Raw genomic sequence first — 65,222 nt, forward strand, 5'->3', positions numbered from 1 at the left:
ACCACAATAAAATTGGTGATGGGCTTAGTTAACAGAGCCAGATGTTCACAGCTGGTCACTCCAGTTGTTCCATACAATGCACACACTACACAAATACAGAGACACGCAGGTTATTTGTGCCACACACACACAAGCACTGACTTGTGACACTGCTGTGAGAGAATCATCTCGGTGTGAGGAGGGCTATTCCTTAGCACAATACACAAGCGTTACCCCAAACACACATGCCAAGCCACAGGGCTCCCCTTGCCCAAAGAGAGTGGAAAGATTGTCACCCATTTACTCTCACCCCATCTTAAGCTAAGTAAGCTTTTTTTTTTACCTGTGAAATGGTATTTACATGATTCTATATGGAAATCCTGAGAAATAATGGAAACCACAGGCTTCAGGGACTATCTAATTGCCTATTTTTTCCCATTATGTGGTTTCTTTCTATAGCTCAGGTTGGGCTGTGACTTTGTGGTATTGTTGGTCATGAATTCAGTACCTGCTGTTCACCATGGTGTCTGCATGAGTGTGTGACTGTAATGAAGGACAACAGCACGTACCTGCTGAGGAGAGAGTGATGTGGTGGTGTTTCCCCATCAAAAGAAAGTGCCAATTTTTGGCGTTTGATAACTTATAGTCAGATCTTCGATCCATGGGACATGCTCCCTGAAGTAACTAGCAATAACTGAGCTCAGAGCAGCAGAAAGCCTAATTACGTTGCTGAGTGTAACTCATTCCCATGGGATTAGTTTGGCACACTCTTTTCTCCTGTGTCACTAAATGATGCAATTTCTATCAGAGATACACAGTACAACAGAGTGTTTAATTCATCTTCCTGTTTTCAAAGTTCAACCTTGGGACTGTGTCGAGCTGAGCAGCAAAGTCTTTGTTTGTGGAGACTGAAAGCTTATGGCTGAAAACACATTAGATCCCCTCAGAAATACCACGGAGATGCCTCAGTCACCACAGTCCAATATTGTCAGGATCCCCGGCTGGACTCCATCCCCCTTGATGCACGATAGACTCTTCCCTTGCTGAACTGCCCTGAAATATCACCAGAGTCCCACAGACAGAGTTTGAGGAGGGGGGAGGGTGATTGGTATTTTGATGGAAAGATTACAAAGTCAATGAAAAATATAATTGCTTGAAAAATCCCATTAACATATTTTCAGGAACCTTCTCTACCAATTTTAACAAAACAACAACAGCAACAACAAAAACCACACAGTTAAAGGAACAGAATGTGTGATGGAGCTGAAGCTCACTAATTACATTACTTTAGTCTGTATGAAAAGTCCAAGACATACTGGGAACCATTGACAGGGAACCACGGACATTCCTAGGTTCAGAATCACCCCCTTGTCCGCAACAGGTGGCACGTGAAATCTGTAGGATATATTGGAGTCCTCCTGATCTATCTATCTATCTATCTATCTATCTATCTATCTATCTATCTATCGGCGTGTCTAGACTACAGGGTTTTTTAAAAAAAGTGGTCTTTTTTTCGAAAAAGCTTCCCCTGCATCTAGACTGCTGCTGCATTCTTTCAAAAGTAAATCAAAAGAACGTGGTAGTTTTTTTGACCGTGGAAAACTTTGTTTTACAAGGAAAAATGCCTTTTTCTGAAAGTGCTCTTTCGAAAAAAGGCGCTATATAATGAAAACTGCTTTTTCGAAAGAGAGCGTCCAAACTGCTTGGGTGCTCTCTTTTGAAAAAGCTCCTTGCTTTTTTGAAAGTACTGGTTGCAGTTTAGACGCTTTCTCGAAATAGGCTTGCAGTCTTGATGGAGCCTATGATATGCCTTTCCCTTGCTATGTCACTCCCCAAAATAGGACAGATTGGTTCACTGATTTTGTTTGATAGAAGACACATGGGGTACATCTACACTGCAGAGCAAAAGTTGAATTAAGATATGTAACTTCAATTGCGAAGCTGAAGTTGAAATAGCCTAATTTGGCTTTTGGTGCTGTCTACACAGCAGGAAGTCAAGGGAAGCACACGTTTCCTTCACCTTCCCTTGCCCCTCGTGAAATGAGGGTTACAGGAGTTTGAGTAAGAAATCCTTGAATTTGGTATTATTTTGAAGTAAAGGCTTACAGTGTAGACGCACACAATATAATTTCGAAATAATGTCAATTCTTCTGAAATAATGCTGCTATGTAGGCATACCCATGGTGACCAGAGAAGCTCAGCACATGACCACAAACATCTGATCTCCATTATTAATTTCCTTGCTTCTCTGCATAGCGGAAATGAACCCATTGAAAGGGTCTCTCCAGAGGCAGCATTTTTAAAAGCATTAACTAATTCTGCGAGCCTATGGACCTATTTGAAAAAGGGGGCCTTTAAATTCTTTCTGCCTCTGTTTGCCCATCTCTGAATGGGAGTAACCCTAATTATGTGCCTTACAAAAAAAATGTAAGGCTATTGGCAGTCCTATTATTGCCTTGTAGTGGTATGGCTGACCCACACAGACTGGCACATACAAGAAGGGCTGGTGAACAGAATGCTCCCTGGAATGTTGCCTGGATTGGTTGCCTGGATAGGAGCACCACAGATAAAGCAGTGGTGGGTAAGGTCTGGGGAGGGAAAGGGAGCTACAGCCTGAGTGACTGACAGACTGAAGCCCTGATACAGGGATTAAAAAGAGGCTGTGACTACAGGGAAGTGGATCAAGGAAACAGGAAAATGTTGGAAAAGGGGAGGTAAGTAGCTGACATCCATAGGTTCCCTCAGTCGCAACCCAGGATAGCAGGCAGGTTTGGGTCACCCCCTTCTTTGCACCCCACTTGCAAATGAGGAGAATGGCAGGTGTCCAGACTGCATCATGCTCTTGAGGTCAGGAACTGAACCTTGGGGTGCAGTTGGCCACTGAGGCACGTGGTAGGACTAAGAACTGTCATTTCCTCAGTATGGAGGGCATACTAGAGTGGGGTGCTGTGTCCAGAAAAGGTTGTTGCTATCTGAGGATTAATGTGGGTCATGGTGTGGTGGGTGCAGAGCAGAAGTGACAGTGGCGAGGCACCCGCAGAGGAGGTTGCACTGTTGGAGAGTTAAATCCCAGAATGGCCAGCAGGACACTGTTATCCCCAGGCTTAGTCTACACTGTAGGGTTTTTGCACAAGAAGCCTTTTGCGGTAGAGTTCTTGTGCAAAAACTTCTTGCACAAAAGTGCGTCCACGCCTCAAAGCTCACTACTAAAGTGATGTGCTTTTGCGCAAGAGCGTGTCCACACTGCATGGACACTCTTGTGCAAGAAAGCTCTCAGAATGGCCGTCAGAGCACCTGTGCTTTTGCAAAAACCCCTCTGAAGCGTCCACACCTGCCTTTTTGCACAAGAGCTGTAGCACAAAAAGGAGTTATTCCTCATCAGGAAAGGAATAACTCTTCTGCAAAAAGCCTTTGCTTCGGCCAATTTTCTTGCACAAAAGCACACTTGAGGTGTAGACGCTATGCCAATTTTTGCGCATAAATGGCCATTGTTGCACAAAAACCTTGTAGTGTAGACATAGCCCAGGGGCGTAGGAAGCAAATGTCTGAGAGGACAGAAAACCCCAGCCATTTATTTATCAATGCTGGGCACAGATCTGCACTTAGATTTCCTGCCTTTCCAGAGAGAATCCCAGCCACAGAGCAATGAGCTATTCCTGTCTGGATCGCTCTCAATCTCTCCTTTCAAAGTGGTTCTACTGTGTAAAACAAATGACAGACCCATTGGAACAGGGACAGGAAGTTGAACAGCTCCCCCTCTAGGTGGGTGCCCCTGGCAGCCAGTCAATAGAATCATTCTCTCTGTCTGTCTCTATGATTCTGCCTGGGGCTCTCAGGAATGCCACGGCTCCAGCAGGAGAGACTGAGGCCAGAGCTGCACCACTGGTAACATTGACACTGTTGCCAGAAATGAAGCCGGGTTTGTTTGGCACGTCTGGTGAAGACACATCAGATCAATGGGGCAGCAATTGCCCAGCGACGTCTGTACCCAGAGCACTCAGAGGGTCTTTCCCAAGGCTGGTGAACATTAAGACTGGCAGGTGATCTAAATTACATGGGTTCAGTTCCATAGGTCTCCCATTGACAGCACAGTGTGCACAGTGTGCAGGCGTCACTGTAAGTCATAATAAGCTACACCAGCTTGCTGTAGCATAATGTAAATCAACGTGCAGCATGAGCATTGACCTGTGCTAAGGAGGATCCAGAAAACAACATGGCCATTCACCAGGGCGCCCCCCAGCAGTGTGGGAGACCCACTTTCAAATTGTTTCAACACGCCAGACAGAAGGGGATTGACCCGTATCTCGCACATACCCACGTGAGTGCTCTGAGCACGGGATTGACGCCTACAAAGAAAACAGCAGCAGCACCGCCTCTTCCACTCCCGTCCATTTTGGTAGTTTAGCCCTGCATTGGCTTTGTGGTTACACTGAAGCAGAAAAAGACAGGAAAACTCGTGCCATTTCTGGTCATGTAAAAAGTTTTCTCCATTATGCTCCATGTTTTCAATTATTCCAAATATTTAGGGAATTTTCAGATTTGGATCAAGGTGAGATACATATTTTATAGGGAGCCATGATATAAAAAGTCAGTTATGGGCAAAACTTCCTCCATTTCTCACTGACAGTCCTCGGAGCCATACAAGTCTCAGAACCCCTATACTTTAGAGTCTATAACACATTTCATGGGAACTAAGACAGGAACACACAGGTAACCTACTAATGAGGTGTAAATAACTAGAGTCTGATTTTCTCTCTGTTTTAACTCATGTTGCAGAGTAAGCTTGCGTTTTCGGTGCTATTTTGTATTGTGTGCAGTGCGGAGTGTCACAGAGGATGCACACGCATCGTCCTCTCTCTTAGCCATCATGCTCCTGTTTGCCTTGTTGTTCCTTTAAGATGATGTGAAGGACGTCATGATGGAAATGATATTTTTCCTTCTAGTGCACGAATACAAACCAGGGGACAATCTCTACAACAGATCCCTTCGCTTCAGCCATAGGAATCACACATGTCATAATTAAACCAACCCAGCTACAAAGAAGAGGGACATTTGAGGTCCCCCTGTACTTTCAAAGTACAAACAGCTCCATGCTTAAAAGCTAGTGACATATGTGAAACAGGTGTCTCCTTTAATGTTGCTGCAGTCATACGATAATAGAGCTCAGTGGAGGACTGGGGGACTTATTGATATGTAAACAAATTAATAATGAGAACAGTATAATAATGAGCAAAAATACCACGAGCTGTGCAAAACGACATTGCAATGGGCTAGGATTGAATTCACCTGTTTCCGCTCCCCTTTGTTGAAATGAACAGATTCAGGAATGGGTTAGGAGTTTGTTCATGGCTTTCTTCAGGGCGTCCTTCACCTCCCTGTTCCTCAGGCTGTAGATGAGGGGGTTCAACATGGGGATCACCAGTGTATAAAATACGGAGGCCATTTTGTCTGTGTCCATGGATTGGCTGGCGGTAGGTCGGAAATAGATGAAAAGGAGGGTGCTATATAATATGACCACTGCAATCAAGTGGAAGGCACAGGTGGAAAAGGCTTTGCGCTGGCCCTCAGCAGAACGGATCCGCAGGATGGTGGAGAAGATACAGACATAGGAGAAGAGAATGATCAGAGCGCTATTCAAAGTAATGAAACATGTAAAGGCAAACATCACAATCTCATTGAGGTGGATGTCAGAGCAGGAGAGCGCCAGCAGTGCAGGAAAATCACAAAAGAAATGATTGATGATATTGAAGCGGCAGAATGACAGCCGCAATATCAGACATGTGTGTATCATTGATTCCAACAACACCACAGTACACACCCCAGCCACCAGCTGGTTACAGCGCTGCCTAGACATAGTGGCCATATAGAGCAGTGGGTTACAGATGGCCACATAACGGTCATACGCCATCACAGCCAGCAAGAGACACTCAAGGTCTGCAAAAGCGATGAAGAAATACATTTGCGCAGCGCAGGCAGTGTAGGAAATGCTTTTCCTCTCCACTAAGAAATTCAGCAGCATCTTGGGGGAAATTGTTGTGGAATAGCAGAGATCACAAAAAGACAAATGACCAAGGAAAAAGTACATGGGGGTGTGGAGTCGGGGGTCAATCATGATTAACAAGATCATCCCCCCATTCCCTACCAGGGTGACAACATAAATCAATAGGAACACACAAAATAGGGAGAGCTGCAGCTCCGGACGATCTGTCAGTCCTGAGAGAATGAACTCAGTCACCTCCGAGTGATTTCCCTCTTCCATCTCCTCTGAGCTGAGATCAGGCAGCTACAGTGAAGTGGGCAGGCGGATGGCACAGGGAAATTATCCCTTCTCTGTCACAAATTAAAGGAAGAAAAATGCAGCTTCTTAATGGTCATCAGTACAGGATCAGGGAAGAGCTTAGTCCACAGAGCTAGATGTTCACACTGGTCACGTCAGTTGTTCCATGCAATCCACAAACTGTATATCTACAAAGACATGGAGGTTAATCGTGCCACACTGACAAACACTCCTCTTCACTAATCTGAGTAGCAAACAGAGACTTGTGGTTTTGTTGTGAAAGAATCAGGCTGAAAGTCATCTCAGATTGAAGAGATGATTGCTTAGCTCAGGAAGGGGTGAGAGTAAATGAATTTCATGCTCTCTCCCCTCTTTGCGCAAGGGGAGTTCTCTAGCTGAGCATGTCAGTTAGGGGTAAAACATGCTTTCTGTACATCCCCCCCCACCCCCCGCCATCTGATATGGCATTTCCATTGGTCTGTAAGAAAACCTTGAGAGATACTGGAAACCACCCGCCTCAATGGCTACATAATTGCCTAAGATGGTGTGTCTGTACCTCAAAGGGTAGGTTCTGGACAGAAGTTTTTAGCATTAGAGACCATGAATGAAAAATGTTCTGATCACCATGGAGGGCTGTCTGAGTATGGCGGTGATGCACGACAGGAGCACCTACCTGCTGAGAAGAAGGAGATGTGGTGGGGTTTCCCCATCGATAGAAATTGCCTATTTTGAGCATTCCAGAAGTTTTATACTGAGAACTGATCCTTGGGGAATGTTCCCTGAAGTAAGTAGGAATAACTGAGTGCAGAGAAGCACCACACCTAATTAATGAGCGGAGTGAACCAATGTCTCCCTGGTGTTACTTATCCCTGGGGATTAATTTGCTGCACTCTTTCCTATGGTGTTAAGTGATGCAATTTCTCTCTATTGCAGACCAATCACAATGATAGTCTATGTCCTTTTCTGGCTATGTCACTCCCTGAAATAGGCCACATATGTGCACTCATTGTGCTTGATGGAGACCATAGGAAGTGACCACAGACATCTGTTCTCCATTGTTAATTGGGCCTTTCCCTGGAAAGCTAGAAATGGCCATTCTGAAAGGGTCTGTAGTGGCCTCTTCTCATTCCATGCCCCTGGAAGCAGCATTTTCCAAAGCATTCACTAATTCCGTGAGCCTATGGACTCCTGTGAAAATGTGGGTCTTAAATTCTTTCTTCGCTGTCTGCGCATCTCTGAATGGGAGTGACCCTCCTCAGGTGCCTTTCGATAGGGTTCATGAATGTTTGTAAATGCTGACATGTCCTTGAGCCACACAGGGGAAGATTGGTGAAGGCAGCCTTGGAGAGAACCCAGCCAATTGGAAGAGGACTTACTGAGCCAACCTGTGGAGCAGCCAATCAGGGCCAGGCTGGAACATATAAGAAGGACTGTTGAACAGAAGGCCCCGTGGAATGTTGCCTGGATTGGTTGCCTGGATAGGAGCACCACAGCCAAAGCAGGGGTCTATGGAGTCAAGGGAGCAAAGGGGAGCTACTGCCGAAGTAGCTGACAGACTGAAGCCCTGATAGAGAGAGACAGAAGGGATTTAGGCTACGGGTAGATGATGCAAGAAATCAGGAAGATTTTGGGTCAGTGGCTGGTTGGTGATTATAATGTCCCTCAGTTGCAATTCAGCGTGGCAGGCAGGCCTGAGTTCCTCCTTCTTTTCACCCCACTTGAAAATGAGGAGAGTGGCTGGTATCCAGACTTCATCATACCCCAGAAGTCTGGGACTGAACATTAGGCTGCAGTTGTCCCTTGAGGCAAGTGATGGGCGTTAGAACTGTTGCTGCCCTAGAAGGGGGAAGATAACGGGGTGGGGCACTGTGCCCAGAAAAGGTCACTATGGCCAGGAGAATAATATGGGTCATGGTATGGAGCAGAAGTGACGGTGGCGAGGCACCATCTGAGCAAGGTGCCCTGTTGGAGAGTTAAATCCCAGCAGGAGCTACCATGGGATCAGCCTTAGCTCCATTACAGGTCATCAGAGTAGGATCTCTGAGCACTTTGCAAACTTTATTCTATCTATCGTCACAACTGCTATCCCAGAGAAAGTAAATGTATTGATTCAAGAGGCCCATTGTTGAGCTAGGACCAGTGCCCCAAATTATAGAGCACTAGACGAGTGCTCTACCTTATAGGGCATTTTTCCTTCTCGTGGCAATAGAGGAACAGCGGTGCAAAACCTATAGGCTATGTCTTCACTGGCATGATTTTCCGGAAATGCTTTTAACGGAAAAGTTTTCCTCTAAAAGCATTTTCGGAAAAGCGTGTCTAGATTGGCAGGACGCTTTTCCGCAAAAGCACTTTTTGCAGAAAAGCGTCCGTGGCCAATCTAGACGCGCTTTTCCGCAAAAAAGCCCCGATTGCCATTTTCGCGATCGGGGCGTTTTTGCGGAAAAGAAATCTCTGCTGTCTACACTGGCCCTTTTGCACAAAAGTTTTTCGGAAAAAGACTTTTGCCCAAATGGGAGCAGCATAGTATTTCCGCAAAAGCACTGACAATCTTACATGAGATCGTCAGTGCTTTTGCAGAAATTCAAGCGACCAGTGTAGACAGCTGGCAAGTTTTTCTGCAAAAGCAGATGATTTTGCGGAAAAACTTGCCAGTCTAGACACAGCCATAGAGGTAAGAAATAGCAACCCAGTCCCTCATTCTGTACTGTAATGCAGCCTTTTTCAGGTTCTCCTTGTGTCTGTCATAATTCCCAGTACTGATGTTTGAAATAATCAAGGGAATTTAGTGGATTATATCATTGATTTCAACTTATTATCTTATGTGTCAATTATACCTGGTTATTTGATCTGGTCTTAACTGGTTATTTTGAGTTTTTCTAAGTAATGAGGTATCTGCTAAGTTTGAAGACTTTCTTGGAAGCCCGTATGCCACTGAAGATTGTTTTATTTATGTGAAATGGCTTGAATATATGTTCATTGACTTTGCAATCTAGGTGAAAGGCCCCAGGCATGTGCAGGCTAGCTTGGCTTTAGCTCAACATATAGGATGTGGCCTGTAAGTCCCAAACTGCCAATATAAACCTACTGGAACTTATTATAATGAAGATATAATCAAACCCATAAGGAAATCATACATTTATATATCTATAGCAAGCAAGGAGGTTAGCCCTATAGGAAACCCACCCCTTTGATGGGGTAAAATGTAAAATGAACCCTTTCACACTGCTACGGATGTAATTGACCCAACATTTGTAGGGATGGTTTCATCAATATTTTTCCCAAATTTGGAGTAGAGGAGGAGTATCATAGGGTATGTCTACACTACCCCGCTAGTTCGAACTAGCGGGGTAGTGTAGACATACCCATACAGATGATACTCTTGCTATATTTCTGGGTTGTGTTCCATAGATATAGATGTAGGTATAGATATAGATATAGTATGGTATCTGTCCAGATCTTTGCTTATACCTGTTGGATTGTAAAAATGGGTTATAGTTCAGGGATTTATTGAGATTATTCTCATGATTCCAGGATACAAATCTATCATCCACATCAGGGACTGAGAAAAACTCATTAACTTCCTTTATTAATTGGGGAAATAGCTTTTTTTGCTTTATACATATCACTAGTAATTACTATGAAGTGGATCTCTTTATGAGCTAACAATGTCTTTAAATGTAATCCTAGTGAAATAAGGGAAGTAGCTTGGTTCCCTATCAAAATTAGGATATTTTGGAGGAATAGAGAAATTTGGATTTGTATCAGGACACTCCATGGGAGACATATTGGTACCTACATTGATTGGTTACCAAGCAAAATTGGCCATCGGTTACTGTAGGTAACCAGAGTCTTTCACTTAGTGAGCCTCACCACGTATAATGACGATGATTACCTATTTTGTAGCTCCTCTTCCAGCAGTCCACACAGAACAATGTCTGTATTAAAGACATTACATCTACGAATGTACTTGATTTCTCTTTTCTACTCTCAAATATCTCGGGGGGGAAGGGGTGGTTTCATTATTCTATAAGTCTGAAGAAAGCTTATTTGCTTAGATATTATAGTCCTCAAGACTTTTACTAACTTTCTGAAGCTAATGTCTTACACTATACACGGGTCCAGACTACTGCGCTGTGCTGACAAACAGTTGATCGGCACAGCGCGGCAGCCATTTTGATGTAAATGAAGCGGCGATTATTTAAATCGCCACTTCATTTTCCTATGTCTTACAACTCTCATCTACATGGCTCCATTGACGGAGCCATGTAGTTTAGACGTACCCATTGAGTCCGAAATAAGGAGGCAGTGGTGCACTCTCGCTTTGTAATTGTTTGGCAAATAGTCAGGGTGTTCCCCTGTGAGGTAACACACCTATGTTCAATACCCCTGTCTGTTCAAAGCTAGGGAAAGATGTGCACTTTGGTTTCCTGCCTTTCCAGAGAGAATCCCAGCCACAGAGCAATGAGCTATTCCTGTCTGGGTCGCTCTCAATCTCTCCTTTCAAAGTGGTTCTATGGTCTAACACAAATGACAGACCCATTGGAACACGGACAGGAAACTGAGCAGCTCCCCCTCTCGGTGGGTGCTCCTGGCAACCAGTCAATAGAATCATTCTCTCTGTCTGGCCCTGTGATTTTGCCTGGGGCTCTCAGGAACACCACGGCTCCAGCAGGAGAGACTGAGGCCAGAGCTGCACCACTGGTAACATGGACACTGTTGCCAGAAATGAAGCCAAGTTTGTTTGTCATGTCTGGTGGAGACAGATCAGATCAATAGGGCAGCAATTGCCCAGTGACATCTGTACCCAGCGCGCGCAGAGGATCAGTCCCAAGGCTGGTGAACACTGATACTGGCAGGTGATCTCTGTGACATGGGTTCAGTTCCATAACTCTCCCATTGACACAGCATGGTGAGCACAGGATGTGGGCAGCGCTGCACGTCAAACTAAGCTACATGAACTTGCAGTAGCATAACTGGAATCAATGCACAGTGTGAGCCTTGCCCAGCGATAAGGAAAACCCAGGACACGACACAGCCAGTCACTAAGATGCTCCCCACTTCCAAGTTGCTTCAACACACCAGACAGAGGGGGATTGACCCATGTCATCCCACGTGAGTGCTCTGGTCAACGGGTTGAAGACTACACAGCAAGCTGCAGCATCACCGCCTCCTCCACGCCCATTCATTTAGCCAGGCTAGCCCTTTACACTGAAGGAAAATGAGGAAGGAAAGACATGCTATTTCTGGTCATGTAAAATGTTCGCTTGCTTGTCAACTAATCATTCAATCCAGAAAGAAAGGGATGGATGGTACCTTTCAGGTATTTGCCTTTGTTCAACAATTCTCTATTGCAAAGAATCATCATCAGCCTGAGATTCTGGAGACAATGTCTGAGGAGACAGCAAAACCCAGCCATTTCCTTACCAAAATATAGATCTCTCACTCATACCCTTCTTCCTGCCCAAGGATGGCCTCTTCGCCCGGCAAGATATCATTTAACTTGGTTGACACCTGGCTGAAGCACCAATTTCCCTTTTTTCTCGGAGGAATTGCTTAATCCATCTTTTTCTTAACATGAAACAGTTCAATACATCATGCAGCAGAATCTTCTAATTTTACATATAATGTTATCACACACATTTTACCAGAACAATGATGATCAGCAGATTATGAGCTGGTGTAGAAAAAAAAAGAGCTGTTTTGTCACTCTTTTACATAAATATTATACACTTCCTTTATTGTTAAGAATAGGAAAGATCATCTAATGGTAGGTAGAGCATTAACTTGGAATTCATTAATCTGGGCCTTAGTTCCTGGGTTTCCTGCAGACCTCTGATGTAACCTTGCAGCAGGACATTAATTTCTCTGTCCCTCATTTGTAAAATGGATCTAACATTGAAGTTATGACAATCAAAATAATACAGATTTTGAGATGCTCACAGAAATCCATTTATGAGGGCTATATAAGGACTTACGGATGTTAATGATCCACCAACAGATATTTTATTTTTCAAAAAATATTTTCAATTTGCTCAATGTATAGGGAATTTTCAGATAAGGATCGGGTAGAGGTGAATAGTTTCTAAGCAACCGTGAACTAAAAAACATTTATGTTTGCAGTTTCATCCATTTCTCCCGCACAATCTCCACACCCATAAAATTTCCAGAACCACTACCCTCCCCAGTCTATAATACATCCCAAGAGATCTAAGAGGAAGAATACGTAACTAACCTGCTGATGGGAAGTAAATATCTGGTGTCGGATTTTATCTCTATTTTATTTATGTTGTCGAGAAAATTCATTCTTTTGTGCTATTTTGTATTCTGTTCAGTGCAAACTGTCACAGAGGATGTACATACACTGTGCTTCTATTTCTCTTATTGTTCCCTCAAAATGAAGTGAATGACATTGTGATGAAAATAATGTTTTTCCTCATAGTACATGGACAAAAACCAGGAGACAAACTCTGCTACAACTCCTTTTCCTTCAGCCATAGAAATTACACACATCCTAATGAAACCAAGCTAGCTACAAATAAAGCAACCCAGCTAGAAAGAAGAGAGACATTTGAATCCCCCCCACTTCGCTGCAAATTCAAGAAGGTCCGTGGATTCAAAGCAAATTATGTATATTTACATACCCACACATGTGAAACAGCTGCCTCCTTTACTTTTGCTGGAGTAATAGCATAACAAAGCACCGATTTCAATTAGGGCCTACAGACTTCATTTGGGATATAAACAAACAAATAATAATATCAATGTAATAATGAACAATACTACTGTGAGCTCTACGAGATGACATTAGTATGGGGCTAGGAATTGAATTCCTCTGTTTCCATTCCCCATCAGTCAACGTGCAGAGGAATGAACAAAGTCAGGAATTCCTTGGGACTTTTTTCATGGCTTTCCGCAGAGCGTCCTTTACTTCCCTGTTCCTCAGGCTGTAGATGAGGGGGTTCAGCATGGGGATAATCAGTGTGTAGAACAATGAGGCTGTTTTGTCTCTGTCCATGGAATTACTGGAGGTTGCCCGGAAGGATATAAAAAGGAGGGTGCCATGAGAAATGCCCACTGCAGTCAAGTGAGAAGTGCAGGTGGAGAAGGCTTTGAGCCGGCCCTCAGCAGAGCGGATCTGAAGGATGGCGGAGATGATACAGACATAGGAGAGGACGATAGTCACAGTGGGGATCACTACTGTGTAACACGTAGAAGCAAACATCACAATCTCATTGATGCGGGTGTCAGAGCAGGAGAGTGGCAGCAATGGGGCGATGCCACAGAAGAAATGCCTGATGATGTTGGAGCGGCAGTACGACCGCTGAAATGTACAGCATGTGAGTATCGTTGCATCCACCAACCCCACAGCAAACACCCCAGCCACCAACAGGTTGCAACGCTGCTTGGACATAGTGACTGTATAGAGCAGTGGGTTACAGATGGCCACATAACGGTCATACGCCATCACAGCCAGCAAGAGGCTTTCAAGAGCTACACAAACAAGGAAGCAGTACATTTGCACAGCACAGGCAATGTACGAAATGTTTTTCCTCTCAGCTAGGAAAGTCTGCAGCATCTTAGGGGCTATTACTGTGGAACAGCAGAGATCACAGAAAGACAAAGTCTTGAGGAAAAAATACATAGGGGTGTGAAGTTGTGGGTCAATTGTAATTAACAAGATCATCCCACCATTACAGACCAGAGTGGTAACATAAATCAGTAGGAACAACAAAAACAGGGGAACCTGGAGCTCCGGACGATCTGTCAGTCCTGAGAGAATGAACTCAGTCACCACCGAGTGATTTCCCTCTTCCATCTCCTCTGAGGCAAGATCAGGGATGTGGGTGGATCAGTTGGTTCTGAGAATCTGTCCCTTCTCTGTAATGAAGTAAGTGAAGCAAAGTGGAGATCAGTTTCTTAATGGGCACCTGTATACAACTGGGGATGGGCTTAGTGGACAGAGCTAGATCTTCACACTTAGTCATTCCAGTTGTTCCATACAATGCACACACTACACATACAAGGACACTCAGGTTAATCATGACACACACACATAAATTCTCCTCTTCACTGATCTGAGCATCAAACAGTGACTTCTTGATCTGCTTTTGGAGATTCATGGTGAAAACCATCTTAGTGTGAAAAGTTTATTGCTTAGCTCATGGAAGGGTGAGAGTAGTGTCAGTCTTAACCCTCTTTGGGCCAGGGGAGCTCTGTGGCTCAGCATGTGTGTTTGGGGACAAACTTGTGTGCTCTGCTAATTAAGCCTTTTTGCAGCTGAAATGTCATTTACGGTGTTCTGTAAGAAAATCCTGAGAAATAGTGGAAACCAGGGACTTCAGGGACTATGCCCTTGCCTATATTTTCCAATCATGTGGTTGTTTCTATAGCTAAGATAGGGCTGAGACATTTAGTGTTGTAGGTCATGAATTCCATAGTAGGTAATCGCCCTGGTGTCTGTATGTGTGTGACTGATGAAGGACAATAATACATACCTGATGAGGAGGGAGATGTGGTGTTTCCCCATTAAAAAGAAGTGCCAATTTTGAGTATGCAGGAAGTTTTATACCCCGAACTGTGATCCATGGGACATGCTCCCAGAAGTAATTGGGAATAAGTGATCTCAAGAGGTACAACATCTAATTAAGCTACTGAGTGATGCAAAATCACACTGGTGATGAATTTGGTGCACTCTTTCCTCCTGTGTTACTAAATGATGCAATTTCTATCAGAGTTACACAGTACAACAGGGTGTCTATTTCATCTACCTGTTTTCGAAGTTCAACCCTGGGACTGTGTCGAGCTGATCAGCAAAGCTTTGTTTGTGGAGTCAGAAAGCTTTTGGTTGAAAACGCAATAGATCCCTTCAGAAATACTGCCAAGTCTTACTGTTAGTAAGCGACCAGGGATAGCTAACAGGGGTTTTTGTGAGGGAGTTTAGAAGGTGAGTTGGAAGGGGGGCAGGTACTCTTGTCATTCTTTAAAACTTTTAAACTGAAGTAAAACCAAAACTACCTGATTTAAATAAAAACCCTATCAATAGCCTAATTAGCTATAGGAGAGCATGTAGGCAGAAGTCCAACAGCAGAGTAGGGGCTATCCTGTTTATTGCACCCAATATAACATGTATGATTACCTGCCTTGTGGGCGGGTGGCATATGTGTGCATTCAGTGCAAGGAGATCGTGGCCCTCAGAGACAGTGAACAAGCTTTGGAGGATAGAGTGGCTGATTTAGAGGAGCTAAGGGGAGGCTGAGAGGTGGCTTTCCAGGACACAGTAGTACTATCTCACCTCCAATCAGGCAGACCCTGTGCTGTTGAGGATAATTGAATCAGAGGGCTGGCAGAGACCTCAGGAGTCTGTCCAAGTTTCCACTCATAAGCTTCCTTTTTGTGTTTTAGCTCACCAAGGATTTCCCCAGTAAGCCAATCTGGTCGCCTGCTTTTCTTACCGCGCATTGGGATGGTTTCTTCTTGTGTCTTTAATAAAGTTTCTTTAAAATACTGTCGGCTCTCCTGGACTCCTTTCCCCTTATGTTAGCTCCCAGGAGATCCTGCCCATCAGTTTTCAGAGGGTATGTCTACACTATCCTCCTAGTTCGAACTCATTCCACGAGCCTAGTTCGAACTACCTAGTTCGTGCCCCGTGTAGCCGCGCTGCACGGGGTTCGAACGAGCGGGGTTTTAAAAATGGCGGCGCCCCGCTTATGCAAATGAAGCCCGGGAAATTCAAATCCCGGGCTTCATTTGCAAGTGCGGTATGCCTACATTACCCCACTAGTTCAAACTAGCGGGGTAGTGTAGACATACCCAGAGGGAGTCAAAATCTGCTTTTCTGAATTGCAGAGTGTGTATTTTGCCACTCTCCTTTCTTCCTTTTCTCAGGAACCTGAAATCTACCATCTCATGATCACTGCTGCCCAGGTTGTCACCCACCTCTACTTCCCCTACTTATTCCCCCCTGTTTGTGAGCAGCAGGTCAAGCTGCACACAGCCTCTGGTCAGTTCCTGCATCACTTGTACCAGCAACGATTTTCCAGAACTGTGTGTGGTTTGCCTGAACCATGACGCAGGGCCAGGCAAAGGTGTCTCTGAGTTGTCTAGTGCAGTAGTCTGGGAGCTGACCTTGTCTGTGACGGCAGAGGCAAAGAAATCATTGAGTATTTCAGCTTTTCCCACATCATCTGTCACTAGATTACCCCCTCCTCCAGTAAGGTCCCCACACCGTCTCTGATCAACCCCTTATTGCCAACATGCCTATAGAAACCTTTCTTGTTACTCATCACATCCCTTGCTAGCTGCAATTCCAATTGTGTTTCCTCCTTCCTGATAACTTCCCTGTATTCTCAAGCAATATATTTATACTCCTCCCTAGTCATCTGTCCAAGTTTCCATTTCTTGTAAGCTTCCTTTTTGTGTTTAAGCTCATCAAGGATGTCCCCAGTCAGCCAATCTGGTCGCCTACTATATTTGCTTTTCTTACTGGGCATCGGGATGGTTTCGGCCTGTGTCTTTAATAAGCCTTCTTTAAATACTGCTTGCGCTCCTGGACTCCTTTCCCCTTCATGATGTCTTGTCCCACACTGGGGGGTTCAGAGGACCCGCAGGCTGGACGTATTATAAGCAGGCTGTGTGTGGGTGCAGATAGTAAAATACCCTGCCCCCCCACTCCTGAAGGTGCGACTGTGGCTGCCCCTGGTGCTCAGGGGGTGGAGCTGCCACTATGGCGGATAGCAGCTGAGGATGAAGCAACAAAGCCCTTACAAAGCCACAAGGGCAGGGAAAGCCTGAGGGGAATGGAAACCTTGTGAGCATTTAGCCGGAAAATCTAGTTTAGACCGGTCTCTGAGTGCTCATTGCCTGAGGAGATCCCACATGAATCCTTAGGTCAGGGTCACAGACTCCATTTTGGTTGTCCCAATTACTGACTTAAACATTACCTTTAATGAGGCAGAGCAATTAAACTGTACATAAGCAAAACTCCCTAAAAAGCCGTGGTGGAGGTCACTCTCAGGGCTATTACATGTCATCAATGTAGCGTCTCTGAACACCTTGCAAAGTTTATTCTATTTATTGTCACAACTTCCATCACAGAGAGAGTCAACATGCTGATTCAGCATCACACAAGAGGCCTGTGGTTGAGCCAGGAACAAAGCCCAAATTGTGATAGACACTCCTCTTCCTTATAGAGCATTTTTCCTTCTCATGGCAATAGAGGAACAGGGCTGCAAAACCTATAGGTAAGAGAGTGAGGCCAAGTCCCACATGCTGTACCATACTGCAAGGTTGTACTTCAGTCTCTGGGCTCCTACTCTGGCAGCTTTTCAGCCTGAAAGCAGAGAGCACTAGATCACAGGGTCTAGTGATGCTTTATGGAATGTGTGTCTGGTACTGTCCAGCACCTTTCTGGACAACACCAGATCATATAAAGTCTGTCGTTTTATTAATAGAAAATGGCCTGTGCAAATCTTCTTCTCAAGATGCTCCCAAATATTTCAATACACAGTAGTGACAGATGGCAGAACAAGGAACAATGGTCTCAAATTGTGGTGGGAGAGGTCCAGGTTGGATATTAGGAAAAACTATTTCACTAAGAGGGTGGTGAAGCACTGGGATGGGTTACCTAGGGAAGTAGTGGAGTCTTCATCCCTAGAAGTGTTTAAGTCCCGGCTTGACAAAGCCCTGGCTGGGTTGATTTTATTGGGATTGGTCCTGCCTAGGGCAGGGGGCTGGACGTGATGACCCTCTAAGGTCTCTTCCAGCTCTATGATTCTATGATACTATGAATACAAAAACACACAAACTAGATGACAAATCTAGATGACATGGTTCTGTTGCTGTAGCCATGTAAAATAGTTTACTCGGCATAGTCAAAGAAGTGGGGTTTCAAATAAGCCCCACTTCATTAACATAAAAATGGCTGCCATGCTTTGGTTTACCGGAGCAGTTGACAAAGGCTTCCTTTATCGACCGCGCCACATCTAGACTGCCGTGCTGTGCCAGATCAGCTGATTGTCAGCCATTTTAATGAAGCGGGGATTATTTAAATCCCCACTTCTTTGACTATGCCAAGTAAACTACTTTAAATGGCTCCGTCGAAGGAGTCATGTAGTCTAGACACACCATAGGTGGGTGCCTCTGACAACTAGTCAACAGAATCATTCTGTCTGCCTGGCCTTGTGATTCTGCCTGGGGCTCTCAGGAACACCATGGCTCCAGGAGGCCATGACTGGCTACATCAGCACTGTTGCCAGAAATGAAGCTAGGTTTGTCTGGCATGTCTGGTGGAGACACATCAGATCAATGGGGCATCAATTGTCCATCTACATCTGTACCCAGCCCATTTAGAGGATATTTCCCAAGGCTGGTGAACACTGATCCTGCCAGGTGATCTAAGTGACATTGGTTCAGTTCCATAGCTCTCCTGTTGACACAGCACGGTGTGCACAAGATGTGGGCACCGCTGCACGTCAAACTAAACTACGTTAATTTGCAGTAGCATAACTTAAATCAACATACACCATGAGCATTGCCCAGCCCTGAGGAAGATCCACGACATGACACAGCCAGTCACCAGGGCGCACCCCAGCTGTGTGGGAGACGCACTTTCAAATTGCTTCAGTACACAAGACAGGTATTGACCCATGTCTCTCACATCCCACATGAGTGCTCTGATCACCGGATTGAAGTCTACGTGGCAATCTGCAGCATCACCGCCTCTTCCACTCCCATCCATTTTGCCACGCTAGCCCAACACTGGCTTTCCATTTACATTGAAGCAGAATGAGGAAGGAAAAGACATGCACCATTTCTGGTCATGTAAAATCATAGAATCATAGAATCACAGAGCTGGAAGAGACCTCAGGAGGTCATCAAGTGTTTGCTTGCTCCCAAAAGGACATTTTTGTCAATGTTATCATATTGCCAAAAGTTTAGGCAATTTTCAGATTTCCTCCATTTCTTCATTCACATTCTGTGGACCCATCCCCAAATTCCTACATTTCACAGGCTGTAATAGGAATGTGAAGGACTAGTCGATTCTCTGATAAGCAAATGCTTATTGGATAGTCGACAAGCTTGTCGACTAGTCGCTTTCCTTCTCTTGCTGCCTCTCTCCAAAAGAGGCAGCAAGGAGTGGGGAGGAAGAGGACAGGGTACTTCAAAACTCCAGCACCGCATAGACCCTGGAGCGAGACCCCGGGCTCCATGTAGCATTGCCACTTTGAAATGCTGCGAACAGCCTGGGGCCGGCTGGGGTGTTCCTGCGGCATTTCAGAACAGCCTGGGGCCGGCTGGGGTGTTCCTGCGGCATTTCAAAGCGGCAGTGCCGCACAAAGCCCAGGGTCAGTGGAGTCCACAGCTGACCCTGGCTCCATGCAGTGCTTTTGCCTTTGAAGTGTAGCAACCCTAGGGCGGTTGCTACACTTCAAAGGTGAAGGCACGCTATCGACTAATTAAGTAGTTGATGCAAAATGCATCGACCATTCAAGTTTAGCAGTTACTCTCAATTTAACAACCCAAGTCTGTAATACATCCCAGGAGAACTAAGGGCAAGAACTCACAGTAAACGTACTAACTATATATAAATATCTAGAGTTTAATTTATGTTGTAGGGAAAACTCACACTTTTGGTGCTATTTTGCATTCTGTTCAGTGCAAACTGTCAAAGAGGATTCACACAGACCGTGCTCTCTCTTAGACACCCAGGTCCTATTTGTTTTGTTGCTCCCTTAAGGTGAAGTGAAGGACGTTGTGATGGAAATGATGTTTTCCTCATATAGCATGGAGAGAATCCAGGGGAAAATCTCTACAAGTCCCTTTGCTTCAGCCATAGAAATCAAACATGTCATAATGAAACTAAGCCAGCTACTAACAAGTGGACATTTGATGCCGTCCCCCTCTCACCAGATACATACAGATCAATGGGCGCAAAGAAAATGTCCAATATTTATATGCTCAGATATGTGAAACTGGTGCCTCCTTTAATTTTGCTGGGATAATAGCTTAGGGTACGTCTACACTGCATCCCTAGTTCGAATTAGGGACTCAAATGGAGACAACCGAAGTAGTTAATGAAGCGGGGATTTAAATATCCCGCGCTCCATTAACATGATCTCGCCGGCGCGCTAGTTCGAATCACAGCTGATTCGAACCAGGAAGTGCGCGCCGGGACACGTTAGTTCGGACTAAAGCCCTTAGTCCGAACTAATGTTACTCCTCATTTTACTCCTCATTGTCTCCATTTGCTTCCCTAGTTCGAACTAGGGATGCAGTGGAGACGTACCCTTAGTGAATCCCTGAAGCACTGATCTAAGTTGGAACCTATAGGTCTTATTGATATACAAAGAAATTAATAAAAAGAACCCTACAATAATTATCCATTCTACCATGCTCTTTCCAAAATGACATCACTATGGATTGGGAAATTAATTCACCAGTTTCCACTCCCCATTGCTCAACCAGCACTGAGATGAACCGAATCAAGAATTGCTTAGGAGTTTATTATTTTCCTCATGGCGTCCTTCACCTCCCTGTTCCTCAGGCTGTAGATGAGGGGGTTCAACATGGGGATGACCAGCGTGTAGAACACAGAGGCCATTTTGTCTGTGTCCAAGGAATAGCTGGAGGTGGGTCGGAAATAGATGAAAAGGAGGGTGCCATGAAACAGGACCACTGCAGTCAAGTGACAAGTGCAGGTGGAGAAGGTTTTGCGCCGGCCCTCAGGAGAGCGGATCTGCAGGATGGTGGAGATGATATACACATAGGTCAGGAGGATGGTCACAATGCTGATTACTACAGTGTAGCACATAGAAGCAAACAGCACAATCTCATTGATGTTTGTTTCAGAGCAGGAGAGCGCTAATAAAGGGGGGATTTCACAGGAGAAATGCCTGATGAGGTTGGAGTGGCAGAATGACAACCGAAATGTACAACATGTGAGTATCAATGCATCCACCAAGCCCACAAAATAGCATCCAGCCACTAGCTGGTTACAGCGCTGCCTGGACATAGTAACCATATAGAGCAGCGGGTTACAGATGGCCACATAACGGTCGTACGCCATCACAGCCAGCAAGAGACACTCAACATCTACAAAAACAAGGAAGAAATACATTTGCACTGCACAGGCAATGTACGAAATGCTTTTCCTCTCAGCTAAGAAATTCTGCAGCATCTTAGGGGCTATTACTGTGGAACTGCACAGATCACAGAACGACAAATTCCGGAGGAGAAAGTACATGGGGGTGTGTAGTTGGGGGTCAGTCGTGATTAGCAAGATCATCCCCCCATTCCAAACCAAGGTGATAAGATAAATCAGTAGGAACAGCACAAACAGAGGGACCTGCAGCTCCGGACGATCTGTTAGTCCTGAGAGAATGAACTCAGTCACCACCGAGTGATTTCCCTCTTCCATCTCCTCTGAGCAGAGATCAGGCAGCTACAGTGGTGTGGGCCCGTGGATGGCTCAGTCAACCTAACCCTTCTCTCCAACAACTTAAATGAAAAAAAATTGAGATTGATTTTTTAATGGCACTAGTACCAGCTCAATGAAGGTCTTAGTCCAGAGAGGCAGATGTTCACATCTGGTCATTCCAGTTGTTCCATACAATGCACATTCTGTCAAAATACAAGGACACACAGGTTAATCGCGCCACAAATTCTTATTCACTAGTCTGAGCAGCAAACAGTGACTTTTGACTCTGCTGTGAGAGAATCAGGGTGAAAACATCTCAGTGTGATGAGATTATTGCTTAGCTCAAAAAGGGGTGAGAGTAAATGAGTGTCAATCTCTCTACCCTCTTTGGGCAAGGGGAGTTCTGTGTATCAGCATGTCTGGCGTAAAGTTTGTGTGCTGTGCTAATTAAGCTTTTTTGCCTGTGAAATGGCATTTACACAGTTCTCTAATAAAATCCTGAGAAATACTCGAAACCACAGGCTTCAGGGACTATGTAATTGTCTATTATTTCCAATTATGTGAGTTATTTGTTTAGCTCAGGGTGGGATGATCCTTTTGGTTGTGTAGGTCATGAATTCTGTATCTCCTGATCACCATGGTATCTATAGGCGTGTGTAACAGTGATGCAGGACAACAGCACATACCTGCTGAGAGGAGAGAGATGTGTTGTTTCCCCATTGAAAGAAAATGCCAATTTTGAGTGTTTGATAAGTTTTATACCCAGATCTGTGATCCATGGGATATGCTCCCTGAAGTAACCATGAATAACAGAGCTCAGAGAGGCACCACATCTAATTAAGCTACTGAGTGAAGCAAAGTCACCCTGGGTATAACTCATACCCTGAGGATTAATTTGGTGCACTTTTTTATCCCGTGTTACTAAATGATGCAATTTCTATCAGAGTTACACTGTACAACACAGTAGAATCATAGAATCATAGAATACTAGCACTGGAAGGGATCTCGAGGGGTCATCGAGTCCAGTCCCCTGCCCTCATGGCAGGACTAACTACTGTCTAGACCATCCCTGATAGACATTTATCTAACCTACTCTTAAATATCTCCACAGATGGGGATTCCACAACCTCCCTGGGCAATTTATTCCAGTGTTTGACTACTCTGACAGTTAGGAACCTTTTCCTAATGTCCAACCTAAACCTTCCTTGCTGCAGTTTAAGCCCATTGCTTCTTGTTCTATCCTCAGAGGCCAAGATGAACAAGTTTTCTCCCTCCTCCTTATAACACCCTTTTAGATACCTGAAAACTGCTATCATGTCCCCCCTCAATCTTCTCTTTTCTAAACTACACGAACCCAATTCTTTCAGCCTTCCTTCATAGGCCATATTCTCTAGACCTTTCATCATTCTTGTTGCTCTTCTCTGGACCCGCTCCAATTTTTCCACATCTTTCTTGAAATGCAGTGCCCAGAACTGGACACAATGCTCCAACTGAGGCCTAACCAGTGCAGAGTAGAGCGGAAGAATGACTTCTCATGTCTTGCTCACAACACAATTAATGCATCCCAGAATCATGTTTGCTTTTTTTGCAACAGCATCACACTGCTGACTCATATTCAGCCTCTGGTCCTCTAAAACCCCTAAGCCCCTTTCTGCCGTACTCTTTCCTAGACAGTCACTTCCCAGTCTGTATGTATGAAACTGATTGTTCCTTCCTAAGTGGAGCACTTCACTGTACCCTTCCATGCAAATACAGAGTGTTTATTCATCTTCCTGTTTTCAAAGTTCAACCCTGGGACAGTGTCAAGCTGATCAGAAAAGGCTTTGTTCGTGCAGACTGAGAGGTTTTGGCTGAAAATACCATAGATGTGTCTCAGCTACTGCATCCCAATATTGTCTGCCATGGGCCAGGCTTCCAGGCTGAACTCCATCCCCCACAATGCATGATGGTCTCTCCTCTTGCTGAACTGTCCTGGAATACCACCAGAGTCCCACAGCCACAGTCTGAGGGGAGAGGAAGATTGGTATTATGATGGAAAAGGTAATTTCTTGAACATTTCCATCAAATCTTTTCAAGAAACTTTTCCACCAGCTGTAGCACTAAACTTGCAACCAAAGGAAACAAATGTCAGACAGGCTTTTAATAAAGACCCATGTGATATAATTAGCGAGTTCCAGCTCTGAGACATATTGAAAACCACTGACATCTTCTCAGGCATTCCTAAGTTCAGAATTGCCTCATTGTCCCCAACTGATGGAATGTGAGACCTACAAGATATATTGCAGTCCTCCCGATCTCTCTGTCCATCTATCCATTGCGGACTGTGATGTTCTATGACTTTCTCTTGCTATGTCACTCCCTGAAATCGGACAGATAGGTTCACCAATTCTACTCGATGGAGGGCACATCCCTTTGTTTTTCAGACTAAGAAGGCCACCTGCTGATGTTCCTTTCTTACCAGGGCCAAGCCATACAGGAGGGCACTTTGCTGCTCTGTTTTCTTTACAGATGACATAGCACTCCCCTAACACAGTAAACCTTTTCAGAGAGTTGTCGTCCCCCCCGCCCACACCAGGGACCATCCATCCAGGGATTTCCCATTCCTCCGAAAAGATTCAGGACTGGAGTCAACTGAGCTTTCATTTCTCTGCGTCTCCCATCCTCTCATGCTGAACACACGCCCCATGCTGGTCACTTAAGAACAGCTTACCCCCCTGCTCTATAAAAGGTATGCTGTGTTCAGGCGAAGACTGCTTTCTTACTGAGAAAGGGCTCATGGAAGCTGCTTTAGAAGCCGCTACTTCAGGAAAGACACAGTGCTGTGAATACAGAGCTCCGCTAGAAATAGTCATGGTTCTTAGACAGTCCCTGCCTCTGCCCAAAATCAGTGGGTTCAATCTTGCCTCTGGAATAGCTTCAAGATGACAGGAGAGCGCACTCCCTCCTATTGTCCAAACTGCCAGTCTTGTCGGGAAAAGTGGCACCCGGCAGAGCCCAATTTGGTGACCACTCTGGGCTGAACTCCCTGAGCAGAGCACTGATAGTGTTAGTCAGGGTTGGCTCAGTCAATGTCAGCTACTTCCCAGAGAGAAGCTCACTAAACACATCCAGCCACTGTTGTGTGCTGGGTGTAGGACTTTTCCAACACCTCTCCAGAAAGGCAGGTAGGAAAAGCAGACAAAGTGCTGCTGCAAACGTTCACAGCTCTTGCCACTGGCCTGTGGACTGGGAAGCTGCTGCTTCACGAAGGCGCAGTGCTGTGCCTCGTTTTACGAGGCATAAGGGATCTATTGGAAAAGGCTTTCTTTAGCAATAGATCAGCCTCTAGACTGCCGCTTTTCTCCAACAAAATTCCATGCCAAAAAAAATGGCGGCCATTTTTATGATAATGAAGCGGGGGATATGTAAATCCCCGCTTCATTAGCGATTTTGCCCAGCCTAATCTGCATCCCTCTGCCGGCAGAGGGGTGCAGTCTAGAAATACGCTCAGTAGTCACAAATAAATGAAATAAAATCCCATAAGGACCCAAAAAATTAATTCCCGAGGTGTCTGGCCGCGGGCACCAGTTTGTTACCTCCAAGGCGTGGGTAGCAAACATGGGTACAAATACCACTTGGTGCACTGGTGAGAGGCACAGGATCACCACCACTTCCCACCATCAAAGTCTGTAAATTGATTAAACTCTGAAGTGGCTTTCACCTTCCCTTCCCTCCAGGGCAGATGCATTAGAGAGAGAGGAGGGGATGTCCAGGTACAAACAGAGCAGGAGGTTGCTCTGGGACTGGTTACAAAGGGGGTGAATGGGGGATAGAACCTGGACCAGCTGTGACAAACAGAAAACCAAACTGGGGACAGTGACAGCAACACACGGGGGCTTGAAGCCCAGACCCACTCAATCAAACCCCTTTTGGCCTAGTATTTTAAAAAGCTAAGAATAAGCCCTGAATGCAGTGACCTTTCTCTCCTTGGACTGGCAGGGGCACTGGGGGAGGTGCCTAGGACCTGCTACCCTCTGGCAGATTTAGGATCCTAGGGAAGGAGCCCCAGGGAGTCCCACGATGTCCTGTCCTGTTCTGGAGGGTGAAGAGGAGCTGCAGGCTGGGGGTGTTACAGGCAGGCTGTGGGTGGGTGGGGGTGGTTGGTAAAATCCCCTTCTCCACCCCCGCAGGTGCACCTGGGGCTGCCCCTGGCTGGCAGGGGGTGGAGCAGATGGGTCCGACACTGCTGCCACTATGGCGGAAAGCAGCTGTGGCTGAGGCAACACAGCCCTCACAAAGCCACAAGGTCAGGAAAAACTTGAGGGGAATGGAAACCTTGTGAGCACTTGGCAGGAAAATCCAGTTTAGATCGGTCTCTGGGTGGTCAGTGCCTGAGGAGAGCCAACATGGCTCCCTAGGTCAAGGGTCACAGACTCCATTTTGGTTGTCCCCCTGTGACGGCGCGTTGGGGGTCCCCCGTCTCCTGCACCCCAAAATGGCACAAACAGACTGCACCAGCCAGTGGAATAGAGGAAGTTTATTGCCTCTCCAGGATACAGCACAGCACAGATGGAATCTGGTCACAGAGCTGGGCTAGAATGCCTCAGGCCCCCTTGAGATGGGGGAGACTGGGCCCCTAAACTCCAGCCCCTTTCCCTAGGCTGTCTCCTCCATGCTCCCAGCCAGCAACTAACCAACACTCTTCCAGCCCTGCCCCCCAGCCAGGGCAGCATTCCACCTTCCTTTGTTCCTCTCCATGGGGGGTGTCTGGCCATACCGGTTGAGAGGTCCCTTTGCATAGTGACTCATCCTGTTTTGCTGGGTCGTGGTACCCACGGCAGCCAGTGGGGGTTACCCCAGAGCCAGCAGCATAGAAACCAGCCAGGTACCCCCACTACGTCACACCCCCGAATCATTGGGGCCCCCATTATAAAAAGAATGTGGATGCATCAGAGAAAGTCCAGTGGTGGGCAACAAAAGTGATTGGTTGTCCCAATTGCTGACTTAAACACTATCATAACATTACGTTTAATGAGGTAGAACAATTAAACTGTACATAAACACAACTCCCCAACCACCCACCATGGAGGTCAGCTTCAGCTCTCTTACATGTCAACAATGAAATATCTCTGCACACCTTGAAAAGTTTATTTTATTCGTTGTAAATTCCATCACAGAGAAATTAAATGTTTTGGTTTAAGGTTGCACAAGAAACCCGGAGTTGAGCTAGGAACAAAGCCCAAAGTTAAGTATCAGAGGGGTAGCCGTGTAAGTCTTAATCTGCAAAGCAGCGAGGAGTCCTGTGGCACCTTAAAGACAATCCAAAGTGTTGGAGCATAAGTTTTAGAGGGCAAAGACATGCATCTGACGAAGTGGGTCTTTGCCCACGAAAGCTTATGCTCCAACACTTCCGTTAGTCTGTAAGGTGCCACAAGGACTCCTCGCTGCTTTAGCTCAAAGTTAGTGAGTGATAGATGCTGCTCTTTGTCATAAAGCATTTTTCCTTCTCATGGCAATAGAGGAAGAGGGATCCAAAACCTATAGGTGAGAGAGTGGTGACCATTTCCCTCATTCTGTAACATAATGCAATCTTGCACCTAAATCTCTGGGCTCCTACTTTGTCAGCTTTCCAACCTGTCAACACAAAGCACTCATCTCTGTGTCGCAGGGCAAGTGATGCTGAATGGGATGTGTGTCTGGTGCTGTCCAGCACCCTCCAGGACTACTCCACGTCATACAAAGTCTGTCCTTTTATTAATACAAAAATGGCCTGTGCAAATCCTCTTCTCAAGCATAGCTTACAAACAATGGGACAGAAAATTGGCTACAAGGAAATAAAACATAAAATTCAACAAATCGCTAACTTAACATGTTACAGAAATTCAAAGCAAATATTTCTCTCAACACCCACTGCTGCAGTGATACTGGCTGAATGTCTGTCAGCGAGAACCCTCCAAACCAGAGAGAAAGGGATGAATGGTACATTTCAGATATTTGCCTTTGCTTAACAATTCTCATTTGCAAGAATCATCGTCAGCCTGAAGTTCTGGAGACAATGTCTGAGGGGGCAACAAAACCCAGCCATTTGTTTACCAAATATAGATCTCTCATTCATAACCTTCTTCCTGCCCAAGAATGGCCTCTTCACCTGGTGAGATATCGTTTAACTTGGTTGACACCTGGCACCAATTTCCTTTTTGCCTCAAACAAACTGCTCTATCCACATTTTTCTTAACTTGAAACACCTCACTATATTATACAGTAGAATCTTCTAATTTTACATATAACTTTACCACACACATTATACCAGAACAATGATGATCAGCAGATTATGAGCTTGATATAGAGAAAGAAGGAACTGTTTTGCCGTGCTTTTACATAAATATTTTATGCATCTCTTTCTTTATTGTTAGGAAAAGGAAAGATCAGCTAGTTGTAGGTAGAGCATTGGCTTAGAACTCTGAAATTTGGGGCTTAGTTCCTGGCTTTACTGCAGGTCTCTTGTGTAATCTTGCAGCAGGACATTAACTTATCTGTGCCTCAGCTCACCATTTGTGAAATGGAGATAATTTTGTGCAACCTAACATGGAAGTTATGACAATCAAAAAAATAAATATTTTGAGATGCTCATAGAAATACATTGATGAGGGCTATGTCGAGACTGGCAAGTTTTTCCGCAAAATCATCTGCTTTTCCGGAAAAACTTGTCAGCTGTCTACACTGGTCGCTTGAATTTCCGCAAGAACAGTGACGATCTCATGTAAGATCATCAGTGTTCTTGTGGAAATACTGTGCTGCTCCCGTTCGTGCAAAAGCCCTCTTGCACAAATCATTTGCGCTAGAGGGACAGTGTAGACAGCACAGTGCTATTTTCCGCAAAAAAGCCACGATGGCTAAAATGGCAATCGGGGCTTTTTTGCGGAAAAGCGCGTTTAGATTGGCCACGGACGCTTTTCCGCAAAAAGTGCTTTTGCAGAAAAGCGTCCTGCCAATCTAGACGCACTTTTCCGAAAATGCTTTTAACGGAAAAGTTTTCCGTTAAAAGCATTTCCGGAAAATCATGCCAGTGTAGACATAGCCGAGGGCTTTATAAGGAACTACAAATGTGAATGGTTCACCGACAGATATTTTATATTTCAAAAAATGTTTTCCATTTGCTCAATTCCTCTAAAGACTATTTTCAGATAAGGATCAGGTTGAGATGAATATTTTCTAAGCAGCTGTGAACTAAAAAACCATTTATGGGAACAGCTTCATCCATTTCTAACTCACAATGCCCAGAGTAATATAATTCGCAGAACTGCTACCATTCACAGTCCATAGTACATCCCAAGAGAATAAGAGCAAGAAAGCATAGCTTACCTGCTTATAAGGTATGAATATTTAGTGTCAGATTTTATCTCTGTGTATTATTTATGTTGTGGAGAAAATTCACACTTTTGTTTTATTTTCTATTCTGTTCAGTGCAGACCGTCACAGAGGATGCACACACACTGTACTGTCTCTTAGACACCATGCTCCTATTTGTTTTGTTGTTCCCTTAAGACGAAGTAAAGGACATAGTGATGAAAAAGATGTTTTTTTCTCATAGTGCATGGACATAAACCAGGAGACAATCTCTAAAACAGCTCCCTTTCCTTCAGCCATAGAAATCACACACAGCCTAAGGAAACCAAGCCAGCTATGAAGGAACCAACCCAGCTACAAAGAAAAGAGACATTTGAATCCCCCACATGTGGGGCCTGCAGACTTTGTTGGGATATAAACAAACAAATGTTAATAACAGTGTAATAATGAGCTATACTACCATGAGCTCTATGAGATGACAGCAGCATGGGCTAGGAAATTAATTCCCCTGTTTCCACTCCCCATCATTCAACCTACACAAGAATGAACAAATTCATGAATTCCTCAGGTGTTTATTAACTACCTTCCTCACAGCGTCCTTCACCTCCCGGTTCCTCAGGCTGTAGATGAGGGGGTTCAACATGGGGATCATCAGCGTGTAGAACAATGAGGCTATTTTGTCTGTGTCCATGGAATAGCTGGAGGTCGGTCGGAGAGTCATAAAAATGAGAGTGCCATGAAACACGCCCACTGCGGTCAAGTGAGACGAGCAGGTGGAGAAGGCTTTGCGCCGGCCCTCGGCAGAGCGGATCCGCAGGATGGCGGAGATGATGCAGACATAGGAGAGCAGGATAATCACACTGGTGATCACTACAGTGTAACACGTAGAAGCAAACATCACAATCTCATTGATGTGGGTGTCAGAGCAGGAGAGTGGCAACAATGGGGCGATGCCACAGAAGAAATGCCTGATGATATTGGAGCGGCAGAATGACAGCCGAAATGTACAACAGGTGAGTATCAGTGCATCTGCCAACCCCACAGAACACACCCCACCCACCAGCAGGTTACAGCGGTGCTTGGACATAGTGACTGTATAGAACAGTGGGTGACAGATGGCCACATAACGGTCATACGCCATCACAGCCAGCAAGAGACACTCAATATCTATACAAACAAGAAAGCAATACATTTGCACAGCACAGGCAATGTATGGAATGCTTTTCCTCTCCGCCAGGAAAGTCTGCAGCATCTTAGGGGCTATTACTGTGGAACAGCAAAAATCACAAAAAGACAAAGTCCTGAGGAAAAAGTACATGGGGGTGTGAAGTTGTGGGTCAATTGTGATTAACAAGATCATGCCACCATTACAGATCAGAGTAGTAACATAAATCAGTAGGAACAGCAAAAACATGGGGACTTGGAGCTCCGGACGATCTGTCAGTCCTGAGAGAATGAACTCAGTCACCACCGAGTGATTTCCCTCTTCCATCTCCTCTGAGCCGAGATCAGGCAGCTACAGTGACGTGGGTGGGTGGGTTGGTCCAGAGAATATGTCCTTTCACTGTAATGAAGTAAGTAAAGAAATGTGGAGATCAATTTCTCAATGGGCCCCTGTATACAACTGGGGATCGACTTAGTGTACAGATCTAGATGTTCACAGGTCATTCCAGCTGTTCCATGAAATGCACACACTGTACACGTACAGGGACATTCCGGTTAATCATGACACACACACAGAGTCCTCTTCACTGATCTGAGCATGGAACAATGACTTCTTAGTCTGCTGTAGGAGAATAAGGTTGAAAATCATCTTAGTAAGATGAGATTGTTGTTTAGCTCAAGGAGGGGCGAGAGTAAACAAGTGCCAATGTCTCTACTCTCTTTGGGGAAGGAGAGCTCTGGGCTCAGCATGTGTGTTTGGGGAAAAGCTTGTGTGCTCTGCTAATTAACCTTTTTTGCATCTGAAATGTCATTGACAGTGTTCTGTAAGAAAATCCTGAGAAATAGTGAGATCTAAGGACTTCAGGGACAATGTCATTGCCTATTTTTTTCCTGATCGCATGGTTTGTTTCTATAGCTAAGAGTGGGCTGTGACTTTTAGTGTTGTAGGTCCTGAATTCAGTTGTTGCTAATCACCCTGGTATCTATATTTGCTCCACTGTGATGCAGGACAATAGTACGTACCTGCTGAGTAGAGAGATGTGGTGTTTCCCCATTGAAGGAAAGTAAGTGCCAATTCTGAGTGTTCAAGAAGTTTTATAGCCGAACTGTGATCCATGGGACACGCTCCCTGAAGTAACTGGGAATAACTGAGCCGAAGAGGCATAACACCTAATTAAGCTACTGAGGGAAGCCAAGTAACCTTGGGTGAAACTCATTCCCTGGAGACTAATTTGGTGCACTCTTTCCTCCTGTGTTACTAAATGATGCAATTTCTATTAGAGATGCACAGTGCAACATGGAGTATATTTCATCATCCTGTCTTCAAAATTCAACCCTGGGACTGGTCGATCAAGCAGCAAAGGGTTTGTTTGTGGAGACTGAAAGTTTTTGGCTGAGAACACAATAGATCCCCTCAGAAATACCACAAGGGTGCATCTAGGCTGCAAGTTTTTTTCAGAAAAAAAGCCAAAAGTTTTTCGAAAAAAAAACTTCTCTTACATCCACACAGTTGTTGCTATCATTCAAAAAAAAAAAAAAATAAAATAAAAAAAAACCACCAACAACAACCCTAAAAGAACACAAGGATTTTCTCACATTCTACGAGGAAGGAGCCTTTTCAAAAGAGCTTTTTCAGAAAAAGGCATGTGTGGATGTGGAAGGAGTTCTTTTGAAAAAAGAGGAAAGAGGAAAAAGCACAGGTGCCCTAGTGGCCATTCTGTCCATAGTAATCTATCTCACATTTATGCTTTGTGTCCAATCAATGTGCATGCTATCTTTCAAAAAAGCAGATCGCTTATTTGATGTGCTTTTGTGGTGTGGACGCTGTCTTTCGAAAAAAGATTTTTTGGAAGATCTCTTCCAGGAAAGCTTCCTTTGAAAGAAGCTTGCAGTCTAGAAGCACCCTTAGCGACCAGGGAACTTTGCCAACAGAGCTGGCCAGCAAGGAGTTTTGTGAGGGAGTTTAGAAGAGGATTTTAATGGGGGTGAGGTACTCTTGCCATTCTTTAAAACTTTAAGGCTATGTCTACACTGGCCACTTATTCCGGAAAATCAGCCGCTTTTCCGGAATAACTTGCCAGCTGTCTACACTGGCCCCTTGAATTTCCAGAAAAGTAGTGACGATCTAATGTAAAATCATCAGTGCTTTTCTGGAAAAACTATGCTGCTCCTGTTTGGGCAAAAGTCCTTTTCCAGAAAACTGTTCCAGAAAAGGGCCAGTGTAGACAGCAGAGATTTATTTTCCACAAAAAAGCCCCGATCGCGAAAATTACGATCAGGGCTTTTTTTGCAGAAAAGCGCGTCTAGATTGGCACGGACGCTTTTCTGCAAAAAGTGCTTTTCTGGAAAAGCATCCTGCCAATGTAGAAGCGCTTTTTCTGAAAATGCTTATAACGGAAAACTTTTCCATTATAAGCATTTCCGGAAAATCATGCCAGTGTAGACGTAGCCTAAAAGTAAACTGAAACCCAAACTACCATATTTTAAATAAAAACCCTACCGATAACCTAAGGAGCCGTAAGAGAGAATGCCGGCAGAAGTCCAGCAGCAGAGTGTGTGTGTGTGGGGGGGGGGGACTAATGTGTTTATTGTACCCTATGTAGCATGTATGATTACCTGCCCAATGGACAGGTGGCGGAAGTCTGCATTTAGTGCAAGAAGCTCCTAGCCCTCAGAGACCGCATAAGGGCTTTGGAGGCCGGGGTTGCTGAATCTGAGGAGCTAAGGGAGGCAGAGGTGTACATAGATGAGGATTTCTGGGACACTGTAAAACTGTCCCACCTCCAGTCAGACCCTGTGCTGTTAAGGAGGATGCTATCCTGTTTATTGCATCCAGTGTAACACGTATGACTACCTGCCCTATGGACAGGAGGTGTATGAGTACACCCAGTGCAAGGAGCTCCTGGCCCTCAAACAGAGTTTGGGCTTTGGAGACCAGAGTCACTGAATGGAGGAGCTGAGGGAGGCAGACGTAGATGAGGCTTTCCAGGATGCTGTAGAATTGTCCCACCTCCAGTCAGCCAGCCCCAGGGCTGTTAAGGAGGTTGAAAGGCTCATGGAAGGAAAACAGTGAACGGAAGCAGAGGGAAACCATCCTGTAGTTAGGACCCTCCTTCCAGAGGATGGTGGGGTTACCTCTCCAGGGGAGGGAACTCCAGTGGTTAGGAAAAGGCAGGTGTTAGTAATGGGGGAATTGATCATTAGAAACATAGATAGCTGGGTTTGTGATCACCAGGAGAACCTTTGGTGACTTGCCTGCCTGGTGCAAAGGTTGCAGATCTCTCAAGACATCGAGATAGACTGATGTGTAGTGCTGGGGAGGAGTTGGAGGTCGTGGTACCTGTAGGTACCAATGACATAGGGAAGGGTAGGAGGGAGGTTCTGGAGGCCAAATTTAGGCTGCCTGGAAAGAGATTGAAATCCAGGACCTCTATGGTAGCATTTCCTGAAATGCTTCCAGTTCCATGAACAGGGCCAGGTAGTCAGGCAGAGCTTCAGAGTCTCAATACATGGAAGAGACGATGGTGTAGAGAGGAGGGGTTTAGATTTATTAGCAACTAGGGAAACGTTTGAGATAGGAGGAGCCTATATAGGATGGATGGGCTCCACCTAAGCCAGAGGTGAACAATAATTGTTGACGGGGCCACTCCAAGATTTTGGAAAATCATTGAGGGCTGCACAAGGTTTGGGATTGAGGTTGGGTTCAGAAGGGAGTTTTTAGGGTAAGGGAGTGGCGTGCTGGAGGAAGAGTGGAGTCTGGGAAGAAATTCTGATTAAGTAAGCAGTTGTGACCTAGGGCAGGGGACTTGTGCAGAGATTTGGGATGTGACCTAGGGTAGGAGGGGATTGTGATTTGGGGCAGGAGATTGGGGTGCCAGATCTGGAAGGGGATGTGGGTACAAAAGAGGACCCAGGGTTTGGGTATGTTGAATGTGGGGGGGGGGACATTGTTGGGGCAGGAAAAGACCGGGGTGCCAGCAGCAGGCTGTTGCCAAAAGACTTACTTGCCAGCTGCCAAACTAGCCCGCCTACCTGCAGAGCTTAAAATGTTTCCCAGCCAGCTTGACTGGTTATGTGCTTTATGAATTACTGAGCCAACGTGAGGGGGCATGGTTCTTCTTCATTGCCTGTTACTCCAACAAGCAGCTCCCATTGGCTCATTTCTGCCAGAAACTGGCCAACGGGAATGCACTGAGGCTCCTAAAACTTCACCCTTCCCCTCCCCTCCAGCTTTAAAACAGAAATGGAGCCCTGCAACCTTGTTTCTTCCCAGCAAATAGGGCTTCAGGGCAAGCTGGGTAGCCTGCCTAGACACCTCACTGCTCCCACAGGATGGATCTGGTGGCTAGTGGGCCAAATCTGGCCCACAGGCCATATTTTGCCCAGGCCTCAACTAAACCAAAATGAAACCATACTGCTGGCACTTATCATTAAAAAGGTTATAGAGCAGTTTATAAACTAAGGGTTGGGGGAAAGCCAACGAGTGAGGAGGAGCACATGAATCAGACAAAGACATCTCTTAGGGGAGACTATATTAATAGAGATGCTCTATGTTCTAGTCAGGAGGAGAAGATGGAAGTATGGGTCAGATCAGATGATAGACACTCAAATGAAAAAGAGTCTAATACATCAGGAAATGGTGGTGAGATATATAGTGATATATTTTTAAAGTTCTTATACACAAATGCTAGAAGTCTTAAATAGTATAAAGGGTGAACTACCGTGCCTAGTTTTAAAGAAGGATATTGATTATATGCATCACAGAAATTTGGTGCATTGAGAACAATCAATGGGATACAGTCATACCAGGGTACAAAATATACAGAACAGGTCATGCTGGTGGGCGAGTGGCACTGTATGTGAAAGAAAATGCAGTCTCAAATGAAGTAAAAATCTTAAATGAGTCAAAATGTTCCATAGAATCTCTATGAATAGTAATTCCATGCTCCAATAATGAGAATATAGTAGTATGGGTATATTATCGACCACCTGATCAGGACAATGATAGAAATTATAAAATGCTAAGGGAGATTAGAGAGGCTATCAACATAAAAAACTCAATAATAGTGGGGGATTTCAATTATCACCATATTAACTGGGTACACGTCACCTCAGGATTGGATACAGAGATAAAATTTCTTGATACCTTAAATGACTGCTTCATGGAGCAGCTGCTTCTTGATACCTTAAATGACTGCTTCATGGAGCAGCTGCTTCTTGATACCTTAAAAGACTGCTTCTCCCACAAGGGGAGAAGTTTTCTTGATTTAGTCCTAAGTGGAGCAAAGCATCTGGTTCAAGAGGTCAATGTAACTGGCTTCTTGGAGATAGTGACCATAATGTAATAAAATTTAACATCCCTGTCATGGGAAAAAACACCTCAGCAGTCCAACACTCTGGCATTTAATTTCAGAAATGGGAACTACACAAAAATGAGGAAGTTAGTTAAAGAGAAATTAAAAGGTACAGTGACAAAAGTAAAATCTCTGCAACCTGCCTGGCAACTTTTCAAAGTCATCATAATAGAGCCCCAACTTAAATGTATACCCCAAATTTAAAAACATAGTAAGAGAACCAAAAAAGTGCCACTGTGGCTTAATAACTAAGTAAAAGAAGCAATGACAGAGCCGGGTGCTGTGTCCAGAAGATGTCGCTGCCATCTTGGAATAATAGTGTGCTGGATCCAGAGCAGAAGTGATGGTGGTGAGGCACTGTCTGAGGAGGGTGCACTGTTAGGGTACGGCTACACTGTGGGGTTTTTTTAGCAGAGGTATGCAAATAGCATTCACATTTGCATACCTTCTTGTGGGTTTTTTCCAGAAGAGGCTTTTCCTCCATTTGGCTAAATGTCGGAGGGGAAAAAGCCCTATCGAAAGCCCCCCTTATTCCTCATAAAACTAAGTTTACGGGATCTTTTTAGAGAGCTAAATCCCACAATGGCCAGCAGGAGACTGTTACCCCCAGGACACAGGATGCAAGCACAGTTACAAATGCTGCTTGGTGCCTTCCTCAGAAGCACAGGATCAACCCCCTTTTAGGTTCTGTTACCTGTGAATTAATCACTTCAGTAGATTCCTCCCTCTCCTTCCCCCCATGTAGAGGCAATAAAGGACGAGGCGGCGATGTTCAGGTGCAGACCAGGTAAAATATTATTTAGGAATTAATTACAAAAAAAGGAGAAAAGGGGAAATAACCTGATGCAAATATCAGAAACATAGAACAAAACTGGGGATAGTGACAGTAGAAACACGGGATTGAAGCTCAGACCCTGAAGTTTCTGTTTTAAAATGGTAAGGAGAACCCCAAAATGCAGTGACTTTTTTCCTAAGACTGGCAGTGACACTGGGGAGGTGTCCAGGAACTGCTACCCACAGGCTGGTTTGGAGCCCTTGGGGAGGAGCATTGAAGAGTCCCACGATGTCCTGTCCCACACGGTGGGTGTGTGTGCACAGTGGATGTTACAGGCAGTTTGTGTGTGGGTGAGGATGGTAAAATCCCCTACTCACTGTAAGGGTTTGGAGTAAAACCTATAGGTAAGACAGTGTCGACCAAATCCCTCTTTCTATACTGTATTTCAACCTTGCATCTAAATCTCCGAGTTCCTGCTCTGGCAGCTTTTAACCCTGTCAATACAGAACACTAAGCTCTAGATCACAAGGCCTACTGATGCTGAATGGGATGTGTGTCCAGTACTGTCCGGCACTCTCCTGGACAACACCAGCACATATAAAGTCTGTACATTTACTAATAGAAAACTGGCCTGTGCAAACCCTCTTCTCAAGTACTGGTTGCAAAGAGCGAGGCGGAGAATTGGTTACAAAAAAATAAAACATGAACTTTACCTAACACCTAACTTAGCAAACTAAAGGAATTCAACGCAAAGATTTCTCTGACCATCCACTGCTGCAGTGTTACCGGCTGGATGCCTTTCAGCCAGAGCCCTCCAATCCAAAGCTTCTTTCCTTTCACTCTAGATGGTTTCGATGTGGTGAGCAGAGAGAAAGGAAGGGAGAGTAACTTTCAGATATTTCCCTTTGCTTCTCATGGTCATTTCTTTTCGGCAAGAATCCTCATGAGTCTGAGTTTCTGGAGAAAATGTCCGAGAGGAGAGAAACCGCAAGCTGTTCATTTGTCAAAATATAGATTCCACAGTCACCTCCACTTTACTGCCCAAGAATAGCCTCCTTAGCAGGCGAGATATAATTTAACTTGGTGACACATGGCTGAGGCACCAATTTCCCTCTTATTTTTAATGAAAAGCTTTGTTCATACTTTTTTGAACTTGAAACAGCTCAACGCATTATACAGAACAATCTTCTAATATTACATATACTGTTGTCACACATATTTTACTGGAACAATGATAATCAGCGGATTATGAGCTTGATATAGAGAAAAAAGACGCTGTTTTACCACTCTTTTACATAAATATTTCAGATAGAGCATTAGCTTAGAACTCTGTAATTTGGGGCTTAGTTCCTGGCTTTACTGCAGACCTCCTGTGTGATCTTGCAGCAGGACATTAATTTTGTCTGTGCCTCGGCTCATCAACTGTGAAATAGAGATCATATTGTTCTATGTAATATGGAAGTTATGACAATCAAAACAATAAAGATTTTGAGGTGCTCACAGGTATATGTTGATGAGGACCACGTAAGGAACTATAAATTTTAGGGATCCACCAACAGTTATTTTATATTTCAAAAAAAGTGTTCAGTTTGCGCAATGTTTAGAGAATTTCTGAGAAAGATCCGGTTGAGATGAATATTTTCTAAGCAGCCGTGAACTAAAAAACCATTTATGCATGCAGCTTTATCCATTTCTCACTCACAATCCCTAGAGCCATACAATTCCCAGAACCACTACCCTCCACTGTCCACAATGCATCCCAAGGGAACTAAGAACAAGAACGTATCGCTAACCTGCTGATGAGGCGTAAATATCTGGTGTCTGATTTTATTGCTTTCTTTTATTTATGTTGGAGACAAAATTCACACTTTTTGTGCTATTTCATATTCTGTACAATGCAGACTGTCACAGAGGAGACAATCACTGCAACAACATCCTTTCCTTCACCCATAGAAATTATACACACCTTAATGAAACCAAGTCAGCTGCAAAGAGGAGAGACGTTTCATACCCCCCTTTTCATTACAAATACAAACCGATACCTGGATTCAAAGCAAATGTCATATATTTACATACTCACACATGTAACAAAGCCCTGCTCTCAGTTGCAGCCTGCAGATTTTGTTGAAATATAAACAAACAAACAATAATTATAACAATGTAATAATACTACTATGAGCTTCACTAGGTGACATCACAATAGGCTAGGAATTGAATTCACCTATTTCCAATTCCCATCACTCAAACTGCAAAGGAAGGAACACATTCAGGAATTCCTTAGAAGTTTATTCATGGCTTTTCTCAAGGCGTCCTTCACCTCCCTGTTCCTCAGGCTGTAGATAAGGGGGTTCAACATGGGGATCACCAGTGTGTAGAATACTGAGGCTATTTTGTCTGTGTCCATAGCATAGCTGGAGGTCGGTCGGAGGGACATAAAAATGAGAGTGCCATAAAACATGCCCACTGTGGTCAAGTGAGAAGCGCAGGTGGAGAAGGGTTTGCGCCGGCCCTCGGCAGATGGGATCTGAAGGATGGTGGAGATTATACAGGCGTAGGAGAGGAGGATGATCACACTAGTGATCGCTATAGTATAACAAGCAGAAGCAAACATCACAATCTCATTGATGCGGGTGTCAGAGCAGGAGAGTGGCAGCAGTGGGGCGATACCACAGAAGAAGTGCTTGATGACGTTGGAGCTGCAGAATGACAACCGAAATGTACAACATATGAGTATCAACGCATCCACCAACCCCACAGCGCACACCCCAGCCACCAGCTGGTTACACCGCTGCCTGGACATAGTGACCATATAGAGCAGCGGGTTACAGATGGCCACATAACGGTCATACGCCATCACAGCCAGCAACAGACATTCAATATCTAAACAAACAAGGAAGCAATACATTTGCACAGCACAGGCAATGTACGAAATGCTTTTCCTTTCAGCTAAGAAAGTCTGCAGCATTTTAGGGGCTATTACTGTGGAACAGCAGAGATCACAGAAAGACAAACTCCTGAGGAAAAAGTACATGGGGGTGTGAAGTTGTGGGTCAATTGTGATTAACAAGATCATCCCACCATTACAGATCAGAGTGGTAACGTAAATCAGTAGGAACAACAAAAACATGGGGACCTGCAGCTCCCGACGATCTGTCAGTCCTGAGAGAATGAACTCAGTCACCACCGAGTGATTTCCCTCCTCCATCTCCTCTGAGTCGAGATCAGGCAACTACAGTGAAGTGGGTGGGTGGACTGGTTCAGAGAAACTGTCCCTTCGCTGTAATAAAATAATGGGCACCTGCATAAAATTGGGGATGGGCTTAGTGGACAGAGCTAGATGTTCACAACTGGTCATTCCAGTGGTTCCATACAATGAACACATTATACACATACAAGGACACACAAGTTAATCATGCCACGCACCCATAAACACTCCTCTTCAGTGATCTGTGCAGCAAACAGTGAGTTCTTACTCTGCTGTGTGAGAATCAGGGTGAAAACCATCTCAGTGTGATGAGATTATTGCTTAGCTCGAGGAGGGGTGCGAGTAAACGAATGTCAGTCTTCAACTTCTTTGGGGAAGCGGAGCTCTGTGGGTCAGCATCTGTTTTTGGGGAAAAGCTTGTGTGCTCTGCTAATTAAGCTTTTTGCATCTGAAATGTCATTTACGGTGTTCTGTAAGAAAATCCTGAGAAAGAGTGGAAACCAGGGACTTCACAGACTATTCAATTGCCTGTGGTTTGTTTTAAATAATTCCTAACATGTGGTTTGTTTCTATAGCTAAGATTGGACTGTGACTTTAATGTTGTAGGTCACGAATTCAGTAGCAGCTGATCACTCTGGTGTCTGTATGTGATGCAGGAGAATAGTACGTACCGGCTGAGGCGAGAGATGTGGTGTTTCCCCATCAAAAGAAAGTGCCAATTTTGGGTATTCAGGAAGTTTTATACCCAGAGCTGTGATCCATGGGACATGCTCCCAGAAGTAACTGGGAATAACTGATCTAAAAGGCATCACACCTAATTAACCTGCTGAGAAATGCAAAGTCACTCTTGGTAAAACTCATTCCCTGGGGATTAATTTGAAATACACTTACCCTACCCAGTGTAATTTCTATCAAAGTTACACTGTACAACAGGGCTTATATATTTTATCTTCTAGTTTTCAAAGTTCAGCCCTGGAACTGTCGAGCTAAGCAGCAAATGTTAGAAGTCTAAAGAATAAAATGGGTGAATTAGAGTGCCTAGTTTTAAAGGAAGATATTGATATAATAGGAGTCTCAGAAATTAGTGGAATGAGGACAATCAATGGCACATGGTGATAGCAGAGTACAAAATATATTGGAAGGATAGAGCAGGTTGTGCTGGTGGGGGAGTGGCACTGTATGTGAAAGAAAACGTAGAATCCAATAACGTAAAAATCTGAAATGAACCAAAATGTTCCATAGAATCTCTATAGATAGTAATTCCATGCTCCAATTATAAAAATATACCAGTAGGGATATGTTATTGACTTCCTGATCAGGACAGTGCTAGTGACTGTGAAATGCTAAGGGAGATTAGAGAGGCTATCAAAATTAAAAAATCAGTAATAGTGGGGGATTGAAAAGATTTAAACTATCCACATATTGACTGGGTACACGTGACCTTAGGACAGGATGCAGAGATAATATTTCTAGATACCTTAAATTACTGCTTTTTGGAGCAGCTGGTTCTGGAACCCAGAAGAGGAGAGGCAATTCTTGATTTAGTCCTAAGTGGTGTGCAGGATCTGGTTCAAGAGGTCAATATAACTGGACCACATGGAAATAGTGACCATAATGTAATAAAATTAAACATCCCTGTTGTGGGAAAAAGACCTCAGCAGCTCAACACTGTGGCATTTTATTTTAGAAAGGGGAACTACACAAAAATGAAGAAGTTAGTTAAACAGAAATTAAAAGGTATAGTGACAATAATAAAATCTCTGCAAACTGGACACAGTACTCCAACTGAGGCAGAGTAGAGCAGAACAATGACCTCTCATGAGTTGCTCACAACACACCTGTTAATGCATCCCAGAATCATGTTTGCTTTCTTTGCAACAGCTTCACACTGCTGACTCATATTCATCCTGTGGTCCACTAAAACCCCTAGACTCCTTTGTGCCATGCTCCTTCCTAGACAGTCGCTTCCCATTCTGTATGTGTGAAACTGATTGTTCCTTCCTAAGTGGAGCACTTTGCTGTACCCTTCCATACAAATACAGAGTATTTCTTTTTCCTGTTTTCAAAGTTCAACCCTGGGACAGTGTCAAACTGATCAGAAAAGGCTTTGTTCTGAAATTTTGGCTGAAAATACAATGAATCCCCTCAGAAATGCCATAGATGTGCCTCAGCTACTGCATCCCAATATTGTCTGCCATGGGCCAGGCTTCCAGGCTGAACTCCATCCCCCATGATGCATGATGGTCTCTCCTCTTGCTGAACTGTCCTGAAATACCACCAGGGACCGTCCGTCCAGGGATTTCCCGTCCCTCCCAAAAGATTCAAGACTGGAGTCAACTGAACTTTCATTTCTCTGCGTCTCCCATGCTCTTATGCTGAACACACGCCCCATGTTGGTCACCTAAGAACAGCTTACCCGCCCTGCTCTATAAAAAGTATGCTGTGTTCAGGTGAAGACTACATTCTTACTGGGAAAGGGCTCATAGAAGCTGCTTTAGAAGCTGCTACTTCAGGAAAGACACAGTGCTGTGAATACAGAGCTCCGCTAGAAATAGTCATGGTTCTTAGACAGTCTCTGCCTCTGCCCAAAATCAATGGGTGCAGTCTTGCCTCTGGAATAGCTTCAAAATGACAGGAGAACGCACTCCCTCCTATTGTCCAAACCGCCGGTCTGTCGGGAAAAGTGGCACCCGGCAGAGCCCAATTTGGTGACCACTCTGGGCTGAACTCCCTGAGCAGAGCACTGATAGTGTTAGTCAGGGTTGGCTCAGTCAACGTCACCTACTTCCCAGCGAGAAGCTCACTAAACACATCCAGCCACTCTTGTCTGCTAGTTGTAGGACACTTCACCAGAAGGGCGGGTCGGAAAGCACACAGAGCGCCGCTGCAAACGCTCACAGTTCTTGCCACTGGCCTTTGCCCTGGGAAGCTGCTGCATCCTGAGCCCACCCTCAAGCCCTGGGGCCAATCTGTCAGTATTCACAAGTAAATGAAATAACATCCCATACGGACCTACCCTGAAAAATTAATTCCTGAGGGGTCCAGCTGTGGTCGCCAGTCTGTAATCCCCAGGGCGTGGGTAGCAAACATGGGTACAAATGCTGCTTGGTGCCGTGGACAGAAGCATAGCATCAGCCCCTCCCCATCAAGATGTGTCCCCTGTGAATTAATTAAGTGCTGAAGTGGCTCCCTTCCTCCCTCCCTCCCCTCCGGGGCAGGTGCATTACAGAGAGAGGCGGGGATGTCCAGGTGCAAACAGAGCGGGAGGTTGCTCGGGGACTGGTTACAAAGGGGGTGAATGGAGGATAGAACCTGGCCCAGCTGTGACAAACAGAAAACCTAACTGGGGACAGTGACAGCCCCACACAGAGGCTTGAAGCCCAGACCCACTAAATCAAACCCCTCTGGGCAGTGGTTTAAAATGGCAGGAAAATGCCTAAGTGCTGGGCCCTTTCTGTCCTGGGACTAGCAGAGGCGCAGGGGGATGTGCCCAGGACCTGCTACCCTCAGGCTGGTCTGGAGCCCTTGGGGAGGAGCGCTGGGGAGTCCCACAATGTCCTGTCCCACACTGGGGGGAGCAGAGGAGCCACAGGCTGTGAGGCTTTCAGGCAGGTTGTGTGTGGGTGCAGATGGTAAAAGCCTCTTCTTCCCCCCCCCCCTGCAGGCACGGCTGGGGCTGCCCCTAGCTGGCAGGAGGTGGAGGAGACAGGCTCACACACTGCTGCCACCAGGGGGGACAGCAGCTGAGGCTGAGGCAACACAGTCCTTATAGAGCCATAAGTCCAGGAAAAACTTGAGGGGAATGGAACCCTCATGACAACTTGGCAGGAAAATCTGGTTTAGACCTGTCTCTGAGCTTGAGGAGATCCAATATGGATCCCTAGGTCAAGAGTCACAGACTCCATTTTGGTTGTCCCAATTACTGACGTAAACACCGTGATAACATTGTATTTCATGACGTAGAACAATTAAACCATCCATAAACAAAACTCCCTAACAAGCCACCATGGAGGTCAGCTTCAGCTACATTACATGTCATCAATGTAGTATCTTTGAGCACCTTGCAAACTTTATTTTATGTATTGTAAATTCCATCACAGAGGAATTAAATGTCTTGGTTCGAGGTTGCACAAGAAGCCCGGAGTTGAGCTAGGAACAAAGCCCAAAATTGCTGAGTGACAGATACTGCTCTCCCTCATAAAGCATTTTCCTTCTCATGGCAATAAGGGAACAGGGATGCAAAGCCTATAGGTAAGAGAGTGGCAACCATTTCCCACAGTCTGTATTGTAATGCAAACTTGCACCTAAACCTCTGGGCTCCTACTCTGACAGCTTTCTAACCTGTCAAGACAGAGCACTAACCTCTATGTCACAGGGCCAAGTGATACTGAATGGAATGTATGTCTGGTACTGTCCAGCACCTTCCAGGACTACTCCACATCGTACAAAATCTATCCTTTTATTAACATAAATATGGCCTGCAAATCCTCTTCTCAAGCATAGGTTACAAATATCTACAAAGAAATAAAACATAAAATTCAACTAATAGCTAACTTAAAAAGTTACAGAAATTCAAAGCAAATAGTTCTCTCAACACCCACTGCTGCAGTGATACCACCTGAATGCCAGTCAACCAGAACCCTCCAATGCAGAGAGAAAGGGAGGGATAGTACCTTTCAGGAATTTGCCTTTGTTTAACATTTCTCTTTTGTAAGAATCATATTCAGTCTGAAGTTCTGGAGATAATGAGTGGAAAGAAAACCCCAGGTGTTTGTTTATCAAAATGTAGATTTCTCTCTCTCACCCTTATTCCGGCTCAAGAATGGCCTCTTCATCTGGCAAGATATCATTTAACTTGATTGATATCTGGCTGAGGCACCAATTTCCCTTTTGCCTCAAGGAATTGCTTTATCCATGTTTTTATGAACTTGAAACACCTCAATGCATCGTACAGTAGAATCTTCTACTTTTACATATAATTTTACCACACACATTATACCAGAACAATGATGATCAGCAGATTATGAGCTTAATGCAGAGAAAGAAGGAGCTGTTTTGCCATTCTTTTACATAGATATTTTGTACAACTTTTTCTTTATTGTTAGGAAAAGGAAAGATCAGCTAGTTGTAGGTATAGCATTAGCTTAGAAATCTGAAATGTGGGGCTTAGTTCCTGGGTTTACTGCAGGCCTCTTGTGTAACCTTGCAGCAGGACATTAATTTTCTCTGTGTCTCAGCCCATCATTTGTGAAATGGAGATAATATTGTGCAACCTAATATGGAAATTATGACAATCAAAAAAATAAATATTTTGAGATGCTCAAAGAAATACTTTGATCAGAGCTGTATAAGGAACTACAAAGGTCAATGATCCACTGACAGATATTTTATATTTTTTATTTTTTTTCCATTTCCTCAATTCCCCTAAAGGGAATTTTCAGATAAGGATTGGGTTGAGATGAATATTTTCTAAGCATCCATGAACTAAAAAAAATGTGTTTGTAGCTACATCCATTTCTCACTCACAATCCCCAGAGTTATACAATTCCCAGAACCACTACCCATCACAGTCTATAATACATCCCAAGAGAACTAAGAGCAAGAAAGCATAGCTAACCTGCTGATGAGGTGTAAGTAGCTGGTGTCTGATTTTATCTCTGTGTATAATTTATGCTGTAGACAAAATTCACGCTTTTGTTTTATTTTCTATCATGTTCAGTGCAGAGTATCACAGAGGATGCACACACACTGGTGTGTCTAGACTACAGGGTTTTGTTGACAGAAGCGGCCTTTTGTGGACAAAACTATACCTGCGTCTACACTGCCGCTGAGTTCTGTCAACATAATGTCGACAGAACTCAGCAGTTTTGTCGACGGCTGTAAACCTCATTCTAAGAGGAATAATGCCTTTTGTCAACAGACTTCTGTTGACAGAAGGCGTTATTGCATCTACACTGTTCTTTGCGTTTACACTGTGATGTCAACAAAGCGGCTTGCTTTGTTGACAGAACTGGATGTAGTCTAGATGCTCTTTGTCAACAGAAGCTTTGTCGACAGTATTTGTCAACAAAACTTCTGTCGACAAAAGCCTGTAGTCAAGACGTACCCTTAGACACCATGATCCTATTTCTTTTGTTGTTCCCTTAAGATGAAGTGAAGGACATTGTGATGAAATTAGTGTTTTTTCTCATAATGCATGGACACAAACCATGAGACAATCTCTACAACAGCTCCCTTCCTTCAAACATAGAAATCAAACACATACTAATGAAACCAAGCCATCTACAAAGGAACTAACCCAGCTACAAAGAGAGACGTTTGAATCCCCCCGTCTTCATTGCAAATACAAATAGATCCATGGATTCAAAGCAAATGACATATATTTACCTACCCACACAGGTGAAATAGCTGCCTTCTTTAATTTTCCTTGAGTAATAGCATAGCAAAGCCCTGATTTCAGTTGGGGCCTGCAGACTTTGTTGGAATACAAACAAACAAATAGTAATATCAACGTAATAATGAACAATACTACTATGAGCTCTATAAGATGACATCATTATTGGCTAGGCATTGATTCTACTCCCCCTCACTCAAACTGCAAAGGATTGAACAAATTCAGAAATTCTTTAGGAGTTTATTCATTACTTTCCCCAGGGCGTGCTTTACTTCCCTGTTCCTCAGGCTGTAGATGAGGGGGTTCAACATGGGGATCATCAGCGTGTAAAACAATGAGGCTATTTTGTCGGTGTCCATTGAATAGCTTGAGGTTGGTCGGAGAGTCATAAAAATGAGAGAGCCATGAAACATGCCCACTGCGGTCAAGTGAGAAGTGCAGGTGGAGAAGGCTTTGCGCCGGCCCTCAGCAGAGCGGATCTGCAGGATGGCGGAGATGATACAGGCGTAGGAGAGGAGGATAATCACACTGGTAATCACTGCAGTATAACACGTAGAGGCAAACATCGCAATCTCATTGATGCGGGTGTCAGAGCAGGAGAGCGCCAGCAGGGGGGGCATTTCACAGAAGAAATGGTTGATGATGTTGGAGCGGCAGAATGACAGCTGAAAGGTACAACATGTGAGTATCGTTGCATCCACCAGCCCCACAGCACACACCCCGGCCACCATCAGGTTACAACGCTGCTTGGACATAGTGACTGTATAGAGCAGTGGGTTACAGATGGCCACATAACGGTCATACGCCATCACAGCCAGCAAGAGACACTCAACGTCTATACAAACAAGGAAGCAATACATTTGCACAGCACAGGCAATATACGGAATGCTTTTCCTTTCAGCTAGGAAAGTCTGTAGCATCTTAGGGGCTATTACTGTGGAACAGCATAAATCACAAAAAGACAAAGTCCTGAGGAAAAAGTACATGGGGCTATGAAGTTGTGGGTCAATTGTGATTAACAAGATCATCCCACTATTACAGATCAGAGTAGTAACATAAATCAGTAGGAACAACAAAAACACGGGGAGCTGCAACTCCGGTCTATCTGTCAGTCCTGAGAGAATGAACTCAGTCACCACCGAGTGATTTCCCTCTTCCATCTCCTCTGAGTCAAGATCAGGCAACTACAGTGATGTGGGCAGGTGGATTGGTTCAGAGAATCTGTCCCTTCACTGTAATGAAGTAAGTAAAGAAATGTGGAGATCAGTTTCTTAATGGGAACCTGTATAAAACTGGGGATGGGTTTAGTTAACAGGGCTAGATGTTCACAGCTGGTCATTCCAGCTGTTCAATACAATGTACACATACGGGGACACACAGGTTAATCATGCCACACACACATGCACACACACACACACACACACCCCTCTTCATTGATCTAAGCAGGAAACTGTGACTTCTTAGTCTGCTGTTGGAGAGTCAGCGTGAAAACCATCTCAGTGTGATGAGATTATTGTTTAGCTTAAGGAGAAGTGAGAGTAAACTAGTGTCGAGCTCTCCACCCTCTTTGGGCCAGGGGAGCTCAGTGGCTCAGCATGTGTGTTTGGGGAAAAGCTTGTGTGCTCTGCTAATTAACCTTTTTTGCATCTGAAATGTCATTGACAGGATTTACTGTAGGAAAATCCTGAAAAATAATGAGATGTAGGGACTTCACAGACTATGTAATTACCTATTTTTTTCCCCCAATCACATGGTTTGTTTCTATAACTAAGAGTGGGCCGTGACTTTTAGTGTTCTAGGTTCTGAATTCAAATTGAAGCTGATCACCCAGGTGTCTGTATGTGCATGACTGTGATGGAGGACAATAGTACGTACCTGCTGAGGAGAGAGATGTGGTATTTCTCCATTGAAGGAAAGTGCCACTTTTGACTGTTCAGGATGTTTTATACCCCGAACTGTGATCCATGGGACATGCTCCCTGAAGTAACTGGGAATAACTGAATTGAAGAGGCACAACACTTAATTAAGCTACCGAGTGAAGCAAAGACACCTTGGGTGAAACTCATTGCCTGGGGACTAATTTGACGCACTCTTTCCTCCTGTGTAACATACTGTGCAACTCTGATCGAAATTGCAGCATTCAAACAGGCCATATATTTCATATTCCTGTGTTCAAAATTCAACCTTGGGACTGGTCGATCTGAGCAGCAAAGGCTTTGTTTGTGGAGACTGAAAGTTTTTTGCTGAGAACACAATAGATACCCTCAGAACAATAGACACCATATGGGAATAATAGTGTGGTGGGCCCAGAGCAGAAGTGATGGTGGTGAGGCACCGTCTGAGGAGGGTGCACTGTTAGGGTACGGCTACACTGTGTTTTATTTTTCAGAAGAGGTATGCAAATAGCACTCACATTTGCATACCTTCTTGCATTTTTTTTCCAGAAGCTTTTCCTCCATTTGGCTAAATGTCGGGGGGGGGGGGGAACCCTTTTGAAAGCCCACTATTCCTCATAAAACAAGGTTTACAGGGTCTTTTTACAGAGCTAAATCCCACAATGGCCAGCAGGAGACTGTTACGCCCAGGACACAGGAGGCAAGCACAGTTACAAATGTTGCTTGCTGCCTTCCTCGGAAGCACGGGTCAACCCCCTTTTAGGTTCTGTTACCTGTGAATTAATCACTTTAGTAGATTCCTCCCTCTCCTTCCCCCCATGTAGATGCAGTAAAGGACGAGGTGGCGATGTTCATGTGCAGATCAGGTAAAATATTATTTAGGAATTAATTATAAAAGAAGGAGAAAGGGGGAAATAACCTGATGCAAATATCACAAACATAGAACAAAACTGGGGACAGTGACAGTAGAAACAGAGGCTTGAAGCTCAGACCCTGAAGCTTCTGTTTTATAATGGTAAGGAGAAACCCAAAATGCAGTGACTTTTTTTTCCTGGGACTGGCAGTGGCGCTCAAGAGGTGCCCAGGACCTGCTGGAAAGGAACCCTTGGGGGGGAGCACTGGGAAGTCCCATGATGTCCTGTCCCACACGCTGGGAGGTGGGGGTGTGTTCAGTGTGTAGGTGAGGATGATAATATCCCCTTCTTGCTATAAGGGTTTGGAGCAAAACCTATAGGTAAGACAGTGGCGACCAAATCTCTCTTTCTATACTGTATTTCAACCTTGCATCTAAATATCCAAGTTCCTGCTCTGGCAGCTTTCAACCCTGTCAATACAGAACACTAAGCTCTAGATCACAAGGCCTACTGATGCTGAATGGGATGTGTGTCCGGTACTGTCCAGCACTTTCCTGGACAACACCAGCACATATAAAGTCTGTACATTTACTAATAGAAAACTGGCCTGTGCAAACTCTCTTCTCAAGTAGAAGGTTGAAAAAAGTGAAGCAGAGAATTAGATATAAAAAATTAAAACACGAAATTCACCTACCACCTGACTTAGCAAACCCGTCTAGACTGGAAAGCTTTTCCACAAAAGCAGCTGCTTTTGTGGAAAAACTTGCCAGCTGTCTACACTGTCCGCTTGAATTTCCGCAAGAACACTGACGATCTCATCTAAGATTGTCAGTGTTCTTGCAGAAATATTATGCTGCTCCCGTTCGGGCAAAAGCCCTCTTGCGCAAATACTTTTGCGCAAGAGGGCCAGTGAAGACAACGTGGTATTGATTTGCGCAAAAAAGCCCCGATCACGAAAATGGCAATCGGGGCTTTTTTGTGCAAAACCACGCCTAGATTGGCACGGACGCTTTTCTGCAAAAAGTGCTAGACGCTTTTTTCCGCAAATGCTTTTAACGGAAAAACTTTTCCGTTAAAAGCATTTGTGGAAAATCATGCCTGTCTCGATGTAGCCAAGGAATTCAAAGCAAAGATTTCTGTCACCATCCACTGCTGCAGTGTTACCAGCTGGATGCCTTTCAGCCAGAACCCTCCAGTCCAATGCTTCTTTCCCTTCACTCCAGATGGTTTCGATGTGGTGAGCAGAGAGAAAGGGAGGGAGAGTAAATTTCGGATATTTCCCTTTGCTTGTCATGATCATTTCTCTTCTGCAAGAGTCCTCATGAGCCTGAGGTTCAGTAGAAAATGTCCGAAGGGCGAGACACCCGATGCTGTTTGTTTGTCAAAATGTAGATTCCGCAGTCACCTCCACTTTACTGCCCAAGACTGGCCTCTTCTCCAGGAGAGATATCATTTCACTTGGTTGACATATGGAGGAGGCACCAATTTCCCACTTGTTTCTAAAAAAATGCTTTGTTCATACTTTTTGAACTTAAAACAGCTCAATAGATAACACAGTACAATCTTCTAATTTTACTCATAGAGTATGTCTAGACTACATGGCTCCGTCGACGGGGCAATGTAGATGAATTTACTAGACATAGGAAAATGAAGCGGCGTTTTAAATAATCAATGCTTTATTTACTTAAAAATGGCCGCTGCACTGTGCCGACCTGCCGTTTGGTGGCACAGCAGGGCGGTGTGGACGCGCTGCGGTCAACAAGGGAAGCCTTTGTCGACCACTCCGGTATGCCTCATGAAATGAGGTTTACCAGAGTGGTCGACAAAGGCTTCCTTTGTCGAACGCAGCACGTCCAGACTGCCACGCTGTGCCACCAAACAGCTTATTGGCACAGCACAGTAGCCTTTTTGATGTAAATGAAGTGGTGATTATTTGAAATGTCGCTTCATTTTCCTATGTCTAGTAAACTCATCTACATTGCCCTTGTCAACAGAGCCATGTAGTCTAGACATACCCATACTGTTGCCACACACATTTTACCAGAACAATGATGATCGGTGGATTATGAGCTTGATGTGAAGAAAGAGGGGCTGTTTTATCACTCTTTTACATAAATATTTCACAGAACTCTTCCTGTATTATCAGGAGGAGAGATCATTTAGCTGTAGGTAGAGCATTAGCTTTGAACTCTATAATTTGGGGCTTAGTACCTAGCTTTACTGCAGACCTCTTGTGTGACCTAGCAGCAGGACATTAATTTTGTCTGTGCCTCAGCTCATCAACTGTGAAATAGAGATCATAGTGTCCTATGTAACATGGAAATTATGACAATCAAAACAATAAAGACTTTGAGGTGCTCACAGGTATATGTTGATGAGGACCACGTAAGGAACCATCAATTTTAGTGATCCACCAACAGTTATTTTATATTTCCAAACAATGTTTTCAATTTGCTCAATGTTTAGGGAATTTTCAGAGAAGGATCTGGTTGAGGTGAATATTTTCTAAGCAGCCGGGAACTAAAAAACCATTTATGCATGCAGCTTTATCCATTTCTCACTCACAATCCCTAGAGCCATACAATTCGCAAAACCACTACTTTCCACAGTCCATAATACACCTCAAAGGAACTAAGAGCAAGAACGTATCGCTAACCTGCTGATGAGGTGTAAATATCTGGTGTCTGATTTTATTGCTTTCTTTTATTTATGTTGGAGACAAAATTCACACTTTTTGTGCTATTTCATATGTTTTTCAGTGCAGACTGTCACAAAGGATGCATGCACACTGTGTCCCCTCTTAGACACCAGGCTCCAATTTGTTTTGTTGTTCCATTAAGATGAGGTAAAGGACGTTGTGATCAAAATGATGTTTTTCCTCATAGTGCAGGGACACAAACCAGGAAACAATCTCTGCAACAACACCCTTTCCTTCACCCATACAAATTACACACACCTTAATGAAACCAAGCTAGTTGCAAAGAGGAAAGACGTTGTATGCCCCCCTTTTCATTACAAATACAAACAGATCCCTGGATTCAAAGCAAATGTCATATATTTACATACTCACACATATAACAAAGCCCTGATCTCAGTTGCGGCCTGCAAACTTTGTTGGAATATAAACAAACAAACAATAATAACAACAATGTAATAATACTACTATGAGCACTACTAGGTGACATCACAATAGGCTAGGAATTGAATTCACCTATTTCCATTTTGATCACTCAAACTGCAAAGGAAGGAAAAAATTCAGGAATTCTTTAGGAGTTTATTCATGGCTTTCTTCAGAGCGTCCTTCACCTCCCTGTTCCTCAGGCTGTAGATGAGGGGGTTCAACATGGGGATCACCAGCGTGTAGAATACTGAGGCTATTTTGTCTGTGTCCATAGAATTTCTGGAGGTCGGTTGGAGGGACATAAAAATGAGAGTGCCATAAAACATGCCCACTGTGGTCAAGTGAGAAGCGCAGGTGGAGAAGGGTTTGAGCCGGCCCTCAGCAGATGGGATCTGAAGGATGGTGGAGATTATACAGGCATAGGAGAGGAGGATGATCACACCAGTGATCACTACAGTGTAACATGCAGAAGCAAACATCACAATCTCACTGATGCGGGTGTCAGAGCAGGAGAGTGGCAGCAATGGGACGATGCCACAGAAGAAATGCCTGATGATGTTGGAGCTGCAGAATGACAGCCGAAATGTACAACATATGAGTATCAACGCATCCACCAACCCCACAGCGCACACCCCAGCCACCAGCTGGTTACACCGCTGCCTGGACATAGTGATCATATAGAGCAGCGGGTTACAGATGGCCACATAACGGTCATACGCCATCACAGCCAGCAAGAGACACTCAATATCTACACAAACAAGGAAGAAATACATTTGCACAGCACAGGCAGTGTACGAAATGCTTTTCCTCTCAGCTAAGAACGTCTGCAGCATTTTAGGGGCTATTACTGTGGAACAGCAGAGATCACATAAAGACAAAGTCCTGAGGAAAAAGTACATGGGGGTGTGCAGTTGTGGGTCTATTGTGATTAACAAGATCATCCCACCATTACACATCATAGTGGCAAGGTAAATCAGTAGGAACAACAAAAACATGGGGACCTGCAGCTCCCGACGATCTGTCAGTCCTGAGAGAATGAACTCAGTCACCACCGAGTGATTTCCCTCTTCCATCTCCTCTGAGTCGAGATCAGGCAACTACAGTGAAGTGGGTGGGTGGATTAGTTCAGAGAAACTGTCCCTTCACTGTAATAAAGTAATGGGCACCTTTATAAAACTGGGGATGGGCTTAGTGGACAGAGCTAGATGTTCACAGCTGATCATTCCAGTGGTTCCATACAATGAACACACTATACACATACGGGGACACACAAGTTAATCATGCCACGCACCCATAAACACTCCTCTTCAGTGATCTGTGCAGCAAACAGTGACTTCTTACTCTGCTGTGTGAGAATCAGGGTGAAAACCATCTCAGTGTGATGAGATTATTGCTTAGCTCGAGGAGGGGTGAGAGTACATGAATGTCAGTCTTCAACTTCTTTGGGCAAGGGGAGCTCTGTGCTTCCGCATGTGTGTTTGGGGAAAAGCTTGTGTGCTCTGCTAATTAAGCCTTTTTGCATCTGAAATGTCATTTACGGTGTTCTGTAAAAAAATCCTGAGAAATAGTGAAAACCAGGGACTTCACAGACTATGCAGTTGCCCAGGTTGTCCAATCATGTGGTTTGTTTCTATAGCTAAGAGTGGACTGTGACTTTAATATTGTAGGTCATGAATTCAGTAGCAGCTGATCACCCTGGTGTCTTTATGTGATGCAGGAGAATAGTACATACCTGCTGAGGTGAGAGATGTTGTGCTTCTCCATTGAAAGAAAGTGCCAAATGTGTGTATTCATGAAGTTTTATACCCAGATCTGTGATCCATGGGACATGCTCCCTGAAGTAACTGGGAATAAGTGATCTAAAAAGCATCACCCCTCATTAAGCTACTGAGAAATGCAAAGTCACTCTTGGTAAAACTCATTCCCTGGGGATTAATTTGGAATACACTTTCCTACCCTTTTAGTAAATTATGCTAATTTCTATCAAAGATACACAGTACAGCAGGACTTATATATTTTATCTTCCAGTTTTCAAAGTTCAGCCCTGGAAGTGTGTTGAGCTAAGCAGCAAAGGCTTTTTTTGTGGAGACTGTGGTATTTCTGAGGGGATCTATTGTGTTTTCACCCAAAAGCTTTCAGAGTATTATTGTTAGTAAGTGACCAGGGAGCTTTGCGAACAGGGCCAGCCAGCAGGGAGTTTTGTAAGGGAGTCTGGAAGGGGAGTTGGAATAGGGTTTTAAACTAAACTAAAACCAAAACTACCTGATTTAAATTAAAACCCCATCAATAACCTAATTAGCTGTAGGAGACAATGCAGGCAGAAGCCCAACAGCAGAATGTGGGGCTATCTTGTTTATTGCTCCCAATGTAGCATGTATGCTACTCTGTGGACAGTTGGCATATGTATGCATTCGGTGCAAGGAGCTTCTGATCCTCAAAGACCACGTACGGGCTTTAGAGACCAGGGCGGCTGAATTGGAGGAGTTAAGGGGGGGCGAAGAGATTCATAGATGTTCCCACCCCGAGTCAGATATTCCCTGTGCTGTTATGTAGGATGAAAGGCTCATGGAAGGAGAACAGTCAACTGGATCAAAGGGAAATGATCCCATAGTTGGGACTCTCCTGCCAGAGGATGTCCTGGTATCCTCACACACTGAGGATGCATCGTGGGAACAGAAAACTCCAGTCCTTAGGAAAAGGCCAGGGTTAGTAATGGATGATTTGATCATTAGAAACTTAGATATCTGAGTTTGTGATGACCTGGAGAACCGTATGGTGACTTGTCTGCCTGATGTGAAAGTTGCGCATCTCTTGAGACATCTAGATAGACTTATGTGTAGTGTTGGGGAGGAGCCGGTGGTCATGGTCCATGTAGGTACCAATGAAATAGGGAAAGGTAGAAGAGAGGTTCTGGAGGCCAAATTAGGCTGCTAGGGAAAAGATTTAAATCAAGGATCTCTATGGTAGCATTCTCTGAAATGCTTCCAGTTCCACTCACAGGGCTGAGTAGACAGGCAGAGCCTCAGAGTCTCAATGCATGGATAAGACGATGGTGTAGAGAGGAGGAGTTTAGGTTCCTTAGGAATTGGGGAAACTCTTCGTATAGGGTGAGCCTATACAAGAAGGTTGGGCTCCACCTAAACCAACATGAAACCAGACTGCTGGCACTTAACATTAACAATGTTGTAGAGCAGTTTGTAAACTAAAGGCTGGTGGAAAGCCAACGAGTGCAGAAGAGCAGAAGGATCAGACAAAGACATCTCTTAGGGGAGAGTCTATTAATAGAGATGCTCTATGTTCTAGTCAAGAGAAGAGGATGGAAGTATGGGTCAGATCAGATGAGATATGATCAAATGAAAAAGAGTCTAACACGTCAGGAAATGGCAAACAGATAAATAGTGACAAATTTTTAAACTGCGCATACACAAATGCTAGAAGTCTAAATAATAAAATGGGTGAATTAGAGTGCCTAGTTTTAAAGGAGGATATTGATATAATAGGAGTCTCAGAAATTGGTGGAATGAGGACAATCAATGGGACACGGTCATAGCAGGGTACAAAATATATTGGAAGGGTAGAACAGGTTGTGCTGGTGGGGGAGTGGCACTGTATGTGAAAGAAAATGTAGAATCAAATAACGTAAAAATCTGAAATGAGCCAAAATGTTCCATAAAATCTCTATAGATAGTGATTCCATGCTCCAATAATAAAAATATACCAGTAGGGATATATTATTGACTTCCTGATCAGGACATTGCTAGTGAATGTGAAATGCTAAGGGAGATTAGAGAGGCTATCAAAATAAAAAAAATCAATAATAGTGGGGGATTGAAAAGATTTAAACTATCCACATATTGACTGGGTACACGTGACCTTAGGACAGGATGCAGAGATAAAATTTCTAGATAGCTTAAATGACTGCTTTTTGGAGCAGCTGGTTCTGGAACCCAGAAGGGGAGAGGCTATTCTTGATTTAGTCCTAAGTGGCACACAGGATCTGGTTCAAGAGGTCGATATAACTGGACCACGTGGAAATAGTGACCATAATGTAATAAAATGTAACATCCCTGTTGTGGGAAAAACACCTCAGCAGCCCAACACTATGGCATTTAATTTTAGAAAGGGGAACTACACAAAAATGAAGAAGTTAGTTAAACAGAAATTAAAAGGTACAGTGACAAAAATAAAATCTCTGCAATCTGCCAGGCAACTTTTCAAAGTCATCATAATAGATCCCCAACTTAAATGTATACCCCAAATTTAAAAACATAGTAAGGGAACCAAAAAAGTGCCACTGTGGCTTAACAACCAAGTAAAAGAAGCAGTGACAGATAAAAAGACATCTTTTAAAAACTGGAAGACAAATCCTAGTGAGGAAAACAGAAAGGAACATAAACTTTGTCAAATTAAGTGTAAAAATATAATACAAAAATCCATAAAGGAGTTTGAAGAACATCTAGCCAAAAACTCAAAATGACAGCCTCTCTCCGACTTATGAACTGGTATGGACCAAGCAATTAGTCATAACTCAGGGTGTGTCTAGACTACCTAGTTTTGTCGACAAATGTGGACTTTTGTCGACAAAACAATACCAGCGTCTACACTACCGCGGAGTTCTGTCAACATAACGTCGACAGAACTCCGCGGTTTTGTCGACGCTGGTATACCTCATTTTACGAGGCATAACACTTTGTCGACAGAACTCTGTCGACAGAAGGTGTTATTGCCTGTAACACTGCGTCCAGACTACGGAGTTCTGTCGACAAAGCGGCTTGCTTTGTCGACAGAACTCCATGTGTCTGGACGCAAATTGTCGACGGAAGTTTTGTCGACAGTATCTGTCGACAAAACTTCCGTCGACAAAACGCGGTAGTCTAGACGTGCCCTCAGTTTGTTCTTAAGTTGGACCCCATAGAGTTACACACGACCGCGCTGTTCATATGCGCGGATCGCGTTCATAACTCGGGGTCCGCCATTTACGACAGCTTCGGGGACCAGCTGTAATAGCAAAATGTTTTTTAAGTACATCAGAAGCAGGAAGCTGGCTAAGCAACCAGTGGGGCCCTTGGATGACTGAGATGCTAAAGGAGCACTCAAAGATGATAAAGTCATTGCAGAGAAGCTAAATGATTTCTTTCCTTTAATATTCATGGCTGAGGATATTGGGGGGAGATTCCCAAACCTGAGCCATTCTTTTTAGGTGACATATCTGAGGAATTGTCCAGGATTCACGGGTCCTTACAGGAGGTGTTGTTACAGTTAAGTTTATCAATTTGTTCCAAGTCACCGGGACCAGAGGGCATTAACTCAAGAGTTCTTAAAGAACTCAAATAGGAAATTGCACAACTATTAACTGTGGTTTGTAACCTCTCCTTTAAATCAGCTTCCATATCTAGTGACTGGAAGATAGCTAACACCAATATTTAAAAAGGATTCTAGAGGTGACCCTGGCAGTTACATACTGGTACGTCTAATGTTGGAACTATAGTAAAGAATAAAATTGTCAGACACATGGATGAATATAATTTGTTGGGGGAAAGTCAGCATGGTTTCTGTAAAGGAAAATCATAACTTACTAATCTGCTGGAGTTCTCTGAGGGGATCAACAAACAAGTGGACAAGGAAGATCAAGTGGATATAGTACGCTTAGGCTGTGTGTACACAGCACCCTTAGCTCAAAATAAAATACACAATTTGTGCAATGCAAATTGCATAGCTATTTCAATCCTATTTCAAAATAGGCTATTTCAAATTTTGATGCTAGCTCCACAGCACCAAATTTTGAAATAACGCACTATTTTGAGACATCTCTTATCCCTCATACAATGAGGTGTACAGGGATGTAGAAATAGCAAACTTTAATTATCTACAACAAACTTTATATTTCAAAAAACATTTTCTATGTGCTCAATGTTTAGGGATTTTTCAGATAGGAATCAGGTTGAGATTAATATTTTCTAGGCAGCTCTGAACTAAAAACTCATTTATGGGAGCAGCTTCATCCATTTCTCACTCTCAGTCCCCAACGCCATACAATTCCCAGAACCGCTACCCTTCACAGTCTATAATACATCTAAAGAAACTAAGAGCAAGAACAAATAGCTAACCTCCTGATGAGGTGTAAATATTTAGTGTCTGATTTTTATCTCTGTATTTAATTTATGTTGTAGAGAAAATTCACGCTTTTTGTGCTATTTTGTATTCTGTTCAGTGCAGACTGTCACAGAACACACACACACACACCCCATGCTGTCTCTTAGGTACCATGGTCCTATTCCTTTTGTTGTTCCCTTAAGATGAAGAGAAAGACTTTGTGTTGAAAATGTTTTTACTCATAGTGCATGGATACAAAAAAGAGACAAAAATCTCTACAACAACTCCCTCTCCTTCAGGCATAGAAATTACATACATTCTAATGAAACCAAGCCAGCTACAAAGAAAACAACCCAGTTACAAAGAAAAGAGACATTTGAAGCATCCCTCTTCATTGCAAATACAAACAAATCCATGGATTCAAAGCGAATGACATATAGTTACATACTCACACAAGTGAAAAAGCTGCCTCCTTTAATTTTGCTGGAGTAATAGCATAACAAAGTCCTCATCTTAGTTGGGCAAAGCAGGCGTTGTTGGAATACAAACAAATAATAATATCAATTATACTACTCTAAACTCTTTGAGATGACAACGGAATGGGTTAGGAATTAAATTCACCTATTTCCACTCCCGATGACTCAAACTGCACTGGGATGAACAAATTCAGAAATTCCTTAGGAGTTTATTCATTGTTTTTCTCAAGGCATTCTTCACCTGCCTGTTCCTCAGGCTGTAGATGAGGGGGTTCAACATGGGGATCCCCAACGCGTAGAACACGGAGGTTATTTTGTCTGTGTCCAAGGAATAGCTGGAGGTGGGTTGGAAAGTCATAAAAATGAGAATGCCATGATACATGACCACTGCGGTCAAGTGAGAGGTGCATGTGGAGAAGGATTTCCACCGGCCCTCAGCAGAGCGGATCCGCAGGATGGCGGAGATGATGTAGCCATAGGAGAGGAGAATGGTCCCAATGGTGATCACCACCATGTAAAATGTAGCAGCAAAAATCAGAATCCCATTGATGTGGGTGTCCGAGCAGGAGAGCGGCAGCAATGGGGCGATGCCACAAAAGAAATGATTGATGATGTTGGAGCGACAAAATGAAAGACGAAATGTAAAACACGTGTGTATCATTGCATTAACCAGCCCCACAACACACACCCCAGCCACCAGCTGGTTACAACGCTGCCTGGACATGATGACTGTATAGAGCAGCGGTTTACAGATGGCCACATAACGGTCATAGGCCATCACAGACAGCAAAACACACTCAATATCTACAAAGAAAAGAAAGAAATACAGTTGCAAAGCACAGGCAATGTGCGAAATGCTTTTCCTCTCAGCTAAGAAAGTCTGCAGCATCTTAGGGGCGATTACTGTGGAACAGCAGAGATCACAAAAAGACAAACTCCTGAGGAAAACGTACATGGGGGTGTGGAGTTCTGGGTCAATTGTGATTAACAAGATCATCCCCCCATTACAGACCAGGGTGATAACATAAATCAGTAGGAACAACACGAACAGGGGGACCTGGAGCTCCGGACGATCTGTCAGTCCTGAGAGAATGAACTCAGTCACCACTGAATAATTTCCCTCTTCCATCTCCTCTGAGGCAAGATCAGGCAGCTACAGTCATGTGGGTGGGTTCAGAGAATCTGTCCCTTCTCTGTAATGAAGTGAAGAAAAGTGGAGATTAGTTCATTAATGGCCACTTGAATACAACTAGGGATGGACGTAGTGTACAGAACTAGGTGTTCACTGCTGGTCATTCCTGTTGTTCCATATACAATGCTCACACTGTACACATACAAGGAAACACAGGTTAAGCATGACACACAAATACTCCTCTTTACGGATGTGAGCAGCAAACAGTGACTTCTTGCTCGGCTGAGTGAGAATCAGGGTGCAAATCATCTTAGTGTGATCAGATTATTGCTTAGCTCAAGGCGGGGTAAGAGTAAACGAGTGTAAGTCCACCCTCTTTGGGCAAGGGGAGCTCTGTGGCTCAGCATGTGTGTTTGGGGAAAAGCTTGTGTGCTCTCCTGATAAAGCTTTTTTCATCTGAAATGTCATTTTACAGTGCTCTATGAGAAAGCCAGGGAGTCCAGGGACTTTGTAATTGCCTATTGTTTCCAATCATGTGGTTTGTTTCTACCGCTAAGATTGGGCGGTGACTTTTATTGTTGTAAGTTATGAATTTAGTAGCTGCTGTACGACGCTGGTGTCTGTATGTGACTGTGATGCAGGACAGTAGCACGTACCTGCTGAGGTGAGAGATGTGGTGTTTCGCCATCAAAAGAAAGTGCCAATTTTCAATATTCTGGAAGTTTTATACCCAGATCTGTGACCCATGGGACATGCTCCCTGAAGTAATTGGGAATAACTGATCTCCGGAGGCAAAACACCTAATTAAGCTACTGAGTGAAGCAAAATCATCCTGGACAAAACTCATTCCCCGGGGATTAATTTGGTGCACTCTTTCCCACAGTCTTACTAAATGATGGAATTTCTATCAGAGTTACGCAACATAACAGATCGTATATTTCATCTTCCTGTTTTCAAAGTGGGGTCTTTGTTACGCTGAGCAGCAAAGGCTTTGTTTGCGGAGTCTGAGAGCTTTTGGCTGAAAATATAGCACAGTGATCCCCAACACGGTGTCCGCGGGTGCTATGGTGCGCGCGGGGCCATTTGTGTGCACCCGCCAAGTGCTCGGGGCTGGCCTGGCCCCAGGCACGTGGCACATGCATGGTGCCGGAGCCGGCCCGGGCACATGGCGCACAGTGAGCGCTGGCCCCAGGAACGCCGCGAATTAGCCGCCCACGCTCTGGAGTCCAGGCTGCAGCAGTGAAGAAGAAAGGAGCCAGGTAAACCCCCAAGAAGAGGGAGCCCCCCCTCCCGTCCCCTGCCAGGCAGCCGAGGCCTCCACTCAGTGGGTATGTCTACACTAGCCCCCTAGTTCAAACCTAGTTTAAATATGCCGGGCTTCATTTGCATCTTCCCAGGCGCCGCCATTTTTAAATGTCCCTTAGTCTGAACTCCATGCCTGCGGCTACACGCGGCACGGAGTAGGTAGTTTGAATTAGGATCTCTAATTCGAACTACCGTTACTCCTCGTAGAACTCCTAAAAGCAGAAAAACACCTGAGATAATTAACTCGATTGCTCCCTCAGACAAGTCACTCAACACCTACAGCCAATGACAGCCAGTGGAGTTACTCTAAAAGGCCTCCCCCAGGTAAGGAGAGGAGGGGGAGACAAAAAATGATTGCATGGAAAGAGTGAGGGTATGTCTACACTACAAAGTTAATTCGAAATAGCAGTTTGCCTGTGTAGACGCTATTGAAGTTAATTAGAAATAACTGCTGTTATTTCAAAATAAATTCGAAATAGTGGAGCCCTTATTTCTAATTTGGTAAACTTTACTCTACGAGGATTAACACCAAATTCGAAATATCTAATTCGAAATAAGTGCTGTGTAGACAGTTATTTCGAATTAGGGGGCTTCCAGCCCTTCCCAGGGAGCACTGGTGGTCACTCTGGGCACAACCAGGAAAACTTGTCTGCTCCCCACCAGCTCCGGAGCTCTTAAAGGGGCAGACTTTGGCCGCAGTGCTTGTGCCAGTTGCCAGCACACAGCCAGCAGACTGTGCACCTGGCACAGCATGAGCCAGCAACCCGCTGCCATCCAACACTCCACCACTCCCCAGGACCAGGCTGGTAGCTCCCAGTAGCCTGCCAGGGGCCGCAAAAGGCAGGCGCCTTCCTGGTCTAGTGTGGGGATCGTGGACCTCATTGAGGTTTGAGGGGAGGCCTCCAATGCCCACGATATATGCACTAGGTGCAGGAATGTGGCTGTCTACACCTGCATGGCTGCCAGCCTGGCCACCAGAGGCCACATGCACAGCCAGGAGCAGGTGCGGAGCAAGATCAAAGAGCTGTGGCAGGCCTATGCCAGGGCCTCCCAACCAGGAGCTGACCTGGAGGCCTGCCTGCAGTTCGAGGCCCTGGACTACATCCTGGAGGGTCAGACGGTCCATGCCCCCCTGGTCGTCATCGACCCCAGGGAAGAGGGCCGTGCCCCGACACAGGGGAAGAGGAGGAAGAGGAGGAAGAGGAGAAGGACAGCAGCCTGGAGCCTGCAGGGAGTGTGCCCTGCACCCAGGACCCCCAAGCCGTACCGGAGAGCCCGTCAGCAGCCTCATCCGAGGCCGGGTAGGTCTCCACATGTGAGTCACATTACATTCCCCTTATGCGGAGTGGGTGGAGGGAGGGGGAGCCCATCCCAGGGACCATGTGCGTGAGCCTTGATGACCACGGAGCAGGCAGCAATCTCTGTATCTGCCATGCCAGCTGCGACATGTGGCCCCAGCTGGGTGCCATGCAGAGGCCCTGGCCTGTTCCTCACACGCGTCTACATGTGAAGGCACATGACAGGCTCTTGACCCCGGGGAGAGACACTGCACACTGCCCTTCCTCCAGATGCTCCCTCTACATAGAGGCAGGTCACATCTCCCCTGTCCCCCCCCACACTACACTAGAGGCAGCACAGGGGCTGGGGTGCAGTCCTGGGCCAGCTCACACTCCCAGGGATAGCAGAACGTGATGGTGCGGAGACCTGCCGTCCTTGTCGTGCAGAGCGGGGCTGGGTTTCACCCACTGTGTCCCCAAGGAGAACTGACCACTTATCTTGTTTCACCACAGCCGCAGCACCTGCGAGTGCAGGTTGCAGCACCTGCGAGTGCAGGTTGCACCACCCCACCTGGGCCATCTACCTGCACCCGGGCCAGCAGGCACACCTGCAACCAGGAGGAGTTCCAGAGGCAGCAGCTGCGATTCCAGGGATGGCAGGTCCACAGCCAGGAGCAGTGGGTGCAAGAAGACCTACAGCTGCGGTGGGAGAGCTTGCAGGAGCTGCAGGAGCACGGCCATGCCCTCCACGAGCACCTGCAGGCCTTGGCAGAACCATTGCTGCCTCCTGATGCTCCAGCCCCTGCAGCTGCCCCAGATATTACTCCTCCCACCCCTGTTCCCCCTCCCGCTCCTTGCACACACCCCCGTCCCTCCTGCCCCACCCTCCATACCCACTCCCCCCTGGGAACACAGAGACCTCCGCATCTGCAGTGCTATGAGAGGGGAGGGCCGGCAGGGTCCCCAATCCTGAGCTTCCCCTCCTTCTTCTTCCCCTTGCCTCCCCCTTCCAGCTCCCTCCTCCCAGGTTTCCCCCTCCCCTCTCCCACCCTTTCCCCCCCCTTCTCCTCACCTCAGTTATGTTATATAAAGAGATTTCTTTGTGGCAACACAGGTGTTTTTATTGCACATCAGGAAGGGGGGTTAGGCAGGGGAAAGGGGAAGGAGGTGGGGGTGGAATGTAAGGCACAAGGCTCCAGTGGGGCATGCCAGGGAGACTTCAGTCCTCATCCGCTTGGTAGCTCTCCCACATTGCTTCCCAGATGCGGACAGCCCCCTGAAGTGCCTCCCGGCTGGCAGCTAGGCAGGGCTGTGTGTACTGGCCAGCCAGGCAGGCAGCCTCTGCCATCCAGGCTAGCAGGAAAGCCTCCCCCTTCCTCTCACATAAATTGTGGAGCACACCGCACGCTGTCACCTCATGCGGAATATTGTGCTGGGAGAGGTCGAGGTGGGTGAGGAGGAATCTGAATCGGGCTTTCAGTCGGCCAAAAGCCCCCTCGACCACAATGTGGGCCCTGCTGAGCCTGGCATTGAAGGCCTGCCGGGAGGGGTTGAGGTGTCCTGTGTAGGGCTTCATCAGCCAGGGCTGTAGGGGGTAGGCCGCATCCCCAGCAGGCACACTGACATGTCCATGTCCCCGACCCTGATGTGGCGGTCGGGGAAGAAAGTCCCAGTGTGCAGCCTCTGGCACATGGAGGAGTTGCGGTACACCCGCGCATCATGTGCCTTGCCGGACCAGCCCACATTGATGTCCGTGAATTGGCCCCGTTGGTCAGACACGGCCTTCAGGATCACAGAGAAGTACCCCTTCCTATCGATGTAGAGGGAGGCCTGGTGGTCCAGGGCACGGATGGGGATGTGTATCCCATCGATTGCCCCCCCGCAGTTGGGGAAGTATAGGGCACCGAACCCCTGGATGACTGCATCCAGGTCGGTGAGGCAGACGACTCTGCGGAGCAGCACCCTGCTGATGGCCTTCACCATCTGCAGAGAGACACATGAAACAGAGGGTCACTGGGGTGCCCAGGTGGCTGGGAGTGTTCATTCCCTGGCACTGCCCCGCACCCCACTCCCAGGAGCAACCCCCACAGCAATCCCGGCCACTGCGGGTGGTCTGTAGCGCGGCTGGGACAGACCGAACCCTCCCGGGGAGGGCACTTACACCACCTGCTCCCCGATTTCCCTGGAGCAGCCCATCTCCTCCTTGCAGCCCACCCTCCTGACCCAGTGGCAAGTGAGAGCCATACCTGCATGAGCACTGCTCCAATGGTGGATCTCCCCACTCTGAACTGGTTCCCCACGGATCAGTAGCTATCCAGCATGGAGAGCTTACAGAAGGCGATGGCCACCCGCTTGTGGAGGGGAATGGTGGGCTTCCTGTGTGTGTCCTGTCACCGCAAAGCAGGGGCGAGCCACTCGCAGAGCTCGAGGAAGGTGTCCTTCTTCATCCTGAAGTTCTGGGTCCACTCTTGGTCTCCCCAGCACTCCAGGACAATGTGGTCCCACCAGTTGCTGCTGATGTCCAGACGCCAGATGTAGTGGGGCATGCTGGCATCCGGGTGCCGCTCCTCCAGGGCCCCCAGCATGTGTAGGGGGAGGGCCAGGGGGCTGGCCTGCAGCAAAAGGTGCCAGGAAGCCTCCAGCAATTGCTGCCAGGATTGCAGCAAGACGTTCAACATGAGCACCAGAGTGCCCAGGGGAGGCTCTGGCTCCATGGTGCCAAGTGCTGTGGTGTCCCAAATGAGAGCGACCAGATCAGGAGGAGAGGAAAACGCTTTGCTGTCCCTCGGCAAGGTAGGCAAACAAGCGGGAAAGCTGAGAACCGGCTGTCCAGGGGGGTCCCTTTAAGCACGAGCCTCAGATAGCCTCAGACAGCAGCCACACAAAGCAACTACTGACCTGATGCCCTGCTGGAACCAGTTTCAGCTGCCCTTAAATGTGATCCAGCATCCAATCAGTATGGCTGCACTATTTCGAAATAGCAAAATGCTATTTCGAATTAGATTTTGTGCCTAGATGTGTTATTTCAAATTAGCTTCTTTCAAATTAACTAATTAGCTTATTTCGAAATAAGTTAATTCAAAATAGCGCTGTAGTGTAGACGTACCCAAAGGGAGGAACAAGAAGAAGCTGTGTGTGAGCTGAGAGCTGGTTAACGGGTACTACAGCAAGATATTTTAG

General features: G+C 45.2%; 8 protein-coding genes across 8 annotated transcripts; all 8 read right to left on the reverse strand.

The window, feature by feature from the left end:
• Positions 1-5,299: 5,299 nt before the first annotated feature.
• On the reverse strand, positions 5,300-6,238 carry LOC102458595 (olfactory receptor 8U3-like). Its single transcript, XM_006117257.3, has one exon. The coding sequence runs from the start codon at positions 6,236-6,238 to the stop codon at positions 5,300-5,302; it is 939 nt and encodes a 312-aa protein (XP_006117319.3).
• A 6,895-nt stretch (positions 6,239-13,133) lies between these two features.
• LOC102458817 (olfactory receptor 8D1-like) lies at positions 13,134-14,072 on the reverse strand. Its single transcript, XM_006117258.3, has one exon. It carries the CDS (start codon positions 14,070-14,072, stop codon positions 13,134-13,136), a length of 939 nt encoding a protein of 312 aa, XP_006117320.3.
• A 6,664-nt stretch (positions 14,073-20,736) lies between these two features.
• Positions 20,737-21,680, reverse strand: LOC102459060 (olfactory receptor 5AR1-like). Its single transcript, XM_006117259.5, is given in 2 exon segments — positions 20,737-20,762; positions 20,765-21,680. Coding segments are annotated over 2 exon segments (933 nt in total). The 5' UTR covers positions 21,672-21,680.
• Positions 21,681-29,123: 7,443 nt separating this feature from the next.
• On the reverse strand, positions 29,124-30,489 carry LOC102459298 (olfactory receptor-like protein OLF2). The gene has a single exon (XM_006117260.3). It carries the CDS (start codon positions 30,487-30,489, stop codon positions 29,551-29,553), a length of 939 nt encoding a protein of 312 aa, XP_006117322.3. The 3' UTR covers positions 29,124-29,550.
• An 8,067-nt stretch (positions 30,490-38,556) lies between these two features.
• On the reverse strand, positions 38,557-39,495 carry LOC102459542 (olfactory receptor 8U9-like). The gene has a single exon (XM_006117261.5). It carries the CDS (start codon positions 39,493-39,495, stop codon positions 38,557-38,559), a length of 939 nt encoding a protein of 312 aa, XP_006117323.4.
• Positions 39,496-46,110: 6,615 nt separating this feature from the next.
• LOC102459773 (olfactory receptor-like protein OLF2) lies at positions 46,111-47,049 on the reverse strand. The gene has a single exon (XM_006117262.3). It carries the CDS (start codon positions 47,047-47,049, stop codon positions 46,111-46,113), a length of 939 nt encoding a protein of 312 aa, XP_006117324.2.
• A 4,844-nt stretch (positions 47,050-51,893) lies between these two features.
• LOC142829339 (olfactory receptor 8U9-like) lies at positions 51,894-52,837 on the reverse strand. Its single transcript, XM_075928827.2, has one exon. The coding sequence runs from the start codon at positions 52,830-52,832 to the stop codon at positions 51,894-51,896; it is 939 nt and encodes a 312-aa protein (XP_075784942.2). The 5' UTR covers positions 52,833-52,837.
• A 5,386-nt stretch (positions 52,838-58,223) lies between these two features.
• Positions 58,224-59,509, reverse strand: LOC102460015 (olfactory receptor-like protein OLF2). The gene has a single exon (XM_006117263.5). It carries the CDS (start codon positions 59,455-59,457, stop codon positions 58,519-58,521), a length of 939 nt encoding a protein of 312 aa, XP_006117325.4. The 5' UTR covers positions 59,458-59,509; the 3' UTR covers positions 58,224-58,518.
• Positions 59,510-65,222: the final 5,713 nt, after the last annotated feature.

This window comes from Pelodiscus sinensis, chromosome 5 (assembly GCF_052426305.1).
Source record: "Pelodiscus sinensis isolate ZL-2025 chromosome 5, ASM5242630v1, whole genome shotgun sequence".
NCBI lineage: Eukaryota > Metazoa > Chordata > Testudines > Trionychidae > Pelodiscus > Pelodiscus sinensis.

Coding starts and splice junctions, on each gene's coding strand:
- LOC102459298 (XM_006117260.3), bottom strand. CDS start 30,489: ATGGAAGAGGGAAATCACTCGGTGGTGACTGAGTTCATTCTCTCAGGA.
- LOC102460015 (XM_006117263.5), bottom strand. CDS start 59,457: ATGGAAGAGGGAAATTATTCAGTGGTGACTGAGTTCATTCTCTCAGGA.
- LOC102458817 (XM_006117258.3), bottom strand. CDS start 14,072: ATGGAAGAGGGAAATCACTCGGTGGTGACTGAGTTCATTCTCTCAGGA.
- LOC102459773 (XM_006117262.3), bottom strand. CDS start 47,049: ATGGAAGAGGGAAATCACTCGGTGGTGACTGAGTTCATTCTCTCAGGA.
- LOC102458595 (XM_006117257.3), bottom strand. CDS start 6,238: ATGGAAGAGGGAAATCACTCGGAGGTGACTGAGTTCATTCTCTCAGGA.
- LOC142829339 (XM_075928827.2), bottom strand. CDS start 52,832: ATGGAAGAGGGAAATCACTCGGTGGTGACTGAGTTCATTCTCTCAGGA.
- LOC102459542 (XM_006117261.5), bottom strand. CDS start 39,495: ATGGAGGAGGGAAATCACTCGGTGGTGACTGAGTTCATTCTCTCAGGA.